Here is a 70,242-nt window from a genome sequence, read left to right on the forward strand (position 1 = left end):
GCCATGTTGAGGAGGAGATGAGAATGAAAGATTCCCCTCCCCCCCAATTCCCTGTCCTGGTGTGTTTATTATTATGTTGTCTTTGGGTCTAATGGTGGCTCTTGTGGATAACCTCAAATCTAGCCCCAACTCCCCATGGCCACCTCATTCGAGTGTGAATGCAGGTTTACAATGGAAACTGATGTTTTTCCCAGGTGGGTTGAGAAGCAGACATCAGACCACAAATTGGTGGGGACATGAGAACATTTATTTTATTTTTAAAATTTTGTGATGTGAAGTTTGTATACCTCATCTGAGCATTTTTCTTGTTGTGTACTCATGACATGAGTTAACTTTTAGATCAATCAACATCTAAAAAGTAAAACTATGGTGAATGCCAAGATGAGCCCTAAATAAAGCAACCAAGGTTTAGTATGCGCTTCCCCAGTGCGCTTCCCCAGTGCACTTTCACATTTATTTTTTTTTATTTTTTTTTGTTAATTTTAATTTTAGTTTTAAAAGATTGGTTTAAAGAGCTATGGAATTTTCCTTCTATTTGATTAAACTTTACTTTTTATATTGAGAATATCCTCAGTTTTCATTGTAATCCTGCATCTGACATATGCTGACATAGCCATAACATATATATATTTTTAAAGTTGATGCAAAAAGGACCTTTCCAAAGGTTTCACAGAGTAACACTTCCATGTGGCTCTTTGTTGAAATTCTCACCCTTTTTTTATTTGGTGTGCTCTTCACTACATTTGGGATACAAGCTTGAATCAATTGACAACTGTCATTCTTTTCATGAAAATGACTAACATGAAAACAAAGAAATGATACAAAACTATATTTGAGGGCTTTCCTTTGGGAATAATGCAGTAAATCAAGTTATTGATTAAATTTAGCCCAGTATTATGAAGGAGAGAAAAAAAATAAATCATATTTCAGTAATACCACAACAAAAAATAATAATAATAATAATTAAACACTCTTATGTGTACTATATTTGGTTTGGGTTTGAAAAAAACAAGTACACAAGTGAATGAAAAAAAAGAAAAAGAAAAAAAACACACACACATTCACCTACAAGCAACATGTACCTGAAAAATACAACAATATGAATCACATGGACTTGGTTCATAGTATATTCTTATTCTTGTTTGACTGAAAAATGGGAATATAAAATTTTCATTAAAACTTGAAACAAAATTTTAAAAAACAATCATAATAGTTTCTGCATCAGTTTTTCCATCACATTTATCATGGGATATTGCAACAAATTAAACTATTGTTTTGTTTCTCTCACTCAATGGATGTTTTAAACAAAGGATACAAATAAAAATACATGTTTATTATTCAAATATGCTATTAGCAATGTCGTTTTGAAGATGAGTTTTATGAACATAAACTTCATTTTGGAAACAGACATGGGTTAAACTATTCTTAATAATTTTAATTTTAATGATCAATATAATCTGTGTAAGCATTATAATTCATTCTAATTTTAATCTTTTACTTGTTATTTTTAACCTTTAAATAATGTGTCTTAATTTTTTTTATATATTTACTTTAAATTTTATAAATACATGAATAATATAATTATGCTTTACAATATAATTCAACTCCTTTTTAATGATATGATTGATGAATCTCTCTCTCTCTCTCTCTCTCTCTCTCTCTCTATATATATATATATATATATATAGTTTTTTTTAAAAAACTTCAATTATAATTTTAACACAAACATTGAAACTTCTTATTTTCTGACCCTGTCTTCATGAAGTAGAATTACAATTAACTAGGAACATACCAATTTACATGTAAACATAAATCTAAATATTTATTTGCATATGACAACAAGAAAAAAGTGAAAGGAAATGATAATTGTTCAATTTATCAACTCATCAAACATACATTAGCAATTATTACTTGGTCTTTTCATTTACTTGAAAAACATCGTTTGATCAAAATTCTTGTGCAATGTAAAGCAATGAACCATCTTCTTTGTTGAAAGGCTGAACAAATTTGTAAAATTAATTAAAAAAAAACACAAGAAAACCAAACACTTCATATTTGACTTTAGCAGTTGTAGGGTTTTAGGGTATTTTATTTTATTTATTTTTATCTATTTTAAGGATGAAAAATAAAATATTTTATTATGAAGAATGCATAATACACTATATATATGTTTTAAAAGTTACATGGCTATGATTCAAATTTTAGTGGAAGGATGTCAAACCCATTCTTCGGGAACGGGCAGGCACGGGCAGGCAGCTATGGTGCCCGGCATGGGAGCGCGTGGGAACGCACCACCTGTCGGGCCATGTGGGCGGTAGGTAAGTAGGAGATTAAGGTGGGAGGCAGGTGGGCTGTAGGAGAGGAAGGTCGGAAAAGAACAAAGCAAAGGTAGGGAAGGAAAGTAAGGGGCACGGTAGGCAAGAGGGCCGACGAGGGGGCCACCCAGGATTTCATAAACGATGCCCTTCAGCCGGCTATTCTAATATGCTCTCGAGGAGACGCCATAGCCATTTGCATATCCGTCGCTCGCTCGCTCGCACTCTCCACGTTTACCTCAGCTCGCGTTTCCCGAAAGCACTGCCGTGGAGGTTAGTGTAGCTCTTTCTCGCGTTCCATTTGGTGCCGAGACGAGTCACAGCCGATGTCCTAAGTGACCAGAACGGGACCGCTTAAGTTGGAGGGTTTGGCGTCGTCTTGTCTCAGATTTGAAGCTTCGAACGGAAGGAAGTAAGTGAGCGGAGGACCGCGTGGACTGTTTTAGTCACGTGGCGAACAGAAGATCAGAGTTGGCATGAAGTTGCTTTAATTGATGTGAAGCTGTTCATTTGCGCAGCTGCCACAGAAGCGGTGAAGTGTTACTTGTAAGGGTGTGCATGTTGCGTTTGGAGCTTGAGAAGAGTGGGGGAAAAACAGGTGTTGACGAATTTTGGATCATTGGATATAGGTTTGGAGATATCTTTATTTGATTGCTGGTATTTGTATGGTATTCTTGCACATGTTGGGCACCATGGCGATGTATTCGAGCTCACCTCCGGCAACTTGGAGTACCCAGTGTTCTGTGAGTAGTAGGCCTTCGTCTCCAGCAATTGACATTGAAGCGAATCTTCGGGGACCGCAGGCACACCATCATCATTCGTCGAAATCTATGCAAGGAGGGCTGTCGAGTTTGTTCTCTAGCAACGTGAGTAGGCTTTCGCAGCATTCTGGATGTGACGCGCTGGACGCTTCCCCCAGTAACTCGTGCCTGGTAGGCTCTTTCAAGAGCAGTACTCATGGCGAATTTGCACAGAGTTTAACTGCATGGGAAAGTCACGATTCTCGACCTGGAGCTGTGAACATTCCTGCGTCATCTCTGAAGCTGAAAGAGCGGAGTCCCATCTCAGTGTTGCAAGGACCGATTTCCCGCAGCAGTGGCGGCTATGGTTCACCTGGACATTCCGTGAGTGCCTGGGAAAGCCCAAGTTGCGGGGGACTTCCCCCCTTGGATCCTCATGTTGACAGATTATCGTCACGTCGAAGATCTTCTTTGTCGGGTGAAAGGGACAGGTGCATAGCGTCGAGAAGCGTAGGATTTGAGGTTGCGAGTACAGTAACCTGCGCTGGCGACCAGCACTCCCGTGTGATGAACAGGCAGCCGTTTGAGCCTCAGCAGACCACATCTAGCACTTCGGAACCAGTCCGCGTGGAAGGTTTTGGTGCAGGGGCTGTTGCGTATGACAGTTCGCCGTTGGATACTCTGACGCTTCCGCTGTACACCTCTGGGAAGACCTTTGGAACTCAATCTCATCGCGAATCACCAGAAATTCTGGAGGCTAGGGAGAAGATGTTGAGGCTAGCGGAAGAGGCTAATGGCATCTTACCTGTGACCACTGAGGAAGCCAAGGTGAAGACTTCAGCCGGAACCTCAGCGGACGACCTCCTGAAAAGCGCACAAGCTAGGTACAAGGTGTTTTGTGACCCTGTCGTTGTCAAGGCCTTCAGAATGGCTGAAGAAGCCCACAGGGGACAAGTACGTACCTATTTCCTCATGCATTTGTCATTAGGAGTGGTGACATCTTTATCTCGGTCTTGCCTGTCGTCATTTCCTTCGCTCCTCTTATTGATAAGCATAATTTTACGAAATTATTGGTATATGCTGCAAACATTCATCCTGCCCAGGTTTGAGCTCATGAATACAATGACGCTTGCACTACAGTTCCGGCGAAATGGAGACACGTTCCTTTCACATTGTGTGGAGACTGCCTTGATATTGGCGGCAACTGGAGTTGGAAACACTGTGGTCGCAGCAGGGTTGCTGCACGATGCTATTGATGACTCGAATCTGAGTTTGCAATTGCTGCGAGGTGCTTTAGGAGAGGATGTTGCAAGCTTGGTCAGCGGGGTATGTTTATCTTCTTCATTTTCTTTGTGACTTCTATCCTTTGGAGATATCCTACACGAAACAGCATTGTGAATTGTAATGTCTCCGCCTGCTGAGGAAGCTCATTTCTCAGGACACTTTAAATATTAGATGTACTTGTACTTTTATTGTGGTATATCAGACAGATTGAATTGAAAAATGTATTATGGTTACCTGACATGCCCTTAACTGTTGATGGCAGGTTTCAAAGTTGAGTGAGTTCAGTCAGCTTGCCAGGGATAGTAACACCGTTCGTGATCCAACGGAGGCTGACAGCTTGCGAACAATGATTCTAGCTATGGTTGATGTTCGAGTAGTGCTCATCAAGATCGCTGATCGATTGCACAATTTGAGAACTCTGGGAGCTTTGCCATATCTCAAGCAGATCGGCATTGCCAATGAGACGCTCGAAATTTTTGCGCCCTTGGCAAATCGCCTAGGCATTTGGAGCTGGAAGGCTGAGCTGGAAGATTTATGCTTCAAATGCTTGAAGCCTGTCGAACATCAAGACCTGTCAGCAAGGCTGTCAGAGCGATGTCGAGAAGGTCTTGTGATGTCATCTATTAGAGATTTGGACGACGCATTGAGGAATGAAGGGGTGCAATTCGTTGACTTATCTGGACGACCCAAGAATTTGTACAGCATTTATAAAAAAATGATGAAGTATGTTATGATTGCGTAACGCTATGCTTGAGATTCAGCTTCTTCATAACATCTATTAGAGCTTTGATGTTTTGATAATTGGTGTGATCCGTTAGGATGTATGTTCCTGACTTGTCTTCTTGATGATATCGTGCAGGAAAAAGCGTACTCCTGAAGAGATTCTCGATGTGCGAGGATTGCGATTGATCGTATCCGATGAAAATAATTGTTACGAAGCCCTGCAAATAGTTCACAAGCTTTGGAAACAGGTTCCTGGAAAGTCCAAGGACTACATTGCTCACTCGAAGCCCAATGGGTATAGCATTAAACCTAGCCTAATGGGTCCTTTTCAAGTTGCTTCTAATTACGAATTGTCTTCATCTTGGTTGGTTGTGAGATTTGTCTTGTTCGTTGTAGTTGATCGCTGAATCCTTTTTTCTTTATCTCTTTATAGGTACAAGTCACTGCACACTGTTGTAATTGGGAGCGATGGATATCCCTTAGAGGTGCAAATCCGGACAATGAAAATGCACCATCAGGCAGAATACGGGTTAGCAGCCCATTGGAGATATAAAGAGGACAACACTCAGCACTCTGCATTCAGTTCTGAACGTGTGGAATGGGCTCGGTGGGTTTTGACATGGCACAGTGAAATCATGGACACCAAATTACGGGTGTCACCACTGGGAGAAGATCTGAAACCGCCTTGCCCGTTCCCTGTGCATAATAAGGACTGTCCATATGCATCAACTTGCTGTGGACCATTGTTCAGAGAGGATGATCCAGTTTTTGTCATAAAAATGGAGAATGAACGAGTAAGTCTTAAACTCTCTTGAGACTTCCGAACTCACTTTGAATCTTGACAAGTTAGCTGCATTGACTTAAACTTGGTGCTGAGAATTTACGTACATTATATATCAGCAAAACAAATGCATCGTGACATTTGTGATCTCGAGGAGCCAAGGAGTGAGCGGTTGTAGTGTTGGTTTCGATTGTTCAGTACTGTATGTCCTCGGTAGTGTAGAAAATAGAGTTTGGATGGTTACTTGCGTGATTGAGAAGTAGTTTTAGTTTGCTGAGATGTTCACTGTGGCTGACCATTTGCATTTTGCTCTGCAGATTGTAGTGCTAGAAATGCCTCCGGGTTCTACAGTAGGAGATTTGGTGTCTATGAGGAAGTCCGATATGGATTCTTTTGCTGTGAACTCTAATTATGGCCATCAAAAAGAGCTGCGGGTACAAGTAAATCATCAATTTGTCGAAAATTTAGAACAGAAATTGAAGATGGGTGACTTTGTGGAGGTCCTTTCTACAGTACAGGCCGTTGTTCCCGGAGAAACACCTCTTGGGCGATCATCTTCTGTGGAAAAGCCTTGCGGCAAGATAGCCTTGGAGTTCCAGCGAGAGCAGTTAAGGCGTTTGTACTCAATTGACGATTCAAAGACCACCTCATTGGAGCGGACTCCAAGCGTCGCTGGTCTCATGTGAACGCTGATAGACGTGGAAATCCACAGGTCATTACACTATTATGGCAGCATCGAGCTGCTACATTCTAGTTGTAAATACTGTACATAATTCTCACCAACAATTGTTTCGATAGGTTTCATTCTTTGCCTTGGAAGAGGTTGTACAGTTGTTAATCACATGTCATGCCCGAAATGGTGGTAGACAATGTGAGATAGACTCTTCAACACTAGAACATGGCCCGTTCCTGAGCTGAACACTTGTAAATGAAAAACAAAAACACAAAGTCAATTTTTTCTTTTTGTATCCCCATGTCTAAGCAGCACCCATCTGAGTTGATTTTCGCAGTGCTCATTATTCTTTTTATTCTATTTATTTGTTTATTTTGGATTTAGAGTTTGGAGACAAAAACACAAGCAACAATGTTGCCGTATGATGTGAAAACTAATTTGGAAATGTAATAGGCATCTAGCTGTCAAAGATAAATTGCATTTTTAACAAAAAAAAGATAGCATCAATATTTATTTGTTTTTCAACCTCTTTCACTACTATCTATATTTCTAAGTTAATTTGCTATTATATTTTGAAATAAAATCTTCTACAATGTAATGTTTTCTTCTCTCTTTTATTTATTAGTTGTATTAGGGATATAGCATCATTAGGTTGGCTTACATAGATGGAGGTATCACAACTCAATATGAATGCATCAACTTGTTCATGGACTTAAATTGGGAATAATATATGATTACTTTTTATGGTTTATATTGCCAAAACAGTGAATCACATCTAATTAGATACACACCAAGTAAATATCTTTCTTTGGGATTTTCCAAAAGTTATGTAAGATTGCCCTTAGGCACAAAACTAAGAAAAGTTGTAGTAGACCATTTCCATCTAAAAAAAGAAGAAAATAAATTATGTTGGAATATAATAAATGTATATTTTGTGGGCAATAAAAAAAATAATATTTGACTCAAATCATGCAAAGAAGGCCTTAAACAACTAATATGAGACATTCTTTTTATAGGAAAAATATTGGTTAAAATTATCTTTATTTAAATCCTTCTACAAAGATTAATTGTCATATAGATCCAATATTGGCTTTTGCATGTTTCAACTTTGGAATAAAGATCTAATAACCATATAAAGATCTAATTATGCTAAAAGCAAGAAAATACATATTATTTACAAAGAGCAAGATATGGCATGGGTGCCACAAATAATTGCATCGACCAAAAGACTATATTATGCCATTAAGAATAGAGTGATTGTGATTGTCGTTTTACTTCTTCCGCAATTAACTACTTGAAATAAACTCATATAGATGGATTCAAACACGGGGAAAGACTAATTTGTATGAGATTCATACATTAGGCTCACTCAATTAACAAGAAATTGACAAGTTGAAATCCATTCTTTTATAATCACAAACACCCATAGAATGTTATATTGTAACCTTCATTTTATTGATTTCCTTCCAATACAATCAAATATTAAAACCGGTAATCCTATCTCTTCCAATTTCTTCTTTCATTCACTCTTTTTTTCTTTCATATTATAATAATAATATGTAAATTACTGCATACTCTAAACAATCAATATACATTGATTTAACAATCCAAACACTAAAAATTCTCACTGTCTTGGATTTTAAAACTAATTTTTTCTTTTGATATTCTAAAATTGATATGCCAATCTTCAATTCTTTCACAAATAAAAACAATATGGATAGTACTAAACATACTTTGGCTCATGACTCTCACAGTTTGGGCCACTATACTTCCACTCTAACTATTTTATATCCAAAAGAGAGATTTCAATCAACATTTCTTACTTAATCACTTTTCTTGACTAAATCATCCATCCTATTTTCTACATTGATTGTTCAATGGATGATTAATCTATTTTACCTATTTCTAACCAATGTCCTATAGAAACCAATTTCTATCCATTCTACATAGTTCCACTCCTCATTATGTAGCATCCTTGTTGTAAATACAATATTTACAACACGGCTTGCCAAAACTCACTCTATTATTTCAATCGACTTTTCACTTATTAGCTCATGTTGTATCTCCTACTAATCTTCATCCATCTCAGTTTCTGGAGACAATTCATTCTCTGTATCCTCCACTCTATCCAATTCTTTCCTCAATTGGGCCATTAAATCTTCATTATACGTTCTCAATTCCCAAATCTAGGATTCCAATTGTAAGATCATGGTCTCCCTACTCTCTAATTGCTTTTGTTATTGCTCCATCTGTTTCTTTAATACATCCACTGCTGATTCTGTTGGTGTCGAATTCTTGGCCTACTTCCTATAAGATAAATCATTTTTTAATTTATTCATATTGCCCTTCAAATTACTAATTTCTATCTATAATGTTTCCTTCTGCTAAGCCCATTGCTCAACCAATTTCTTGCATTCCAACTCTAATTCTGCCACTTTTTCATGCTTTAAGGTCAATTTCTCTCTCAATTCCTTCTACTCCTATTTATCAATTTCTAATGCTTCCATCATAATTTATTTTTCTCTAATCTATGCTCTTTCCACCGCCTTCTATTGCCTTTCCATTTGTAACTGGTTCTCCTCTTCTTGAGTTGCACATCGGATCAATTTAGCGATACGTTGATTGTTCTAGTCCATTTTTTTTTTTTTTTTTTTTTTTTTTTTTCCTTTCTCCACTTCCATGTGTAGATTGTTCTCTCCATCCAATTAGCTGATTATCATTTGCAATTCGAAAATCTGTGTCAATATCTCGTTTAAATCCATTCTTTGCTGCCCTATCTCAGTTTGACTTATCAATTGGTAAAGATCTATCAAAAATGGTGTGTCCTGCATTGAATTGGACTTGTGGCGAATAATCTCTCATCTTCACATCCCTAAAATTGGTGATTGTAATTCTAGCTTGGTACTGCATTCACCACCTTCTACTTGTCTTATACTTAGCTTCACTATAGATGACACCATACTTCTTTTATACAGTTCAAACGCACATCATTCAAGAAATGGTGGTGATATTGTCTTTTTTTTTTTTTTTTTTTTTTTTTCTTCCTAATGGAGGTTTATTCATTGTACACCTGATTGTTGCATACACATAATTGGAGCATAAGAGGAAAATATACTTTTCTTACTTCCGCTTCAACTCCAATTTTGTATGAATCCTTCTTGCCATGTATGCTGTCCAATTAAACAACATTTCTTCCATCGTTCCAATTGTTGCAAAATGAAGTTTCTTTGACATGTAAGTAGTATGCTGATTCAATCCCAACTGCTTTTGCACGCATTGCATCCATTTTTCAAGCTTTGGTATAATTGCTTCTGCCACCTTCTAATATTGATTCTTTTCAAATGCGCACTCTTTAATCTTGAAATAACTTCTTGGCTTGAAATCTGAGGACACTTCACCTTCTATCAAAATTTTGCAGATTAGAAGATACAACATCTTCTACAAGACAATGGCATATATCCCAACAATCTGTCCAAACGCCACACTAGAACTATATTTTGGGTCGTAATTCCACACATACTTTTCTAACATATTTGCATCAATTGGTAGCAAATTATTTGACCTCCATAAGAATTCATATACTTGCTCATTCCTAAATTCTTTTTGATGTATTGAAGAGCAATAAATATCCAATCGGATTGACTTTATATTGGTTAAAATCACAATTTCCAATGGCACTAATTTTTTTGAGCCTTCACATTCTTTTGTCTGTCCTTCCTATCAGTGCCTCTCTTTGTTTTTTCAATTGCCATGATACAAACTCTATAAAGCTCTAATCATCAATATTACTCTCTAGTACTCTTAAAAACACACAATATTACAAAACAAAAAAAACAACAGAATGCAAAACAACAAAATAGGCTTGAATTGGTGCCCCATTCTTATTCTTTTACCCAAATGTGATAATGACAACATGCTAATCATAACGTCTTTCCCCCCTCTTTTCCCTTCCTCTCTTCCCTCCTCACTTTCCTCTTGTCTTATCTGATAATGATTATAGCCCTAGCTACCTTGTCAACCACCTTTTCGTCATAAAATACCTAAACTAATAAGTAGTTCTATCACAATTTCATGTGGAATCACCTCCCTAATAACCAATTTAAATTCATCTTGGATTTTAAGTATAATACAGTCGTAATCAATTCTTGTTAATTCATGTAGTAAATTAATGACTCACAAAATCCTCCAATTGGACTAATCCATTGGAAAAACCTTCAACTATATGATAAGGTCCATGCTATTTGACTTGAAATTTTCTTAGGAAAATTGTGAAAATGATTATCATAAAGTAGTATTAAAACATTGGACATAAAATTTTTAGGTCTCAGTTTATTGTTATAATAATTTTTTTATCTTTTTTGGGTAACTTCCATTATTAAAAGAGGAATAGCTTTAATTTCATCTATTTTTTTTTAATTGCACTAACCCATATTACAGGGACTTTTTATCACCTAGTTGTTCATCTAATGCAATTTGTAAACTTTGGACTTCCATTTCAATTGATAATATTATTTCTTACCTGTAAATCAATTGAAATGGCACAGAATTGATAGTCACTTTATACATTGTATTATATGTCCATAAAGCCACAAATAACTCGGTATCCCAATCCGTCCTTGCCTTTGAAATAGTTTTAGTTAAAATCTTACATAAAATACCATTAGTCTTTTCAGTCTACCTATTGGCTTCGGCATAATAAGGAGTTATTTTTCAATGTTTGATTTCATACTTAACCATCAATGTATCAATTGTAGTATTAGTGAAATAGGTTCCCTAATCACTTATCAATTCTTTTGTACATCCAAATTGAGTAATAATATTTTCATATGAAAACGTTGCAATGATATTGATATTATCAGTTTTCATAGCTACCTTCTTTGTCCTTTTGGTGACATAATTTGTTGTGACTAAAGTATATCTTTTTTATCTAATTTGTGAAGTGGATACAATGGGTCCAACAAAATCAATGCTCCATTTTTTAAATGGTACTTTTATCAAAATTAGTACCAACGGTATGGCACACTGTCCAATAGGACAACCAATTTTCTGACATGGGTCACAACAACATACATATTGGTGTGCATCAGAAAACATTGTGGGCCACCAATATCTCGCCATTAAAGCTTTACGAGCAATACTATCACCAACAAAATATCCTCCGCAACTATCTAAATGATAGCTGTCCAATATAATATGCACTTCACTTTCAAATATACAACGTCATAAAATTCCATCATTTCCTTATTTATACAATGTGTTACCAATCATTGTATAGAACATACTTTTTAAGATTAAATTTTTTTAAAGTTTTTCACTGTATGTAGGAAAAAATATTTGAGAAGTCAAATATTGAATCAATTTGTCATATTCAGGTGTGATCACATTAATAGCAAACAATTTTGCATCAAGTAGTGCATCATTGATAGGCTCATTATCCATTATATTGGATAAACGAGACATGTGGTCTACATTGATATGTTTCTTTTTAATACATTTCAAATGATCGGCCTTGATACTAAATGTATAAAAATCATCTAAAAATATCTCCATTGAATGTCATAATTTATCTTGAAAAGCTTGCATCATCACCTTTTGAAATGTAGCTGGGATATTATATAACTCAAATGGCATAACTTTATAAGCAAAGGTCTCCCAATTTATAGGAAAAATAGTCTTTATATAATCCTCCTCAGCAATTTTAACTTGATTATAATCCAAAAATCCATCCAAAAAGAAATAACATTCATACTTGACTATCGCATCTAGGATACTATCCATAAAAGGTAAAGAAAAATAGTCTTTTTTAGTAGCCACATTTAATTTATAAAAATCTTGATATATTCAGATTTTTTTATTTTTTTTGGGTACTATTACAATTGGTGAAATTCATTTCTTATACAAAACTAGATAAATAAAACCTACTTCAAGAAGTTCTCCTAATTCCTCCTTAACCATTAAAGAATATTTTGGATTAAGTTGATATTGTAGTTGACAAATTAGTTGAGCACTCACTTCTAAAATAATTCGATGTTCACAAACTTCAACAAAAATGCCTTTCAAATCCACATATGTCCATGCAAAAGTAGATTTATGACTTAGGAAGAATTCCTTCTAATTTTTTAGCTCGATATCTATTATCCTATTATATACCTCGATAATTTGCAATATATCATTGGTTCCCAGATTAATAGTTTGACACACAAGTCTTTCAACAATCTCTCATTTTATTTTCTTCTCTTGCTCTGAATCCTTTATATAATCCAACAAATTGGAACTATCCAATTTTGGTTCTAATACACTAACTTCATTAATCATTGGATTATTCATCCAATCAGCAATAGCATGATCAAAGTTTGATGTATCCTCTTGATATACTAAATGTTCTCCGGGTCCTCCACATTGGTATATCATGCCCTGCTTTTGTATGTGAATTGGGTCATCACCAACTTGCATTGTATTGATAACTTCATCATACTCTACATCAGACTGAACCTCGTTGTCAAATGTCATCTTTGAATACAAAAATTGAGATTCTCCATGATATTGAATTTGGTACATTAGCAATACAATCTTGTCTCTACCCTTCCCAAAAGTCAATGTTCCACGATCTTAATTATTTCTAGCTTTGGCTTGATATAGCCACAATCGACTGAATAAGATTAGATAAAATAATATAGAACTTTGTAGTCAAAAGATAATATAATCAATTTTTTATATGATTCAAATAATAGTAATATGAATACTATGAAGAATATCCATAGGCTTTATCCGATTATAGTCAGCTATTCTCAATACCAATGTGGTGGATAAAAATTGAGCTAAATCCAAATTCTCTATTGTATCCACAATGATTAAATTCACACTAGAGCTTCCATCTATTTGAACTCTAGAAATAAGAATACTATCAATGGATACATCAATAGTCAATGTGCCTAGATCAAGATTCAAACTAATTTCATATATATATATATATATATATATATATATATATATATTATTATTATAAATCCTATGTCATATTAATAAGGAATTCAATGTAGAATAATATTTTGGTGCAATTGCTAAGAGTCGCTTCATTGAATTTGAAGGTTTAATTGCATCAAAATCTTTCAAAATATTATATGGTTCCATATTGGTAGTTATTTCCAAGGCCTTCTTCTTTTGTATGGATTTCAACTTAACTCCTTGAAGTAATATATCTTTCTTTATGGAATTTGGAATTGAAATAGATGAATGAATTTTTTTGGAATATCCATCTATAAAAAGATCTTTTAATGAATAAGATGGCTCTTGAAACTTTACAAATAATGGTACTGGTTTATGTTGAACCAATACCTTGATATTAAGAACATCATTGGGTTGCGTAAATGGACTAGGTCCCATCATTGGTAATATTTTTAATATTGGTATTGGATTTGGAGTTCCCATTACTAAGTTGAATTGGTCCTTTGTAACTAGTACATCCAATTGTTGAATTGAGTCATTTTTTTTTTTTTTTTTTGGCCCCTTGTAAGTACTGCATAAATATATTCTACTAAATTTATTGAAGAATCTTATGGGCCTCGATTATTATCCTCCATCTTATTATACAACTGGATCTACTAGTGTCAGTTATTAAAATTAAATGGAGCATTAGACTATTGATATGTATGTCTCAACTGCTTATAATTTCCACATACTAGAGCATATTCATCATTGGCTCTTGGATTGGGACATTCACTAGTATAATGTCCTATCTGCCTACAACAATAACATTAAAGTGGTCTTCTTCCAATTCCATTAGGAATATTGGGTGTTTCTACTAGTATATACTGGCTGGGCTTGTTCTAGGTTGGATGGATAAATAATCCCGACTCTCCAGTTGATACTATAAAATCTGAAATTAGTTTTTGAATGGATAGATATTGGGAATATCCTTGCTGATTTTGCACAATACCTTGAGAATTGGATCCATATTCTTGGTTATATGTAGAATTGTAAAAATTAAAAATTCATATTTTTTTTTATTTGAACAATTCTTGCTCCAACAAAATCTATTTCTGATTTAGACTTTATTAACATCCTACAAAGTCAGTTAAATCATGGTCTGATTACTAAACTATTATTGCTTTTGTAAATTCCAGTAATTGGTGGTGGCATGCTTATCCCCACAAAATGTACATTACACAATCATTTGGAGTGGTGAAGAATATTTCGTTATCAAATGACTTTGTTTCTTACAATTATTGCATCAAATATTGGAGTGCATATTGGTCAGTTTATGCCTCTTTTTCTTATCTTTTGCCAAATTAATAGCCAATTCGTTCATCTTCTTTGTCAACGTTAATAACAAAGCTTTATTTGGATTCTTTGATATTAGTTCATTAGATAATTCTTTCATAGGTACTAATTTTTGATATGGGGAGTATGAAAAATATGAAACTATTCTTGTTGGTGGTAACTTGCAATTGGACAATATTAACTATTCTCTGTGGATTGACACTAAGATTTGTACCCTAATCAATCATTCTTAAGAACTACCCACCGCTTCATTCTAAGCTGGCATTTGATAATCTCCTTGAGATGGAATCACTGTGGCTCCTAAATATTAGGAATAGATCATAATGACATTTTTTCTATACCTTAGCTCAATTAAGTGAAGAAGCAACAATGGCTGGTTGGGCCTCCTTCACAAACATCTTTAATTTTGGTGGATGTAGTCTATTAACCAATATAGATAAAACAAACAATTTTGGCTTTTGGTTATTTGGCCATTTACAAAGGATAATTGCTACTTGGCCGTAATATGATTGCACCGCTTTTTTTTGGTATCATTCTACTATTTATTAAACTTCCTTTGAGATGTTATTTAAATCCAATTGATTGAAAATGGATTAAAAATATATTTTTTAATGCCTCTCAATCAAGAAACTAGTCCACAGGTTATCAATTATATCATTTAAAGGCGTTATCTTTTAGTGTTGGTAGTAGCCATCTCAACCAAATATCTTCAGTTCTCTCATTATTAGTGACACACATAGTAAAAAATTGGAATAAATATTGATTTGGGTCGAAACCTAGCCATCCACTAAAAGTTAGTAATAAAGCTACACTAGTGATATGATCGCCCACTGCTCCCATTAGAACTGTAATTAGCACTGCTGAACCACCTGTTGCCATTGATGGTCTCAAAGTTCTCCTTAATCCATTATTATAATGAACATTGTTTCTTCCAATTGGCCTTTCTGGACTTCCAGTCATCCTCAATTTACTATTAAAATCTACAACAAATTTCTTAGGTTGAATTGGTGGTAAGAACGTTGGATTTTGAAACACGCTAATTTTTTTTTTTTTTGATAATTAATCCATATTGGTCTGAAGAACTTGTTTTACTTGATTTGATTGTAATTGTTATTGAAAAAGTATCCAATGGAATGCCCAATTTTTTAATTATTGGATTCAATGGAGAAACTAGACGATTGTAAGAATTAACTGCAAGTAATTAAGGCAACTTTTACAATGGTATATAATATTGAAATATTGACGGTCTTACTAGTGTGGAGTATTCTTAGATATGCAAACAGGCTTACAACAACGGCTTTATTCAATTCTCTTAACACTTCCTTTTATGATGCCATTCTTGCTTGTCCCACAACAAATTTTTTGCTTATACTCTTTCTTGTCTTCCTCTTAATGGCCTTATTTTTTTCAAAGCGATGTTCTTATTCTTTTTAATCATACTCTTGTATCATCCATAGTTACTGCTTGAAACATTCTCCATATATAACTGAAATTATTTATTTGGCTCTACTTCCAAATTATCTCCATTAAATTATCTGCTTTATATAATCTTAAGTCACATCCTACAACAATTTATTCCTGACGCTTGATACTATTGTCAATTTCTTGGCTACGGCAAAAAATGTGATTATTGTTTTACTTCTTCCGCAATTAACTACTTGAAATAAACTCATATAGATGGATTCAAACACGGAAAAAGACTAATTTGTATGAGATTCACACATTAGGCTCACTCAATTAACAAGAAACTGACAAGTTGAAATCCATTCTTTTATAATCACAAACACCCATAGAATGTTACATTGTAACCTTCATTTTATTGATTCTCTTCCAATACAATCAAATATTAAAACCGGTAATCCTATCTCTTCCAATTTCTTCTTTCATTCACTCTTTTTTTCTTTCATATTATAATAATAATATGTAAATTACTGCATACTCTAAACAATCAGTATATATTGATTTAACAATCCAAACACTAAAAATTCTCACTGTCTTGGATTTTAAAACTAATTTCTTCTTTTGATATTCTAAAATTGATATGCCAATCTTCAATTCTTTTACAAATAAAAACAATATGGATAGTACTAAACATACCTTGGCTCATGACTCTCACAGTTTGGGCCACTATACTTCCATTCTAACTATTTTATATCCAAAAGAGAGATTTCAATCAACATTTCTTACTTTATCACTTCTCTTGACTAAATCATCCATCCTATTTCCTAAATTGACTGCTCAATGGATGATTAATCTATTTTACCTATTTTTAATCAATCTCCTACAAAAATCAATTTCTATCCATTCTATAGTGATGCTAGAAACAATGTTAGAAATCTATAAGAGAATGAAATTTATAATATTATTAGATATCTTATCAAATTTTTGAAACTCAATGATTATGATAGCTTGTCCTTTCATAACAATATTTTTTTAGGTTTAGAAACCATGAGTAGTTGCTTTACAATCTTTGGATTTATAGATCTCTATTTATATCAAATATCTAAAAATCCATTAATAAATCACCAAGATACCAAGCTCTTTGATGGAGTCTAATAAGACTATTTTTAAATTCAAATTGGTAAAGACTCCATTCACGAGCAAGGAATCAATCATAATCAACTCTCTACCAAAACTATTGAACCTTATATTACTTAAGTTGCTTATGATCATCTTGAAGTAATAGATATCTAATAGTTTACAAAATAGGAAGAATTGACTAACTTTGATAATTTATTTTCTTTGTAATAAGATATCTATGATTAGAATATTTGATAAGCCCTATGTTGCTAAAAGCTTCTCAGTAAATATAGAGCCAATGAACTTTGAAGTTTATATAGATACCATTAAAGATTGGATATCTTCTTTGAAGAATATAAAAATTAAAGAGTGGGTTTCATAGGCATACAAACATGCTTAGAACCTCTAGAAGTGGTGATATCAAAGCACCTTCTAAGTGCCTCTTTTTAAACATTCCTTCATTCTAGCTTGACATTTGCATTGCTAAATGAGAGAGTATTGATACAAGCTCTTAAATTAAAAAGATGTCTAAAAATATTGCCATAATTATTAAAAGTAAAGAATATAGTTTCTATAGAGAAGAAAAAATATTTTTTCTTTTCCATTACAATAAGGCTAAGAAAAAATGACACTCTCTATACAAAAAATAAGCTTTTATATCAATCACTTCTTTTATTTAAACAAAATTGTATTTGAATTTTTTAAAAAATGGTAATATAGAGTATTTTAAAAAGTAATTGAAAAAAAAATCTTATTTCTAGATTAGAAATATATAAGATCTAAAAAATGTCTACTATTAAATAATAAGATATAGTATGATCTTATCCTTTTTATTGTTTTATGAAGCTAAAAGTTATTTATTATAATTTTTTTTGACTAAATATTCCTTTTAAGGTGCTAAAATTCTAAAATTATATCAAAATATTACTCTTAAGTATAATATTATTTTAATCTAAAAATATAAATTTTGTAATTTAAAAACATAAGAATTGGATAATATACTTTAATCAAATATAATTTATTTTTATTCTAAAAGCTACTCATGGTTATATAAATAACCAAAATAGTATTAGAGCTTGTGGAATGTATATTCTTATTTCTCCTATATTGAAACACTTAATCAACAATATAAGCTCTATAATAGATAATAGAATTCTAAAGATTATCTTGAGCAATATCCTATAAGATTTTATTAGTATTGTAAACATATATGCTTATAATCAATATTAAGAAAGAAATCAAATGTCGCTTGACTTTGTAGATAAGCTATTGTTTTATATTTCAAGAGGTGATTAGAACATGGTCAATAATAATACATGTGATAAATCTTCTTTTTAAAGAAGGCTAATATCTAGAAAAAAAGAAAGTACAAAATTTAATACATATCCTAAAAATGATGTAAGTTTTTTTTAATTAAATAAATAATAAATAGAAAAAGACTTAATTGATTCTAGAATATATAAGTTAATTAGTTAGAACCTCAAAGTATCACAATAAGACTTGATAATACTAAAAATTATAATTAAGCACAAAGAAATAGTAGTCCCATCACATATTACTCTTAATTCTACTTGCTTAGATAGTAATAGTTAAGATGACTTTTTGTACTTTGTTTTTACTTTATTAAGACATTGAGTATATCTTATTTTTATATAAACAAAAAATTTAAAAAATATATTAATATTTTGGTTAGAAGTTTATGTTGATATTTATTTATAAAAAGTATTATTATTATTATTATTATTATTATTATTTTAATATTTATAAGTGAAACTATTTAGTATTGAGGCGTTTTTAAATTTTTTTCATGTTAGGATGCAACTTGATGATTAGATAAAAATCCAGGAACATCTAGATGTGGTTGGTGCTATTTTGTTTAGAAGATCCTAACACATCGACATCCATTTGCTGCTTTTCTTCAGAAAATCAAGACACATCTAGACACATTTCGACACATCTAGATCGATTTGGTGCTATTTATTTGGAAGATCCAAACACATCATCATCAAGGTCGATTTGCTGCGATCTAGAGGAATCAAGCATGTTCGGCACCAAAACTAGCATTCTCAAATGGAAGATTGCGCCATCAACTGACTGACTCATCATGCTCCGATTTGCGTCGGCTTTAGATAGTGATAGTCCAACCAGCTTCAGAAACACCGTCACTCAGCTACGAAATCCAATATTTCAGCATCACCACGATGAGTTTGAGACCTGGTGGTAGAGACTACGGTGGAACAAATCGATCAGGATCAGGTCCATGTTGTGTAGTTACAGTTACAGTTACAGATCTCACCATGCTTCGACGAGGCAGTGATTGTTTCAGAGAATGTGATCGTTCGACTGCTCTCTCTCTCTCTCTGCAAATTCTAGACTGAAAAACGTCGATGGAGTTATAGATGTGGCTTCATTTCAACATGACGCTGCTTTGGAGCTCTTGGGCGTCATCGATCCCGCGCGTCGCGACTCTGATTTCTCTTACTGCTTCTGAGCTGTTCCTAGGCGTTGCCCAAGTACTCGGTGATGCCATCATCCACTCTATCTTGAATTTGCATCGTTTCCACAGAGTCTCAAACGAAGGTTTAGATTGAAAGCAGTGAAGCAATTCATATGGTCAATATTCAGTAGTTGAATATGCTGCACAAAAATGACGTCTTTAATGGCAGTGGTTGCGAGAGATGAATATCTCAAAATTTTCTTCAAACAGAAAGACAAGAAAAGTTACAAGACCAAAACGCATTATTAGAATCCGATTTCATAACTCGTTGTAAGGAACACAATTCAGTTGTTGAAATTAAATTTCATGATTATTCAATATTTGAATGTTGAATTAATGAATAGATTCTTATCCTACAAATCTACACTCTTTGTTACATGGAAGTCAAGTAATCATGCAGAAATTACAACCACGCATACAGTACGGTTTTAGTTTAAACGTGTGTTTCTAAGCTGAACACATATTTCGGAAAGATACACGACGGTGAGTCGTAGAATTTGAAAATGAACATCCTACAAGCGCGAAGAACACTTGAGCACCATCTTTGAGATGGAGATAAATTTTTGCGCAGGCACAGAGTTCTCAAGGATTGCATAGCACAAACTTCACAACCCTGACTGGTAACGACGCCGATGCCTAGGTAGCGTTTTCCATCAGTTTGCAACGCTCAGCATGAAGAGATTTTCAAATGCTGAGCGTATTCCAGGCCATAACTATCTCTCGACATTTACGGTACTTTTGAGTGTGGATTCATTGCAGGAAAGTTAACATTGTACACGTAACATGAATGTGATCTAAACATCACTGGAAAGTTTCCGAGTGAGCCTTGAACATCACCCTATTTGCTTGCGGCCTACAACTCACAAGCTCTAAAGTACTCGCACAGTAACTTGCTTTACTGCTCCGTGAACGTGGCCAATCAGTCAGGTGACCATCGTCTAGACATTGCGCTGCGAACTCTAGAATTCTGTGCTGATGCCAATGGGCGGGATACCATTTCCAGCTTATCTACAGTCTGTGACATGTTGAATGTCCACGCTAAACCCTAAATCCTGGCTCTTGTTTCGGTGAGCACTTCGGGTACATATCTAAGTTAATGAAACACGTGATCTACAAATTAGAATTACACTTGGCGCCACGAAGTGTTCATGATCGTGGTGCTTAGTGATGTAATCGTTGTGCACGATCTTAATCCAGTGCCATCAACGAAGTGGTGAATAATAGATGGCCAATGCTTCTACCGATCACCATTGACGATGAGGTTGTGCTGCGTGCACACCGGAATGATTATGTTGGCCCTTAAGTTCAGAGGTCCATCAATAGTTTGCTGGTCATGAGGCTATGACAGAATTATGAGTTACACCCAACAGCGAGAGATGATGCTATGATGTGATGAAGAGGTATGGCGGAGATTTTGCAGCCCGAAATGATACCGCTCGCTGTGGACGCGAGTAATCCTTAGATATGCAGTATGGTGTTGGGAGCAAACGTCTGAGACTGTCGAACACCAAAGCGACTCTGCTCCATTTCGAGATCACTGTGGATGTGTCGAGTGACGTCGAATTTCTCACCGTCGCCCCAGAGCGCATAGGCTTCTTCGCCGTGCTCGGCGTCGTCGCCTACAAGCAAGTGCTCCTCCGACATGCGCAGGGGCATGACGAAGCGGATGGCAAACATAATCAAGGTGGTCACCACGATATTCCAGCCTATGATGAATGCCGCGCCAACGACCTGCTTTAGCACTTGCATCCCGCCATCACCGCCATAGAACAGCCCGTTGGAATTGGTCACCGCGTGATTCATGTACTCGCACAGACGGGGCTCTGCAAATAGTCCCACGCATAGCCCGCCTAAGCATCCCGCCACAGCATGTGTGTGGAAAACCCCAAGCGTGTCGTCCACCCTCTGCAGCAGCGACCAGCGCTTGTGCAGACACATCATCGTCCACCATGGAATGCTTCCTGCCAGAATTCCCATCACAAGCGCCGCCCACCCAGGGACAAAACCTGCACCGACAATTTACACACACCTCTCAACACACGGGACAGATTCCCGCAGAATCCAAATTCAAGCAGCATCACATTATTAAGTTGTGCAGCAGAACTACCCCATTCGATCTGTTTGGTTCGGAAAATGCATAAATATTAAGGTCCCCACAATGAGATGGAAAATGTCTCCCTCTGGACCTTACCAGCAGCGGGGGTAATCATCACAAGCCCCGTCATCATGCCTTGCACAGCGCCGATGACTGATGGCTTCCCGAAGACGATGACGTCCAGGGTAGTCCACGTCAAGAGGCTGGTCGCGGCGCAGATGTGCGTGTTGAGCACGGCCAAGCCTGAGATTAGATTGGCGCTGAACGGCGCACCCCCGTTGAAACCTGACCATCCCATCCAGAGTAGCCCGGCGCCCGTAAGCATGAGAAGCACGTTATTCGGTGGAAATCGTTCACGATCCTTCGCCAGCCGCGGCCCTACCTGCAACGACACAGAATCACAACGACAAAATCAATTTATAGCCTTAGAAACCCCGGATTCCTTCGGCTCAAACATTACAAGAACATCTCTACAGACAAACTAGCAAGAAGCACAGACCTCCGTAAGTGACAACATACCCAATACGCTGCAACGAAGCCTGCAACGCCAGAGGAGACATGGATGACATAACCCCCTGCGTAGTCGATCACCCCCCACTGCCACAGAAAGCCCCCACCCCACACACTGAACGCCCCCACAGTGTAAGAAAACGTCAGCCACAAGGGGCAAAACAGCATCCAAGCGCGGAAGCTCATCCGCCCAAGCACTGAGCCCGCAAGCAGAACGAGCGTGATCGCAGCGAAGAAGAACTGGTACAGCACCATGTCAGCCATGCCATAAAACCCCTCCGAAGCAGGCATCTCAATTGTATTATTCTTGTAGTAGTGGATCGTGGACGGCAGACGTGCTTGGTCGAGCATGAAGGTGTAGCCCAGTGTTGTGCCCGCCTTTCCCCAGATGGGCAGCAGCTGCTCGCCGAAAGACATCTTGTAAGCCCATGTCACCCAACACAGAAGCGTCGCAGCGAACGCGTATAGCGCCATGAAGGCCGAGTTCACTGCCCACTTCTTTTTCACGATGCTCCCGTAGAGGATCACCAAGCCGGGCATGGATTGCAGCCCCACCAGTGTCGACGCCGTCAGTTGCCATGCGTTGTCGCCCTTGTTCAACCAATCAGGCGAAACTCCGCCCGTCTGGTTGTACGCCGACTGTACCACGGGAGTCGCCATGTTTCCAAATTCTCTGCAACTGGGAACGATCTTACGCAATCACAGATTCACATCCCTATCAAACCTCCCCGCATTTTACATCTCCTCAATACTCCAAGCAAGCTGCCCAAACAAGCTCAGACCCTCACATTGTAATGTCTAGATTCGTGACTAGTTGGGCATGCCCCCCTAGTTCAGACAAAAGCTGCATCTCGGTCGCTCTCATGTGTCGATTACGACGCTGAGTATGTACCGAACTCCCTTCCACACGAGCAGGCGACCGACACACAAAAAATGTTTACCTAGACACCTATTCCTGTGGAGAGCGCCGATGGGAACGGAGTAGCTTCGAGGCCAGCCTGACAGTGAACACTCTGCAACTGTCCTCCACTCTGGCGCAGTACATTTGTTCCACAGCAGGGAACGGTCTTGATATGAGGCGCTCCTTATAATAAGTCGAAGCGGGCACACACGCTAGGGCTTTCACGTTGAAACCAGCTAAACCTCTTTCGCATACGGGAGTGTGTGCACAGTACTAATTACATCTACTAATCTGACACGTTTAACGGCTCCATTTGCCCGCGCCAACTATCCCCGGCATCCTGAAAGATAGCGTTGTGCAGTGCCCTTGGACCCATTGAACAGTTCCTGTAGTCCGGTTGCTGTGAATTTGCCAAATCTTCCCGCACATCTAGAGTTACCTCCAATAACTTAGTGCTTTCCTGCCCAGGGGGAGCGCAGATTGACTAGAATTTTGCAGGAATGATTGCTCATGTGGAATCTTTAAACTAGCAGGGAAACCTATTCAGATATTCTTCCACGTAATTTGCTTGCAGAGTGAGATCCACCTGATGAGACGGGATTCCAAATCATGATATTATCATCTTTGTTTCTACAATTTACTAGTAGAAGAAGACAGCCTCGAATTCCTGTAGAAGAAGAGGAGCCCCCGGTGGATGTGGCGGGTGGGCATCGTGTCTGCACACACACTTAATTGCGGTACCATCTAAAACAGCCCACTTGGTAACTCGATATTCATTTTTTCCGACGCTGGATGAATCACACCTCCACAAGACTGACTTGCCACCGCGGTGCCGAAGCTGGCTGGCTGGCCACATAGCAAGATGCCAAGACAGCAGCACAGTCGAGCTCCTTTCCTAATTTCCTGTTAGGGAAATGAGAGCAAGACCCACCCTCCTCCTGAACCACGCACATAATCCGCATTGTAAAAATAGAGCCTCATCATTTTCTTTGGTGGAAACGAAAAATAACCGATCCATCCATCGTAGGGGAATGTCCTCGACGCGGCAATTTATAAAACCGGCAAAACTAGGATGCCTCCACGATCTTTGGATTCATGAAATCTTGTGCTCCTCGACGAGACCTGCCACCTCTATCTGGGTCCGACGGTAGAGTCCTCGAGCAATCTGGTCGAACTGGGTTGCACGATGCAGTCCCATGACCTTTAACCAAAGCTTCGCGAGTAATTTCAGAATTAGAAAGTTTTCAATGCAATGCTAGGGCCTGGAAAAAGTATGGCCAGCAAAACTTGCTGGAGGAGCAAAAATCTTCCTCCGCTTCTAATGGGCCAGCCCCTTATCTGTAACTTCAAATGAAAAATTATTTGGTAAGTAAACCGGTCGCCACATGCACTTCCGTCGACGGGAAAATGTGCTGGAATCTCCCGATCGACGGTCACCAAGTGAGCATCGAGAGCATATTGTTCTTGTAGCGGGGCGACTTCCGGAGTGTTCGAGGAGGCTTGGCGTCTTCACCTGACGGTTACGATGGGTTCAAGGGTATGCATCGACGGCGCAAAGCAGCGCCTGTCGGCCAGAGACAACTCGAGCCGCCGCGTGACGACGTTCTTCGACGCTTGACGGGTCCTGAGATACAGTGCTTTGGTGCTGCTTTTGGCTGTTATTTAAATCCGTGGGTCTCGATGGAAGAAGATGCCTGGTAACTGAAACGGAGAGTAAGCGGGGGGATTTTGCGCTCCTAGCTTCCTTCCTTCGCAAATTGCTCCCACGAATTTGCCTGGATGGATTTACTCATATTGGTAAGTTCGCAACCTGGTCCTTGACTGGGGGCTTGACTGGTTCAACAGCTCATTACTTCAGCTCAATTTGGTTTTTTCCTTCACTTGTGAAGAACATCGCAATGAGGCTCTGAGATGGCCGACATGGAGACTGCAAATAAACCCTTTCAGTGCTGATGATTGATGATGATACCACATGGTTCAATGCTTGGTTTTACTCTTGGAACCACCCTTGCTTTTACTAGATCCACAGGGAAACCGAAACAATTAGCTTTGGTAACCTATAAGTTTTGTTTGTCGCATTTGAGACTGAACTTAAGTGATGATGTGATGATATCCGTTCCATTGATTTGTTCTTACAGTGAGTGTTTGGACCGGACCTCTAAAACATATCGTCGTAGGTTCCAGACATTAAAAATTTGGATCTACATCGCGGCCCATATAAAGTCACTTCCGTATCTCTCTTTATATAACAAAATAGATACAGATGGTAACAATTCCGCAGCTTCAAACATTCGGATCGTAAAAGACCGGATGGGCCTGAAATCGATGAAAAAGCAGTTAACACTGTGGATCCCTGTGGAGACCGGATGACCAGCCCACCATTGAACGGTGTCAGATTTTCGACATCAATCCACGAGGCACATCCTCCGGGGCTGTTCAAAGAGATGACGACGTTTGCAATTGGCGCTAGAAACATGCTGGGAATCAGTATTCAAGCCCCCAGAAGTGAAAAAAAAACAAACAAACAAACAAACAGTTGATACTGTACAATGTTCCAACTCCACAAACGTCGTTTTTGTTTTGTTATTTTGTTTTTCTTACTTAAACCACGCAGTATCCCCAAACCTGCTCTTAAAGTTTGTAGGCGGATCCATGTGGGGCTGCCAGAATATGCAACTTCACAGGGCAATACTGGACAGATCAAGCTTCCGGATCGCAGATTTTCAGCGACCCAGGATCTGCTGCTCCATGAATCGATCGCTCTGCATGCGTAAGCGTTGCGTCACATGATTGAAAGCGACGCAGCAAATCGGCACCGGTCGATAGACACAAATGTGATGCAACAACGCACTGCCAGTGCACTGCACTGCTGGAGTAGTATTACCACATTGCCTGCTGCTGCTGCAGCATATTCTATTTCTTTTGGTTGATTGATTTATCAGTTTGTCGATCGGTTATGATTCTGCAAGCACACAGTGAGTGACCCCACATTTGCATAACATTAACAGAGCAAAGATGTGTTGTCACCTGGTGGTCCCCTGTCCAGAAAAACAAACTAGCATATTTGCTTGCTTGACGAAGCCACACTTTGATGTGATGTTTATGTTTTGATTATGCTACAATTATGGAAAAAAGAAGAAGCTGATCTCTGCCCTCCAGCCTTAATGAACCTTAAACCCATTTGATTACCACACGGCGATGATGGTTATTGGAGTATAAGTTGGCTTGGGGAACAACTTTAGTATCTAGGTGTTTTATCTTTCACTGTATAGGAAGATGTTACCCTTAACACATTGATGAAAAGCCACATTACCACAAATTGTAACAACCTTTGTATTGGATGATTATATGTGAGATTTATTTGTTTATTTGTATTTTAATATTTTTTGTTGGTTTATGAAAATTCTGCTTGTAATTTTGTATTGTGTATTCACCAAGGATGAAATGTAGCCCTTTTTTTGTTTTTGTTTTTTATTTTTAATTTTTTTTTCAGACCACTATTAATTAAATACACTATCAATTAAAAATAATATCTATGATCTATGTATTTTTTATATTTTATTTAAAAAAATATCATATTTTGAAAAAATTGTGCATGAATATCAAAATATTAACAATAAAAATAGGTTTTTTTTGAATTCATAAAAAAAATTATAATTATTTTGTATGTATAGTTTGATAAGTTATTACTAATTTGAATAGAATATTGGTACATTAATAATAAGGGAATGTTAAATAGACCCAAGTTTTTACTAAATTGATTCACCCATCCTAACCATTATGAAAAAAAATAATGAACTTTAGATTATTTTCCCACTATTAGACCTGCAACCAATAAAAATCAAACATATTCATCATGATTACCATATTCTTCATCAAGAATGGATCTATTTACTAAAAGTATGGGTTTATTTAACATTCCCCTAAAAATAGTATATTTTAATGTAACCAAAAATTAATTTTTCATATTCTCAATTTTTTAATAATTATTAATGTATTATTATTAATATAAATATCATATATGTAGTCTTTTTTTTAAACATCTATAATAGTTTCAAAAACTTTATGCAAATTAAAGATCTTTGATCTTTTTTTTTTTTGTTTTTTTTTTTTTTTATTATTTTATTTTTTAATCTCTCTCCATATTAGATGGACCTTTTAATTTTAACTATTTGATATTTTTTTTTTAAAAGTAATAATCTATTATAAAAAAATTCCTGATTTTATTTTATAATAATTAAATTTTATGACTCAAAAGTTTGTAAATCAATCTGTTTTTCTAATTTCTACACTCCTATCAAAATTATTGTTTACATATTAGTCTATTTTATATAGTCAAATCAAGTTTGTATCAAAATCAAATTATTAAATCTATCCATTTACATAATATGTTTAAATTATTTATCTTTATATTTTTATTACATGTGTATATGTTTATATATACATATACTAGCAAAAATCCATGTCGTTGGGCAATGCAATCTCTGGCACTGTCATCCACTCATGTTTCATGGTTTTCATGTTCCTTCATTCCCATGTTTGGCCAATGAGAAGGTTTTTTGTCTCTTTGGCTTATACCCAAGCTTTATATATATATATATATATATATAACTTGATATCTATCTTTATTACGAGGTGAATATTCTGAAATTGATTTGATTTTTTTTTTTTTTTAAATAAACATTATTTATACAACTATCAGTTAAATGAATTACAACAATAATACCAGCCTTGTATTAAATTTTAGTCCAGGTAGAAATATTACATTAACATGATTTTGGTTCATTACGTACATCATTTGTGTTGTATCAAAATCAAACCAATATGAAAAAAATTGTTTTTACTTTCATTGATTGATTTTATGACTTTTGAAAACCCAACAGTTTGAGATTTAAAGAAAAATTTAATAAAGACAATAAAACAAATGAACTGAAAACAAAAAACAAACAAACATAAATGTGTTCAACCGTACACAATACAAATATGTAAGAATTTTTATAAACCCATAAACATATTTTTATGTGTAATATTTTGACCACAAATTTTGAAACAAAAAACATAAAAGCGTACTTGAATTTATTATTGTTAATATACTGTTGCATAGTTTTTGAAACACGTCATAAGCTACAACAAATTTAGAGCCACATTTCACCACCAACTTGATATCAATAAAAATATAGAATTCACTATTGTCATCAATAAAGCAATTGGGACTCCTTAAAGCCAGGCCCTGAACGTACCCCATCAAGCCTCTCATTACTTGCCACATAGAACATGAGTCATGGATCACGGGGAATGCATCATGGTTTGTAGATCAAAAGCAAATTTGTTTTCTCAACTTTAAGAAGCCATTAAATATTGTTAGGAAAATATATATTAAAAAAATGATGGTGGAAGTGGAGAAATGGATAGAAGCTATTGCGCCATACAAAATTCGAGGTTGAGGGAGGTGCAAGGATTCCTCCATTGGGTACAGAAAGGAGGGTCCCAGGAGAAGTTTGTGACAACATGGAAGTGGTTCTCTCCATGTTGTGTTGCTTCCATAGCCTTGTGGGTTGAGTTTATAGAGTGAAAACTAATGACTTCATTCTCCATGTTCTGGCCAGATTGCAGAAGACGAAGAGCCCATCACACCACAGTTCTGCATTGACTATTCATGGAACCCGCATCGCTTTTGCAGGGACGGTAAGGAAGTACACTCATTGCCTTGGAAGCAAGTGTATCTGGATGGGTGTCTCCAGTCTCAGTTAACCACTTTAATCAGCTCGATGTCGAATAGCAAAGTTTTGTCAATCAGTCCCTGATTGCGCAATACGAAGTCCAAGGCTCTCTGACCCTGCATAGGTACAAGCAGCAAACAGTTCTCAAAGTCGGGTGCAAGCAATATAGAAAAGCTTACATAAATATAATCTGGAAATACTGGTTTATAAAAGATATAAATAAATTAATTAAAAAAAAATAATGGCGGAAGTAACAGAAGCTCACCGAGAATGTGGTTGGGCGAGGACCTTTCTGGTTGTAATCATTGTTGGGATAACCAAGCTCAGGAGGCACAATTAACCTGCGGTCCGGGTCGGTTTGGAAAATCAGGCAAAAGAAGAAAATCACATTTGAGAAATAAAGTAATGACAGGATAAACACTATGTTGATATGCATCTATAAGAATCTGCATGTCTTCTTCCAGAAAGAACATAGGAAGCTTAGAAGAACCAGATGAGTATTAAACTGTAAGATCTATCTGTACCTGCGTATGCCACCAACTTTCATTGTTGCGACGGCCTCGTCAAAAGCAGGTATGACCTACACAAGAAACTTGCAACTTCAGATTTATTGCACGCAAATGTGTTCTTACATGTGAGAAATGTGCTAGAGATCAACTGTAACACAAAAATACTCCCCCAATATTTTTATCACGCTCAAAAACTGAGTCCCATTCACAATGTTTAAAGACTCTATATAAAAGTGATAATCACAAATCTACATCCATTGTACTAAACTATTACTACCGTCTTTTTCTGAGAAATTGGCTTTAAATGACAAGGATCAGTTGAGAACCTCACCTCCGAATTTCCCAATTTGAATCTAAAAAAATTCTTCTCATCCCCCTACACATCCCAGCAGAAACCAACTGTGCTTTAAAAGATGACTAGAGGTTGGTAGCTAAACTACAAAAATATTCATTTGACTTGCACATGCTTCAGATCAAACCGGAGTGTATAGAGCAGTGAATGGTGTGGGTGTCTGAATGTATCTGATGAGAAGAGATGTCACGCTAGAAAATTTTACGGTTTATATTCACCACGCACTATTCCTCTACATATTTACTGCAAAAAATGCTCTACTGAAAGCCAAATGCATTATTGTTTCTTTCACTAAAATTTCTTAAATTTAAAAGTTTGATACCTCAAAGGAACCACCTTTTGCTTTGTTTCGAGCCTCAAAGATTCGACCGTAGTACCCGATGGTGTAACCATCCCAGTCCACCTGCGCACCAGTCCACAAAATAATTCTCATTGCAGTAATTCTTTTCAAATATTTCAAGAGACTTGAGAATATATTCAAGACACAAACATGAGCTACAAAATCAAAACAACTCCTCTCTAAGTAAAGAAAGCTCTAAAGAACCCGAAATCAAAAGCAACAAAAGAAAATTACAAAAATAATAATACTAAGATATCCTTCTGACTTACCACCACCAGATTCCCAACGTTCGGAGCTGAACCAGTTCCTATTCGTAGGTCCTGAAAATCAACGCAAACAATTAGAGAAGGTGGTATTGATTTCATCTCGCTGCCATCAGGGTATTGGTTTAAAAGCAACGAAGGACTTCCTCAAAAAGGATTTCCAACAGTCAGAAGCACAAAGGTAATTTGAACACCTATGAGCCACTGTCCTGAAGTGAAATACTGAAAAAAAAAAGTAATGTACCTTGTACTGCAGACCGGATTCAGTTTCTATGTAGTCAGGATACTTCATTTTCGTTTTTCCGTAATCCTTTCCCCGTAAAGCTGGCACTGCAAATTATGAAAAAAATTCTTGATACGACATCCTAATGCACTATTGATATGTTTTCCTTCCATAACCTTGACCATAACGCTCTTGAATATTCAAATGTGTTGAACCGGACTCACAAGAAAAATTGAACATTGTAATACTTTTACTCTATCATCTCAAATTGAGAATAACAAAACCATGATTACGTAGATTTCAGACTAGCAATTAATCTTTATCTTACAGCACCAATTATATAGGAAACATGATATATATATATATATATATATATATATTGAAACAAGCACAAACGTAAATCTCAAAATGGAGCAAGGCATGAAGCTTAAGGAGCAGATATCCAAAGCGATGAGAAAGTATCCGTGTAATTACATACTGTCGGCGTAATCTGATCCCACAGCCTTCCTTTCGTATGCCAACGTTGAGAAGAGGTAGGCGCAGATGCTGGCTGCTGGAAACGATACTATCTGTCGACGTGATGTTTTAGACCAACTCGCAGGCTCCAGGGTCTCGTCTGCACCATAACTACACAATTCAGGATCTGATATGAAAATTACTACACAGCTATATGAGACCTAAATAGTTTACGTTTCTACACACACTGGTAAATATTACATTAATTAAAGCAGCGATACGCAGACATGGAAAACTGCTAGCATCCAAGTGAGAATGAAAAAGTAAACGGGCTTCCATGCTCAACAGTATTCCAAAGTCAGCGTCAAATGAACTAGTTCGTTAAATAAACTGACTTCACTGATTCGAGGACACCGAGGTTACCTGATGTTCTAGAAGAGTCCTCATTTATTGCACTGGCTCTAATGAACATTTCTCCTTTTCTTTGCTTTTTTATGAATGGTTGTCCAGGAGACAGATGCCATGTCTGCCAAAAACTCAACCACGAAAATATCATGTATTATTCTTATTAAAAAATTGCTGAAGACATGCAATTCAAAAAACAACCTTGAATTTTGCAAAGACCGATTCAACTTCCATTGAATACTCAAAGTCGTGAACTAACTGCACTTTGATTTCGCCAAAGTTGTAAATGTCGTGATGCTGCTGTTCGATTTTTGACCATTCTAGAAATGCTATTCAAAATTGATTAGAGATTGACATGTCCGATGCGAGAGTTATAATCCATCATCATTTTAGTAAATCAACATAAACTGCCTGCTTGACAGCAATCAAAAAATTACAAGTTTCACTCATAAATTGTATCCTGCTCATCTAAATCGAGCCGGAAAGCTCATAATTAGAATCCAGTGTGAACTCGAGTTAGATTGATTGGAACTCGAGGATTGAGAATCGAAGCACTCCCTGGCATGAAGCTACTGGACAAAAACAAGCAACGAAATCCATTTACAATACACGAATTTTCATTCGCATAAGCAAGCGAATGGTAGAGAATCCAAATTGTCATAATTCGGCTCTACGGGAGATGGAGACATGCGCCAAAAGGCCTTATTAGAAGAAGAAAAAACAAAGAAAAGAAAAGAAAAGAAAACAAGCAGCAGGATCATGAACACAGAAAATCAAACTGGCCATTACTGAATTGAGCAAGCAAGCACACACACACACACACACCTGACGTGACGATGAGTAGGCGGCGAGCGATGGAGTACGCGCGCATGGGAGAGAGTGAAGCGACGATATCGCGGCCATGGCCACCACTGCCCTTCCTTCGCTTCAGTAGTCCCTCTCGTCTTTGGGCTTACTTGCTTAGTTAGTTGCTTCCTCGCTGACTGACTGACTCAATGACTGATCCGTGACGATGAAGGAAGGTGGTGGCTATGGCGGAATCTGGTGCTCTGAGGCCTGCGACGATGGCGAAGAAGTCTGCGAGCGACGCTGTGAGGGCCACAGACTGGATAACGAAGACGACGAAGTTCCCACCCCGTTCTCGTTCCGTTCCCTCCGTGCCAAGTCTCACGCTCCCAAGCTCACCCACCTCGCTCTGAAACCTCTTGGAAGATAGAATACCACCCAGCCTTCTCGTAAAGTAATATATGGGAAACTTGAGTTTTTATTTTTATTTATTTTTATTTAAATGGTTATGTCAAAACAAGTTGCAGCATTAAGTTCTTACTTTCATACTCCTACAATGGACTGAATACAATAGATGGTTCAATTGGAATTCTGCTAAAGCTTTTGAATATTATTGGGGAATCAAAAAATTGTATTGAACCGAATTGTTTATAGGTGCACAACTTTCTAACATGTGCAGCTTCCATGTGTGAGGACCACATTATTTATGTGTCATTTGTAATTTCCTTTAAACTATGTGTGGTCGCACAGCAACATGTATTAGCATCACTATGGGAAACAAAGCATACTAAGCTTCATGGTCATTTACAAGTACTTTCATAACTCACTTATTATGAAAGATTGGTTTCAAACAATGTCATTGCTTTGTGAACGAAAGTGTCAGATTCCACTAATATCCTTCATCTTTACCCTCGTAGACATGAATGTAAATGAAGTATAAAATGATCCCAAGCACTAAACCTACACCAGAAACGAGCAAAAACAAATTTTCAGAAAAATCAACCTTTGATCAAATCACATAGATTTTGTAGAAACTGGGACATGCCAATTAGTGAACCTAAATAGTTGGTTGATGAGCAAGAAAAGTTGTATGTCCACGTGTAATTCATAATCACATCTCCAATTCAACTTAAAATTCCCATTCATCTTTTTGATTTCGTGCTCAGAACCTCCCCCTAATATTCCCTTTGCAGGTACTGCAGAAGAACATTAACTTTGAAAGTTGCTATATGTGCATATTGTTCAGCAGATTGTTCAACTACACTTCAGACACTCACAGGACAGTCGTCTTTAATCCAAGAAATACGTATAAAGAAGCTTTGGAGTTACTTTCACTGCTAATGCCACCCTGAAAAATCAATTCATAACTTGCAACCATACCCTATCTATTTTGCAAGTGATATTTAGGTCATCTTCCTTGAGTTGATTTGAGGGTGAAGTAATATGGCCTTTCAGGATACTTTTCATCTCTAAGGTGACTGTTTTTCACGACATGCTTTTTTCGCCCCCTGTCTGGACCACCAATTGCTCCCCAATGTAAGAATTGTTGATGTCGATTTCTAGCCTTACTTTTGTCAGCTTCAGACTTGTGATGATAACAGTAGGGGCACGTAACGCCTTCTTCCCAAAGTGGAGACTCCATGTCTACTGAGTTAACAGGCTTCTTGCAGGAATAGCATAATCTATAAGATCCTTGCTTCAGTCCATGTCCCACAGCCACTCGTTTGTCAAATACAAAGCACTCACCCTTCCAGAGGCTCTCAGATGCAGGTATCTCTTCGAGATATTTGAGGATACCGCCTTCCAATTGATACACCTACAGAGACGATGAATGAAACCCACATATTGATGCTCAATCCCTAGAGAAATCATGTTGTTTCTGTTAGCTTGCAGAAGAATATAATCAGTCCCATGTAACCCATCCAAGGAGCAACAATAGTTTGTAGAAGTATTCTTTCAGAGGTCTTCGGCAATGTTTTGAAAGGTTCGTATATTCCGCTGATGGGCGTGGTAATTTGTGTAGTGTGCGTACCTCATCAAATCCCTGGTTCAGCAGATATGAAGTTGCCTTCTCACACCGAATGCCGCCTGTGCAGTACATAGCAATTCGCCGCGGACTTTCAAGATTTGGTAGCATTTCGCAAGAAGTCAGGGCATTTTCTTCATCTCGCGTGCGTGTGTTCTCATCTCTGTCAGGTCCCCTTGAAATGTAAGGTTGAGCACCATTTGCGAGATTTTTCTCGACCCACGCAGGGAAATCCCTGAAAGAATCTAGTTGTGGATCAAGTGCTCGCTTGAACCTCCCGACACGGTACTCGTAGTCGTTTCTGACATCAACAACTACCTGGAAGTGGAGTTCAGATGTATTATGAGACTTTTGTACTGTGTTCTAGATTCAAGTTAAACATGATATGGTTAATGCGAAGAAACCGAGGGAAATAAACACTACGTGTCGACCTCCTTGCTCACATTTCTACAATTGGTCTCACAGGTGGTAGTGACTGCAGAGATAACTCATGCGCGTTCAGCAGAGATTTTTATATACTTTATGATAATTCATACGTCCCTTCTCTTCTACAATACTGAATTTCACAACACATTGCATACTGTGTCAGGGTCGCTTATGAGTTTGTTCCAGTCCTTGGGGTTCACGTATTCTCCCGCTTTGTCCGCGGGATCCAGTCCCGACACACCCATCGACACCAACTGCAATTCGACAAATAGGATCTAAGAAATCAATGAGTGCGAGATTCCAACATCAAAAGACAACAAATGTAAAACAACTACACAAGATTCCATCCACAAAAGTCGCAGTTGAGGAACTAATTTGGTGCACTGTAAATATCAGGGCAGCCTTTCATGTCTGCAAGATAATCACATTCAAGTTTGCCGAGATACGAAGATTAACTTATTTTCGTGTGAAGTGAAGTCAAATGCTCGGCATTCAACAACAAGATGTGTGATGTTTGGGCGAACCTCTTTTTTCAGCTTTACACGCACGTGATCCCATCTGGCTGGAGAATTTTCGCCTGCTCCAAGAGGAGACTTGGGGCTGTGACCATTGTGAATTTTATCATCATCCACTCCTGCAGGAGCCTCAGTTCGTAGAAGATTAGTCAAGCGCTCGTCACTCTGGATAGCAGACATCACTATCTCCACTGCCTCCCGTGTTCCAGAAATACTCCCATTTATTCCCTCAGCAGCCAACATTATACCTCCTGACACAAACTGCAAACCATTAGGCCATCAGCCGCGCCTCACCGCTGGCATGAAAAACCAGCTACCCTGCTGCCACTACTGACGCGTTCAGAGGGCTCAAAACCATAGGGATCGTTGGAGAGGGTCACAATAGTTCCATGACTAAACACGTTGAATCCAGAGACAAGGAATCCGCCAAAATGTCGAAACAACTTACATGAGTCTCGCACAGCTCCTTCAATGGAGCTAGCTTCTCCTCGTAATCCGGCAGATGAGCAAACTTGTAAAATGACACCACGACGAGAGGAGCCCTCTCCCCTGCACGCAGCTCATTCCTGTACACCTGCTCCTTCTCCACAACCTCCTCCACTTCCTCCCTCATCGTATTACCACTACAACAACCATCACTACTCGCAGCCACTCTCCGTGAAACATAAACACATGATGCTCCTAGGCCCTTCTGCAGCACCCTAAACGCATCCTGACGCGCAACCACGGGCCCGAGAGTAATCGAATTGCGACTCCAAAAGACTGGCGACTTTGAGACGGAGAGAGGCTGTAACCTTGAACTGTGAAACGCAGCCATCTGCGAAATCTCCAGTGCGCTGCAAGCATTCAGGGGGTCCTTCACGCCACTCACAAAATTGGTTACAATCCCTGTCGAGCATCAAACCCTAATTCCAATTCCAAGCTTCAAATTGGTGAAAATGGAATACACGCTCCAGAGTCTGGCCAACGTCGTCTAACAGTTGTGCACGGAGAAGGGGGAGATATGGATGAAAGATATGTACGAAAATGGAGTATTGCTGGATGAATGAAAGATGTGCCAACAACATTTCCCATATTCTTGATCCTTTTCTCATCTTGAAGTTGCCTTTTGCTTTTTGAATCCATTGCTTCTTCCTTGATGCCTCCAAAATTTTACAGCTGACCAGTAAAGGAGTTTCATGTTGCCAATGCTTGCTTTAATTCAAACTATCAAAAATATTGGACTAAGAGACATTAGAGTGGCTCTAATTTCCTAAATAAGGATTAAATTATGAGTACTTTTTGGAGATAAATTCTCTTTTAAACTTTCTTATTCATACAATGTCATCCTAATAAGTTTAGGATAGAAGGTCTTTTCATGTGACATATATTCTTATATAAAGAAAATTGAGAAGATTTTTTTTTTTTTTTTTTTTTTTTTTATCATGTTGATTCTTTTACAAGAACTCTGATTTTTACTTCAAATAAATTATTGTATTAAACTAATATAAACATGAACCTTGATATTATCACAAATGAAAGCACTATTATAGACAAATTTACTCAAATAGTTATCTAGGTAATATGAATAGATAGAAGTAGATAAAAATAGATTAATTTGATAATATCTTATAAAAATAACTTTCTAAAAGCTTCATAGATGCATTTTCACCTTTAAACATGTTTATAGGTGTCAAGGACAAGAACTTGATAAAAACAAATAAACAAGTGAGACTTTTCTCAAAGAAAGATGACAAAATAGAAATAACTAAATATGTATATTAAGAAAAAAAATGGAGTGGCTATTGCCAAAAGATAAGAAAACTAAAGACCCTTGAAACTAGACTAGAAGCAAGAAAGGAGTTGACAAGAGTGAAGAAGGCTATAGTCTTGCCTCTATATATATTACCTACCTAGGAGCTATGTGACAACATTCTATAGGACCTCCAAAAACGCATTGACTTTGCACAACACGTATCTTAACTTGCAAGGCAAGTTTTCTATATAGGCGCTACATAGTTAGCTTGTTCCACAAGCTACCAACATGTATGACTTGTGATTAACTTGTCGACCAAGTTTCTAACCTATTAATCAAATATAAACACATGTAAAGTCAAAACAACATCTATAAAGTTTCTAAGAAGCTTTTTTAGAAGATATTATGAAATTAATCTATTTTTATCTACTTCTATCTATTCATATTATCTAGGTAATAATTAGAGTAAATATATGTTTGCCACATTACTCCCCCTTCTAGGGACGAGTTGCACAAGGAGCAGTGATCACATGTCAAAGAAGTCTAAGATGCGACAAATTATCTTTGCCACATACTCTGATCTTTGTTCTCTTTAAAGATGATTGATAGGGCCTCTCAAACATCGATAGTGTTCCATACTAGGGCAAGAAGACCACCTAGTTATTTGATCGTTGTTGAGGCCTTCATAACTTCCTTCAAATAAAATATTTGGAACACCGTCAAGAGTTATTCCTACTTCTAGTAAAATCACCAACATCGGGAGTCTCTTCCAAGGTCATGATACCAAATGCGTTGTATCTTGCCATCTATTTCAGGAAGAACATGTCGTTCTTGAGGAACTTCATCTCAATTGCATTCTCTTGAAGGTTATGACAATTATAATGTCTCATCCGACAGGTCAATAAATGAAGGCTCTTGAGTCAAATCCGCCAGCTGTTGGTTTTCTATCTCCTCAGCGTTATAACTACAAAGAAGCTACAAACAAGGATTGAAAGTAGAATGTTATCTTGCTTAGATCTTGTTTCTTTTATAAAGAAGGTTTTTGTCTTGATTTTGATGGATGTCTTCAATAAAAAGCCTCTACTGCCTTTGCTGCATTTGCAAGATTCTTTATTGGCTCTCATATGCGTTTAGTAATATCATATCTGTGCCAATGGACAAGTTATTCCAATTTATTTTGGTGTCGCCTTGAATCTAGGACTTCTTCTACTTGGAACTCTTTATTATTGTCCTACTTCTATAGGAGGAGGTGGAGCTTGTCTTCTTCTTAGTATTTCCAATGTCTTGTATGGTTCAAGAAGAGACACATGAAATATTAGATGGATTTTCATTGGTTCTAATAAATATAAATAATATGCAACTGAATTGATTTGTGTAGAAATAGAAAATGGTCCAAGCCTTCGATAGTCTAATTTATCAGAAGGACAAGCAGTCTTAATATTGTGACAAAGTAACCATACCCTGTCACCCATGTGGAATGGTGGTTGTTCCTTTTGATAGACATTTGCATCGATCTTTTGTTGTTATTGAGCTTCTTTTAATTGCACCTATATTGTTGCATGTAGCTTTAATAAATAATTTGCCAAATCTTTTACTGCAAGATTATCAACTTTTGAAAAGTCAAAAGTATCAAGTTGTGGATGATAACCATAATTAGCAAAGAAAAGTGTTTCTTTTGTAGAAGAATGTATCATATTATTATAAGCAAACTCTGCCAATGACAAAAAGTTATCTAATCATCTTATTGGTAGTTGATAGTACATCTTAAATACTGCTCCAAAACTTGATTAACACGCTCCATTTGTCCATCAGTTTGAGGATAGAATATCAAAGATAGTTTTATATCCACTTTTAGAATCTTGAAAAGAGTCTACCAAAATCTTGATAAAAATTGAGTTTCCATATTTTATATAATATCCTTGGATAATCCATAATAGTGATAGATATTGTTAAGAAAGACCATAGTTTTTTCTTCACTTATGATAGATTTTGTACATGGTACAAAATGTACCATCTTGGTAAAACAATCTACTATCACAAATATGGAGTTATAAAAACCTGAGATTGAAAGATCCATGATAAAATCCATAGAAACAGAAGACCATGGTTGTTCTAAAATTGATAATGGCTGAAGAAGTCCTTAAGGTCTATAATAAGGAGTTTTTGATCTTCAACAAACATTACAAGATTGTACAAAATCTTTGACTGCCTTCTACATTTGGGGCCACTAAAAATCCTTAGATATTAGTTCCAAAGTTTTATTGTAACTAAAATGTCCTGGTGCTGGAAAGTTATGACATGCTTAAAGAACATGTAATCGAGCTTCATCTTCTGAAATATATAAGCATTCCTTGAAATATAATAGATTGTTTTTGAATTCAAACTTGGAAGTATCATGAGACTTTGAAGGGTTTCCCTTAATATCATGAATAAGAAGATCACAAGACATACTTGACTAAACTTGTTTAATGAAAGTTGAATCAATAATTAGTATTGATTTCATTGCTTAAAGATGAAGATGCTCTAGCTTTAAGAGAATTATTCATTGTTGATCAAAAGCAACATCTACTTCTTTTGGTGCTAGGTAAGATCATCTAGAGAATGCATTTGATAAACTTTGTTGTTTTTTTGGTTGATAAGTGATCTTGAATTTGAATCTTAACAAAGACATATTTCAACGGGCTTGGTGACGATTCAAAACACATGCTAATATAAAATATTCAAGGTTCTTATGATCCGTATATACGGTGACTGGACTAAGAGCACCTTCTAGATAATAGTGCCATTCTTGAAACAAATCCATGATTGCAAGAAGTTCTTTGTTGTGGATCTTGTAGTTGATCTCAGGAATTGAAAATTTTTGGAATGAAAAGCTATTGGATGAAGTTTATCATTTGTTCCTATTTTTGACAATATGGAACTCAAAGCAAAATTTGATGCGTCTGTTTCCATAAAAAATGGCTTAGAAAAATCGACGCAATACATGATTAGTGCAGAAACAAAAGCTTTCTTTAAAGCTTCAAATACTACTTCCGCTTCTTGATTCTATTGAAGTTTGTCTTTACAAGTCAAATGTGTAAGTAGAGTTGTAACTTGAGAGAAGTCTTTAATGAAGATCTAATAGTAGTTGGCAAATCCCAAAAAATATTGGACATCTCTTACCGTTTTTTGAAATCTTCCAATCAATAATAGTTTGAACTTTCTTAAGATCCATCATAAGTCCATCATTTGAAATGATGTATCATAAGAAGTCGACTTGAGTAGTGTAAAATACACACTTTTCTATCTTAGCATAGACTCCCGCATCTCTTAGTTTTTGTAACACACGACAAACATGAAGTTCATGTTCTTCTGTGTTCTTAGAATAGATTAAGATGTCATTTATGTAACAAACAATAAAATCATCTAAAAACTCCTAAAAGATATCATTTATTAGATGTTGGAATGCTACTGGTACATTTGTAAGTCTAAAAGGTATGACGTTGTATTTGAAATATCTATACATTGTTCAAAATATAGTCTTCTATTTATCTCTTTTTTTCATGTATACTAGATTGTATGTTCCTTATAGATCTATTTTTGTATAGAACTGAGCTTAATTCAACTAATCTAGGAGTCCATATATCAAAGGTAGCAAGTACCTGTTCTTAATGGTGATTTTGTTGAATCCTTGATAATTGACACATATCCGCAATGATCTATTTTTTTTCTTCACAAATAAAATAGAGCTCTTGTTGGAGATTTGGAATGGCATATGAAGTTCTTGGCCAGATTTTTTTCAATATACTCCTTGAATTTAGCTAACTCATTTTGTGATAAACTATAGATTGGTCTAAATGGCGGTTGTGCTCCTTCTTAAAGGTTAATTGAGCAGTCATAGGAACAATGATTTGAAAGAGTATCCGCATTCTTCTTCTCAAATATATCTTCAAAATCTTGATATTGGCTAAGAATGCTACTTGAAGTCTTTCCACTAGAAGAAACAGGTGCAGCATAAATGTCACAAGGTAATCCTTCTTTTGCAACATGCAAGAAAGGTCTTGCACCTATAAATACAAGTTTAATTGTAATAGACTTATGAATTTGTACTTGATTAACTATGCTCTTAATTATACTTTTAAAAAAGTCAAGACTACGAGAAGTCCAATTTATTTTAGGATTATATTTTTTTAGCCATGATAAATCTAAAATGATTGGATTAGAGGGAGATCTAATGATATTAAATATTATAAAGCTACTATGACCACTAGTTGCTACTTCTATAAGAAGGGTTTCATGAGTAACATCTCCTGAAGATAATAGACGACCATCTATGACTTCCGCATGAACAAGTTTAATTTTCTTCACTAAAAGTATGCTATGTCTTTTAGCAAATTCTTCATCTAAAAAACATGTTGAGGCTCCTGAATTTAACAAAATAGAGGCTTTATGATGTTTAGGTCCTAAAATAATATTTATTGTAAAAAAAAGAGAAGGTTCTAAGGAGAGAATAAGACCTTCACTAGGTATTGTACAAGGTTCCAACCGCAAGGTCCCTATTGTTGCTAGACAAACTCATTTTTTGACATAGTATCTTCTTTCATAGCCATACTCCACATTTTATGGTTGCATCACTTCTTTAGGCAATATTGAGCAATGTGCTTAGGTTCTCCACAATATAAGTAAAATCCTTTTTAACAACAATGAGTCTTTTCATAATCAGTAAGAGGCTTGAAATGTACAGAATCAATTTACATAGCTTCTACTTTCGAATGTATGTATTGAAGAGATGTTGGTGTTGCCATTGAATTATAATAACATTGAGGTCCACTTGTATGGTTCTCAGATCAAAATTCAAAAAGGTGATTGTCACACGTCACAACAAAGTCAATTGCTTGACTTAATATTTGAAGATCAGGTAAGTTGAGCATTAATTTTTTTACCTCATATTTTAATCCGTACAAAAATTGGCTAACAAGTGTAGTATCATTCTATTTGATATCAGTTACAAGTTGTTGAAATTGTGAAGCATACAACATTACTGATCGATTGTCTTATCACAAAATATGGATTTTGATGGATGCAATACAAATTACATAATGTTCTCCATACATGGATCAAAACTCTACCAAAAAAGCCTCTAGATTATCTAATATTAGATCTTGTCATTCAAGAAGAGATGAAAACTATGATAATGCTAAATTAAAAAGAAATGTACCAATGAATCTAACTTGTGATCTTGGAGTTGGATAGCTTTGAGGTTGAAGTTTAATCACAAGTTGTAGTTAATTAATAAATCCTCTAAATTTTGATCTGGTACCATCAAACTTCTTGGGTAGGATAATTCTTGGTTCTCTAGCACTGGAAGGGTGTTCTATTATAGGGGAAGGGACATGATTTGGTGCAAATGTTGAAGCAGCTCCAATCATTTCTATATCTTCATTTTCTGCCAATCCTGTTGCTCTTTATAGTAATAAATTGAGTTGATGCATTACAAGCATTAATTTTTTCAATTGCTCTTGCATTTGTACCATTGCACTCTTCATTTCAGCAAGTTTTGTCATGATAACACTTAAAAAAGAAAAAATATCTAATATTGCTCAAGACAAATAGAAGAGAGGACTTGAGAACAAAAAAAATACTAAGAACAATATTAGTTTAGAAGAGGGTAATCCACAACTTCTAATACATTTATGTCTTATCAAGAGAAAAGAATAATCTATTTTTAATCAAGATTAGATAAAACTTTGATATTATAAGTACACTCTTATCAATCTGTCAAAGACAAATTTGATAAAAATAAATAAATAAGTCAGATTTTTATCAAAGAAAGATGAAAAAATAAAAATAATTAAATATGTATATTTAGAAAGAAAATGGAGTGGCTATTACTAAAAGACAAGAAAATTAGAGATCCTTGAAACTAGTCTAGAAAGAAGAAAGGAGTTGAGAAGAGTGAAGAAGGCTTCACTCTTGCCTCTATATATACTATCTACCTAGGAGCTATGTAGCAACATTCTATAGGACCTCTAAAAATATGTTGATTTTGCATAATACGTATTTTAACTTGCAAGGTAAGTCTTCTATGTGGGCTCCACATAGTTAGCTTGTTCCACAAGCTACCAACATGTATGGCACGTGGTTAACTTGTTGATCAAGTTTCTAACCTACCTATTAAGTATAAACACATATAAAGTCAAAGCAGCATCTATAGAGCTTCTAAGAAGCTTCTCTAGAAGATATTATAAAATTCATCTACTTTTACTTACTTCTACATATTCATATTACCTAGGTAATAATTATAAAAAATATATGTTCATGACAATAGGTGATTTGTAGGTTAGAAACTTGGCCAACAAGTTAGCCATGTATTCTACATGTTAGTAGCTTGTAGAACAAGCTAACTACATGGTACACATATAGGAAACTTGTCTTGTAAATTAGACACATGTTTTAGAAATTAGACATGTGTTAGAGGTCTAAAGAATGTCTCTACATAGCTTTTAGGTAGATAATATATATAGAGACAAGAGTGAAGTCTTCTTCATTCTTATCAATTCTTTTTTTGCTTCTAGTCTAGTTTCAAGAATTTCTAACTTCTTAATCTTTGATAATAGCCATTCTAGTTTCTTATTAAACATATTAATTTTCTTATTTCTATTTTTTCATCTCTCTTTGATTCATTTTTTACTTGTTTATGTATCTTCTTTGAGTTCTTATTTTAGATAGATTAACAAAAATACTAACTCATTATTTTTGTCTTATTTTTAGAAATAAGTGGATTATTTCACTTCTATTGTTGTATTTTGAAGGTTGTAGACTATCCACCTTTGAACTAATATTCTTTGTTTTCTAAACCTTGAAGTTTTTTTTAAAGAGAGCAGATCACCCTTCTTTGTGGAAATTTTTATTTGACATCACAAGTTGTGGATAATCTTCTTCTATTTGCTTTATAGATTTATTAAGTAGATTGAAACAGAAGAAAAAATCATGGATACTATACTTAGTAGAAGTAAGAGTAGATTTGCAACTATTGCAATTCTTTACGAGCTTGTCAACACTCTTAGAATAGAAATTTCATGCATCACCAATGCCAACGACAAAAAACTATTATTATCTCTATCAAAAAAGTCCAAAATCTATGCCATAAAGTTGTGCAATTGAGAGAAGTAAGTAGATCAATTTCACAACCAAATCTATAAAGTCTTCCTTTATAAGCACAAAGGAAGCAAAGATTAGCATATTCAAGAAGTTTGATGGAACAAGATTAAAATTTTGAGGATTTTTATAATAAGTCAAGTACTATCTAAGGTTGCATCTTTTCTAATATCTTGATGAATTTATTCAAGTTGAATTTATAGGAGCACTTTTATCTAGAAGTATTCTCTCTTGATTTGTATCTTGAATTAAAAAAAGTTTTAAAATTCTATTATGATTTAAATTCATTCTTAGAAATATTTATAGCCACATTTGGAAAAAGTGATTAAGAAAGAATAGTATAAACTAAGTTCTTATCTTTACAATAAAGATTACAATCAACCACTATATATTTTCGTAGATTTCAAAACCTCGCTTACAACATGGAGTGGAATGACAAAGTCCTTATTAATTTCAAAAAAAACTTAAGTAGAGTAAAGAAGTGAAAACATCATTTGATGCTTTAAAGAAGAAATTTATTTTTGTACCAATCTTGTATTGCATTGATTTTTCTATGGTATTTTTTTTTTTATAGAAAAAAATGCATCAAATTTTCTCTTAAGAGCAGTATTATTACAAATGGGAATAGATGAAAAATTCCACCTAATAGCTTTTCATTCTAAAATATTTTCAACAATGGAGATGAAGTACAAAATCTACAATAAATGACTTCTTATAATTGTGGATTCTTGTAGGAATGGCATCACTATCTAGAAGGTATTTCTAATCTAATCATCATTTATATATATTATAAGAATCTTAAATACTTTATATCAAGACATATGTTTAATCATTGCTATAAAAAAAACTCAAGCATTGTTGAAGCCAAAAGGCAAAATAAACCATTCAAAATGTCTTAAGTGCATACAAAATGTCATCTTTCTATATCTTCTTTTGCAATAGGTGTTTGCCAATAGTCACTTTGAAGGACCAATTTGCTAAAGATGGTTGCACCTTGAAGTTGGTCAAGAAGATCATTCATGTATGGAAGTAGATATATATTTTTGACAATCTTCTAATTGATGCCTTGATAATCAATGCAAAGTCAAAGTCTACCATCCTTTTTAGATGCAAAGAATACGTATGATCTCTATGGTGATGTACTTTTTCAAATGAGGCTCTTCTCTACGAGTTTGTCTAATGTCTTTTGTAATTCTTCAAGTTCATTTGGTACTAGGTGATAAACTGGGTAACTTGTTAGTTTGGCTCCAAATAGTAGTTCTATTTGAAAGGAGGCATCTCAGTGAGGTAGCACATTACTAGGTAAGTGGATTGGAAAAAACATCCTGATATTCACGTTTAAATTGTTTTGATTATTCTACTTCTTTGGCTATCTTTTCCACCACTAAGATAAGATTTGGAACCACTATATATACTGATTGCTTATGATGTGTTTGCTTCTTTATAAAGGTCATTCCTCCAAGTAAGTCTTTAATTATACATCATTTTTCTTCCTCACTTGATGTGGAGGTATGAAGAATTACCTTGCATCCACTATCTTTGAAAGAGATTGTCGTTGTTAGTGAATCAACTTACTTACTTTCTACCTCTAGCCATGGCATACTAAGGATAATATTATATTTAAGCTTTGTCAACTTGAACTTCTCTCTTAAGACATAAGTGTCATTCAACCTTAAGATTTCTTCTTTATATGTCTCTTTCAATATGTTCTCTTGGTTATCTACTAGGTATACACTCTCTCTTTTGATCACTTTGGTTTTAATCCCAAATCAATCAATAATTCTAATCAAGATGCAATTTTTTATAGAGCTGCAATCTACTAGCACTCGACATGGCTATCATCTTAGTCAGCCTATTAGAGATACTAGCTAATCCTTTTTATAGTTTTTTGAGGCCATGCCATTTGTCTTTGAAAGACAAAAGCTATTCCTAATATTGGCCGTCAATGCCTTTATTGAAAACTCCATTTTTCTGCTCCATTTCATTATCAATTCGATGAATCTCAAGATTGTAAACTCACTTTGATTTGTTAGTGCCTAAATTTTAATATTTTAGACAATCTGTGATCTAATGGCTTGGCTTTTGATAGTAGAAACATAATTTGTTCTGCATCAATATTTATTATCTTTGTAGTATCATTGATTGTCACAAGGCATCAATCTCCATTGACATTGGTTGTTATGCCATAGTGTAGGATAGCAGCATAGAACTTTGCACTATAGGTTGTGTTCTATGGTTTTTGAAATCTATAGTATTGACCTTCTTTGCAATCCTAATTGCTTCTTCAAATGTTTGTGGATTCCTTAATTCTACCTCTTGCTAGATCATAAGTTTCAAACCTTGTACAAATTAATCTATCATCTCTATCTTTGAAATATTGTCAATTTGGAGGCATAAGAACTTGAATTGGGAGACATAATCTTACAATAACTTGGATTAGGTAAGATTATCTAATTGATCTTAAGCTATCTTTTCTACATTGATGGGCTAAAATTAACTCCTAAACTTAGTTCCAAACTCTTCTTAGTCACAAAATCCACCTTAAACTCTATAGCTTTGAGCTCAATGTTACCACCAAATAGTTGCTGAACCTCTCAAATAGTTGCCTGCATATATAATTCCTTTGATGGTATTTGTTTCAGATAGTTGGAGGTATTGTCACATGCTAAAGAGCCATTGGCATACATCTTCTTGCCTTGAAGTCTTAAAGTATGTATTAGATTTACTCAATACTAACCTAACAGATGTCAATTCTTTTATCTTAGAGGCTTCTATTTATCCTCGGAGAGTAGCTATTTGGCCTAGAAGGTGTTGTATTTTAGTGTCCATCTAGAACTACTTTGTCATATCTCCTATACTACAATTATCTTACTGAACTCTGCTACTATAATGCCTTTTTTTGTTCCAGATGACTTCTTTAAAATTAGTTCATAGTAATTTCAAAATAATATATAAAGTAACCATAGTATCTGACCTCCAAGTAAACAATGGCTATCAACACAATATCAAGAACAGACTAACACTTGTTTTAATACCAACAAATGAGACTAGATTAACTCTAAGATCTAAGACCATTCTCATCTATAGCAATATAAATTCCATCATAATACAAGGCAGCATAGACTAGAACAAAATTGAATAGAATTAAACAGAATGGAATTTAAAAGGCATGATAGAGCAAAAGAAAATAGAACAGAATTGAACAGAAGAATGCAAAACCAAACTTTATTAAGAAAAAGGCTCCAAAGCCATACCTAATAAGATACCCAAATGGCCCTAGTTAATCCTATTTATACTTCTTTCAACTATCTTAGAACTTTTTAGAATGTTTCTAAGGATGGATTCTATATACATAATCATACTAAGCCTTTTCTAAAATGTTTTATAGTAGATCCGACATAGACCACCACTATAGCCTTAATTTTAGAAACTTCTAGAAAGTTCTCAAATATGGCTCCAACTACCTATTTTTATGCATCAACAATACAAATATCTTATCCATATCCTATTACAACAACTTTTTACTCTCTTTTTAAGAGATTAAATTTATTTTTGTTGTAAGAAGTCTTCTAACCATGCTTAATTTATGGATAAGGATTAAAGATTTCCTCTATTGTGTTTGTTACACTTTGATGGTCTAGTTGCTACAACATTGATTTGGATGAGTACAGTTTAGCAATAATATCATTATAGTGTTCATCTTCAACAATATGTATTTTATAGTCCTAACTGACTAGAGAGCTTTTTAATCAATTAGGAGGAACACTTGAGAGTGTATTAGTTGTGTATTTATATTTGATTTAAATTACATGCTTTATAATTAATTTGTAGTACTTAATGTGTTTTGTGAATTAATTTTTGTTTATATGACAATTGTCACCTAATATGGCATCAGATACCAAATCTCATCAAATATATGTAGTTTAGTTTGGTAAGTAGTTTTTTTTATCTATTGATAGTTTTTCATTAGTTAAATTTATTAATATCAACTAGAATTTAGATACTTAGGTAAATAAAATCCTTAATTTAACATTCTTTTCAAGTCAAGTATTGTCCGTGATTTTTGAAAGAGAGAAAATTTGTTGTAAGGTTTTGCTTGGCTATGGTGATTTGCCCATTTTAATAAAGCTTAGGATTTTTTCTATTTCTACACTTGCACTCTTATATTGCTCCTTTGTGGTATAAACAATAGCTTGACTTAGTTACATATAAATAAGTTACTAAAGAAAATAATCTCAAAATAAACCAATGACTTTGACAATTATGCAGAGAAGATGTAGGAGTAAGTCATCCATCAGTACTCACTCATTCATTCATGAATAGCATCCACTGAAGTACACTACATCATTAAAGCACTGACTAAATATGCATTCAATCTTTGAGCTCTGCCCGAGCAAGTATCCTAAGAAGCATGGTTATGTTTTTTTCATCGCGCATGTCACATCGTGTAATTTCACAGGATAGTGGAGGTTGGGGGTGAGCAGTTGAGCCATAGCGTTTGCGGGGAGAGCTCGGAACCGGAGCATAGGGCTGCTGGGGGCTGATCATGGACGAGGGCGGTGACATGATCGGGCACGACTTCCGGGCGCAACCTGCTCCTGATTTGACCACCAGAATGGTGGACGCAGTGCCGCATGAGCCCTCTGTTTTAACTCTATCCTGCTCCCTCGCAGGATGAATGCTGGAGCAGCAACGCCAGAAGCCGCCGGGCTGTTACCTCAAACAGAACATTAGGGAGTGCAGCGAGATGCGTGACCAAAAGTATAGTCTAAGCACGTCCACAGTGAGGGGCCACAGTCGCAAGCCAATATTGTGCGCAGCAGGGGAACTGAACTCCGGTCAATACCGTGGGAGCGTACTATGATACCACTACACCAGCCAACACCTGGCAGATGTCTTCGTCTAATAGTCAGTAAATAGATAATGCCGCAATACCTCCGTGTTACCATGCGCAAATTTCTCACAGACCCTCATTGTACATGTCGCTGCATGTGTCCACATCAAAAACAATTCAACCGCAGTGTCTCATTCTCGCTCCCCGCGACGACATCCACTCCACCGAATGCACAACCTCAGCAATGTTGATGTTAGGCTTCTCCTTGGCTGTATTAAGTGTTTTTCCAAATATTATGTCACTGAAGCTCAGCCGAGTATAGTTCACGAAGACTAGAATTGCCAAGCTAATTACATCTTTTCCATCAATCACAGCACTGTTCACCATCGGCTTTGCACCTGACGACAACGTAAACAACTATCCGATATTGTAATCCCGACCAAGCAGTGCGGCGTGCACGAGCGTGGAACAGCTCGACAAGCTCATCCGAGCTCATGTCAGGGAGCGCATCGAGATCGACTCCTCGGAAGGTGAACTTCTTAAATGTTCTCTTCTTGGGCTGGGCAACCTCAACTTCCGCGACGTCCGCCTGCACACGCAAAAAATAAAATTGATCACGTCTACATCGTGAAAATAGGGTTTGAGACAGACGATGAGCAATATACAATGGGTCCTGTGTTTGCAAAGGGGAGACAAAAATGGGAAAGAACAGTTGGGGAGAACTGGGTGATACCGTGGTGGAGAATTGAGTGCGACGAGGGTGCTGGAAGCAAAACCCGGCCAAAGAGAAGCAAAAAGGAGCAACATTTTCCACCCCTCCCTAACCTCACCAGTAGGCTCCAACCAAAGTTCACGATGTAGACGTGATCAATTTTATCTTCTAGGGCTGTGTTTCTTGCCATTGAAAGCAACTCATAAGCCTCTCATGAAAGAAAATAACTAAACAAGTCAAGTAATCAAACTTGATGCTTAGAGCAACCGCAAAAACAAACCACAATGTAACAAAAGTCTCCATAAGCTAAGAGACAATACAACATCAGAAAATAAAAATTGCTCTTTACTCAAACATCCCATATAAAGGTTTCTTTTTTGGACGGAGAGTCTCTCAACTAAATAAAAAGTGAAGATCTTTCATACTTTGAATGGAAGTTGATGTTCACAAATGCAATGCAATCCAACTCATTGTGACCATAAAAGCATAAGGTGGTAAAGTTCTTCTATCAATGCAACAAATATGTTTATATAACAAATAAGGATACAACTGAATTAAATTGCTCTAAATCGATCAAGCAAAATGTGTCAGTTGGAACAGATTGAAAGATATGGCTGATACACACTCGGAGAGTTGAGAACAGAACGGTGAAATAGTCTAATGCCAGTCCAGTCTCTGGTGAAGAAAAAGGGACCGAAGCTGAGCATTGTGGTGCAAGTGTAAGTATGCATCCCATTGCCGAAGATCTAAATGATACTTCTTTCGGTGGGTGGGTTGCTGCTTAGGATCTAGATTGTCAATGTGGAGACCATGCTTACACGCATGACTGTTCGCTCAGTTATTTGTTGGTAGTGTTGAAATTGAGAGCATGCTCTTGTCGAATATCTGTGTGCACGACGACTAAGTTTGGATCGTTATCTTCACAACCCAATGGATCGCAGGAAACAAGCACCATCCTGTAAGAGTTCTGATAGTACCCCCTTTTTCCCACGGCAGGATCCTGTGTGGGTTATGAAAATGGGGAGAGAGAACGGACGCGGGAATCACAACTCCATCTCATAATCATATTCTTAAGTATCTTCGTTTTGAATTTTTTTGAGAAATATGACCCCGGTAACTACTCCACTCTGCACATCGGGAGACTCTTGTGCAACGGATATTTCTGATTCAAATCGAGACTGTGAATTAGTAGTCTCTGGAATCCACTCTATGCTGTAGTTTCTGACCTTGTACTGCGTACCGAGTTCCCAGCCTCCAGGCTTGGGCATTCTTGAGAATACGCTTCCGGTTTCTATTCACTGAGGATTGCGTACAATGGTTCCTCACACCCACTTTGCGCACTAGTGTGACTCCAAGTGGACCTAACGCTGTGTAAGTGACGGGGATCACGTCGCTGCTTGCACACCGCGACACAACATTTTCCATGTGAGAAAAACGCAGTGATGACCCTCTGATCATGTGATTCTTGTGGTGTAGGGGTCACATATCTTGTGCCATCTGGTCGTTCATTTCCTACGAACATTCACATTTCCAGTCGATTACTTCTTCAAGAGCCCGCTGTGGCAATTTTGAGTAGTTTCTGATATAGTTTCTATTCTTTTCTTTCTTTGAACTTTAAAAGGTGCTAGTATTGTGGCTTGTGGTCATTATCTACCCCAGCACCGTTAGTTTTGCAGTGAGGCACGATGAGCGTAGGGCTAGACCCTGCCCCAGCCCCGTCAACAACAAACGTACTCGGCAGTTCATTGTGGAGCCTCCCTGACAACAACTGCGACCGAGGGCACTAGCAAGCTCCAAAACGATCTACCTGGCTGCGATCAATACGCGCTCTCTTTGCCTTTCAAGGCAGACAGCAACAAATGGTGCATAAGTTTTAATGGTACTCTGAGTTAGAGTTTTTCATGTGCTTGTGTCTGACTCAATCGCTCTCTTACGGGAACTGTAAGCAATCGTTGTTGCTCTCTCCCAAGCAGAATCTTTACGAGAACTTCCAGAAGATGATGATTCTCGACGCTTTCGCTAAACAGTGTAAGCCTGTCCATGGTGGAAAGTGGATCCTTGCAGTAATTGAAAGATGGTTGTGCTTCTTGTGGTAGGTGCTATTACTGGCCGATGGTCAGTGGCCGTAACGCCCCTGCTACAGACCAGTGATGTGAGAAATGCAACCACCAATTTTAGCTGAAGAAATTATAACCGAACTTCAATCAGATTTACTCTCAGAGACGCAGTAAGTATCCTAACTACAACAGTACATGCTGCTCCGATACAGAAATTATACAAACAGCGCGAGGTTAGAAGCAACATTTTCTTTAGAAAACGGCATTTCTTTTATCCTGTCCAGGAGATCACGAAACTTGAGGTTTTGAGTGGGAACGACATTCAAGAGCAGTTGGATGATTGCAATGTTTGTATTGATCTAGCAGCATGGAGTAGGTATTATACGCTGGAGATGAGCTACCCAAGTTATCCTTACTACTAAAGCTGAGTGGCTTGGTACCTGGTAGGGAAATAGTGAGCAAAAAGAGATTGTCTGTGATCTATGGAGAAGTTAGGTCTGCCCGATTGCTTGATGTTGCCACTGGTGTCGTGGATCCTTTCAAGCTCAGCTGCAGGACAAACACTTGAAGAGCAAGAAAATTTTCTGAACGAGAAGGAGAAGAAAGTGCGACTACTGGCTCACCATGCTCTGTGTCTGCAACTTGCAGCGGAGACAACTGATTGCGGTGAATGCTTACATTCCTGGCCTTTTTCCCGAGCATAAAACGCCTTGCATTCAACGTCTAGGAAATTCATTTTCCAGAATGAATGTTTTTCGTCTGTTCTTGAAACAGTGAAGCTGGGGCTAAAGCTAACGGGATCAGCGTATGGCAAAATTTTATTGGAGTAAAACTCTTATCAGTCGTGATTGTAATTTTTTTGCCACTCAGGTGTGTGTTGAAGAAGCAAGCGCCTGTCCTGGAAGCTTAGGTATCTGATTTACGGTGATTGGGATTGCAGGTTTGTCGAATTGCGTCGACCTATGCTCCCGTCATTCGTTTTCGCCAATGCAAAAAGACCATTTCACATGTATCAAAGCACCTTAAAAAGTCACAGATTGTAAGAACGCTGGAACGGGCAGTGACGCATGTATGAACTTGAAGGTAGACTTCATTGGAAATGGCTTAGTGCGGTAAGCTGGTTGCTCTGCCTCGGAACTTGTGAAGTATAAAGCAACTTCTGGAATTGTAAGGTCCCGGAGCTAATTAACAACACACTCTCGTTGTGTAGTTTAACTCAAATGAGTCCTTTGGTACAGTTTTGTAGGTTTTGGAGTAAATAGCCCAGTTGCCGGTCGCAGCTGCTGGGCACTTAAATTTTAGAAATAAACGGAAGAGCTCATTCTTCAAGCTAACCCAATTGATAGGATCTCTAATTAGTGTGTAAGCTTCTGGGCCAAGAAGTAAAGACCTTTGTGATCGTTGAGATCACGTCAGAGCAAGTACTGAGTCTGCAGGTACAGCGTACAAGCTCAAGTCAGAGCTTGTGATCAGGAAAAGCATGATCTCAGCTACCAAGTCAGAAATGCATGTTATTGTGACAGTTTTAGTGTTGTTATAAGAAATGCTTCGTCGTTTTTATGGACTTCTGAAACATGTTACTGGAGTACCTGAGATTGTACTATGTTCTCTTGCTATGCTTTTATGTTGTCTACTACTGCTCGCTGGTTGTAATTTTGTAACTGGTTTTTATTTTGTTTTTTGATTCTAGAGTTTCTCCGCAGTTCAAGAATTCCTCAAATCTGAGTCCAGATCTAACAAGAGAAATCTGATCACAATCGATTCTCCAATTTCCTGCCAGTAGTGAACCAGTTTCCAACGAGCTCACGTTTTGGAATTACTTCGGATCTGCGAAGGCGCTTGGCGTATCTATCCTGGCCGAGTATGTTGTTTTGGATCATTGCAATTTTTGTTTTTCCTTGGGAATTTCTGTCCATAAGAGTTTGTCCTGTGTTGAGAAAACTACTGCCTGCAAATAAATGATTAGTCAATTTTAAAACAGAGAAAAATAAAAAATAAAAATAGAAAAGGAAAATAGGGGGGGGGGATAATGCAGCTTCTACACGATCGACCACTAAAGTCTTTTTTTTTTCTTCTTCTTCTTTTTTATTCTATCTTGTTCAATGCTTGAAAACAGGAAGCGGATCCCAGCAAGGATTGCATCCAGTACGATCCTCGCAAGCGGCCCTGGTAATGTAATGTGGCTACCTTCAAATTCCTGCAGTTTTTCATCATATATTCATTATAACTAAGAGACTGTGTACACTTCTGAAATTGAGCTTGCTCCTCAAAGATAGATTGTTCACATTTCTGAAAACATGGTAGTTGCATGATTTTCCTTGCCCGGAATCTTTGGCCTCCTCCTTCAGATAAACAGGAATCTTGAGAGTAATTAGACATTAGGAGGGATTTTTACCAGGGGCTTTGTGTGTCTCATTTGACTAGTTCTTTTTTTATTCACACCACATGAAAGGACTATCTTTTGTAGGTACATAACAGCGGTATCTGTTATCAAGGATCTAGTTGTGCTTCTAGATGAAGGCCAAGTAGATAGTTCTACTTTCGTCAACACCAAGATTGTCATCCAAGCACTATTTGGCACTTTCAGGCCTGATGACTGCATCAACTTAGTTACATTCAACTCTACTCGAGCAATTTTACTGCAACCAACTTCTGTAATTCCAACACCTTTGGCTTCCTCGTTATCTTGCTTATGCCGTGCATCAGTTGTGGCACTTACCGCTGTTGTGAGCTAAATATTAGTCGTATAGATGTAATCGACACTGCCCTTCGTATTCCATGAAATAAGCAGGTTATTGTACAAAAAGATCAACCTTCCTACCTGTTATACAGTACCTTTCAAGTGCTATCACTGTCGAACTCTCCACAAAAGTTTTCAAACATCACGAAAGCATTCGAGACAGCGAGAGGAGCCCTCAACTCAACTAGTTTACTGAAGGTATAGGTGTTTTTGAAATCAAGGCAGCATTACTGGTGGGTGCATTTTCCTGAATTCAGCACTAGCCAGTGACACAGATATGGTTCCATGTACTGCTCATTTGTGCAGTGTGTCTTCGATCTGGCTTGGACAGATGTTCGTGGTGCTGACAGATGGAAACTTTGCGAAAAATCCTGGATTCAACAACGATTCGACACTTCTACACATGGCCGCATCCCTAAACTCGGAAAACGTAACGGTGTTCTTCTTCAGCTTAGGGGTAAACATGACTCCAGATCCACTTCTCGAGCTCCGGAGTTTATCTTGTATGATGAACAGCACGGTCACGTATGTCACCCTTGTAGATGCACAACGGAATCCGCATTGGGCCATACGCCCTTACTTCGATTATCAAGCCACGTTGAGAACTGCAGCCAACAGTAGTTTCTGGACAGAAACATACGACGACTTCGATGGACTGGGCCTTGTTGCCACCGTCACGTACCCAGGTAAGTTTCCAAAATCCCTGTTTACGAATCCTCTGCTTGGTTTCATCGAGACCTTGGGTCTTCTAAAGCAACAGACACTGGACCTGCCTATCTGTGTGTCTGTGTGTCTGTCTGTCCTGTGCAGTTATCAGTGAAGGAATTCTGTATGGAGTAGCTGGCATAGATGTGATTGTGAAATCGGATGACATCTTCAATTCCATCAAGCGGAGATTATTTGACGCCAACGTCGGGCCGAATCGACTGGCCTGTCAAGAGTCCCAGGTTGGGATCTGTATTGCAACCATCTCAATTGATCCCGAGTGTCGATCTTAAAATGGCGATTTTATCTCGTGTTGTTACAGTGATCGTCTATTTCTCTTTCTCTCTTACGCTGAAGGTGTTTTGGTGGTAGACCAACTGGAGCGTTCCTACTAAAGCAGTCACTTGTGGGCAATCACAGGTCAATCTTACCAGATGCACTAAGGCTGTGGAACCTCATGACCAACCTCTCTGCCCGCAATCCGTGTACCTGAACGAACCACCAATCAAGGCTTACTTGAAGAATTTGTGCTGTAATAATTGTGCTTTTGAAGGCTCTCCCAAAAGGGAAATGAGGGGAAAGTTTTTAGCTGTTTAGCTGCAATCCTTCCTGGACCCCTTCTCATGTTCGTCATTTTCGCTTGCTATCTTTTGGGGAGAAAAGCGTTGAAGTCATCTGTAAGCGAAACCACAGCAGGTGGGCAGACGATAACATGGGTTTCTCTCTTAGTGGATTTCACGGTTCGACAACTGCATTGATGGTGTCATTTCGTAAATGGCTGACTCGGCAACGAGAGGGTAATCCGATGTGCATCAAGTTATGGAAGGGGGAGCTAGCTAGCTCACAGAATTGGGCAGTTTTTGACAGATTTTGCCAGGCAACCCATTGCAACATACAAATATAGCTATAAGGATCTGAAAGCTTGTACACAAAAGTTTCACAAGGACAAGAAGCTGGGTGAATGTGGTTTCGGAGAAGTGTACCAGATACTGCATCTAATGTGCAATTCAAAGAAGCTGCTTCAATTACTAAGTAATCGAATAACCTTGGATGATTCCCTTCTCATTCTGTTGTTTGGAATCGGTGAACCAAAAGTTTACCAGAAATCAACTATATACAAAAAAAAAGTTTTCACTGAGATTTTTTTGTGCGTATTATCCTCGAGTTTAAAAAGGAACTGCACATGATCAGGGGAGGTTGAAAGACGGTACACTGGTAGCTGTGAAGAAGCTGTAGGAAAACTCGAAGCAAGGAGCTCGTGAATTCTTAAATGAGGTGGTAGTCATCAGCGGAGTTAAGCGTCGAAACCTTGTCAAGCTGCGGGGATGTTGTGTGGAGGGGCGTCACAGACTGCAGGTCTATGAGTATATGGAGAACAGGAGTCTTCGACAGGCATTGCTTGGTAAATCATTATCCAGCTCGCAGTTCGATAATCGATTTTTCTCCTGGTGATGGGAGACTCCAGCCTTCACCCCTCACCGCATCTGTGAAATAACCCAATTCCTGTGTTGCTGAGACATGTGATCCGAAAGAAGCTATTTTAGTAAACTGGTTCGCCCGTTTCAGCATAGCCCTGGGAACTGCCCGAGGGCTGGTCTACTTGCACTACGAAATCACGCCCCGGATCATACACAGGGGCATGAAAACCAACATCCTTCTAGATCGCAATCTGGAAGCTAAGATTGCTGACTTTGGCTTGGCCAAGCTGTTTTCAGAGGAACAATCTCATTACACCACCAAAGTTGCTGGCACATTGACAGTGGATTTCTATCAGCGTTGTTAACTCCGACTTCGTTCAACTGCTGAAGAAATTGTATGGATCCAAGTGAAGAGCACAAGACTATCTGTATCTTATACGGTTTTTGAAAACGCAAATGAAATTGGGCGGTTGTACTGCAGAGGGTATGTTGCACCCGAACATGTACACCAGGTCTGCTAACGGAGAAGGTGGACGTGTATGGCTACGGCATAGTTTTGATGGAAATTGTGACAGGTGAGGTGAACATGAAACGCACCCCTTCAGGATCACTGCTTTTCCTCATAAAGGTGAGCCGCTTCCACTTGAATCTCAAACATGAGGCATTTTTCACTAATCAGTTGGATCATTCACGATTTAGAAAAACAGCATTCAACTGGACGGCCCTTCTGTGCACATTGGACAAGCCGGAGCTGCGACTCATAACTCCGAGAATTGTCCCAATGCTACTCAGGAGTGAACCCATCGCTGAGGATGATCTGCAACCTCTCGTAAAAATAGAGTATTCTAGGTCTTTGTATGCTGCAGACTGTGGAGTAAATGAGGAATGGTCAAGTGACGAGACACCTAATGATCCACCTCTAATTAATGGAGTCTCACCAAGACATTGACATAGGGTAAAATATCGTTTCTACTAGCTAAATATCAAACCTTTGGTCACGTCTAGTAAGAGCAACAAGTAACGTTGAAGGGGCCTTGATCAACACAGCCTCGAAAATGAAGTGGCAGACATTTTTCAGGGGTCTCATACTTGAATTTAGCATCTTATTCATCCTCCAGAAAGGTTGTCAAGTATACATATTAAATATTGAAACGGTTGGCATTAGACAGTTCCATCCTCTCTTCGCTCTTTTTCAAAAGTAATGATGGAGAAGCTTCGAGACGATGATAGCTAAACTCAAGATAAATTACATACCAGAAAGATACATGATAAGGTGCAAAGATCTGAAGACTGCAAGATTATTTCTTAGAGGCCTTAAATCAGCGAATACAAAAAGGTGTCGATACGCTTGATAAGAGGTTATGTGAGTATATTGGCAAGTGCAAATAATAATGGAATAAGGATCAAGGAAACTTCTAAGTAGAGAAAATTGAGCAAAAAGCTAACAGAAGCTCAATTCATGGAGATTTGAGTGAGAACTGGTCTACAGCTTCCTTCGGTAGACCAGCCTCCGATCTTAGTTTTTGAGCTAGCGAATCCATCTAATCTACAACTACATCAATTCTGTCCAATAATCTGCATGACTTTTTACCAACAACAGTGTCTACAACTGACCAACTGATTACACCACAAACAGGACATTATGCCATAGTGCACGCAACACGTCCGTCCAACCATACAGCGATGAGTCACTGTTTACTTGCCATAGATTAAGAGCCTTTTCCCACGGTTAGATGCAGAATTCACTATAATAAGGTTTCATGCCTCAACGCCATATCATCGAGAACTCAACATTACCCTCAAGATTTGCCGTCTCTACAGGAAAATTGCGGAGTTCAAGAGAAAGAAGACACAGAGATTATAGTAGCAAGGCTCAATTAACTCACAAGTGCAACTGTCTGTAATTACAATCGCAACAGGACTTACCAAAAACATATAAAAATACAAGTGTGAGACACTCTCGTACAACTTTTATAACTCCAAATCACAAGAATATAGTACTAGACTTCCGCTTAATTCTTAGCTGATTTTTAAAAAACCGTCAGTAATCTAAAAGTGCGAACAAGACAAATCAATCTGAAACAATAAAACCCCATCACAATCTATGTGACATCCTTTAGGGTGTAACATGCCAAACTCATGATACTCGCGTGTGTGTGAAATCAGGTAACCTCGTTTATTTGTCCAAAGACATATGCATTCGATACACCAAAAATGATTTACAGGCAATTGTCCAATGCTTGCCATAAAAGGAACTACACATGTACAAGGGATAAAATCAATACCAAATTTAGCGAACTCCAACGTTTTGTGACAATAATCTATCAACAACCGCACGCACCGCCAGCGTCGGGTGCTGGCAAATCCGCTGTTTCCCCAGGTCTGAGCACATTCTTCTTCAATTGCGCCGTATCCGCTGTCAAGCTTGGAGTATCCAAAATCTTCTGCACGAGTTCATCAAAGCATCGTTGCACATTGACGCTCGTCTTGGCACTGGCCTCCAGAAATAAGCACCCGTGCTGCCTAGCAAACGCAATTCCCTCCTTCTTCGTCACCACCCGCTCGTGTTCCTCCAAATCCACCTTGTTCCCTATGAGCATCTTGATACAATCCGGGTTCGTGGAGTAACGATCCACCTCCTTCAGCCAGATGTCGGACAAATTCGTGAAAGTTGCCCGTCGGGAGACATCATACACAAGAATGATCCCCTGCGCGCCCCTGTAATACGAACTCGTCAGGGTCCTGAACCTCTCTTGCCCCGCCGTGTCCCAGATCGTCAGCTTCAACTTCTTACCCCCGAGCGTCATCATCTTCACCTTAAAATCCACTCCAATAGTCGGCGACAAGTCATCAAACGTGTCAGCCGTGAACCGCACCAACAAACTACTCTTCCCCACCCCTGAATCCCCGATCAACAAAATCTTGAACAGGTGATCAAACTCTCCACCCGACGCCGCCATAGCCTTCAAACACTTAGAAAATTATCACAGTTTCTCAGTGTCTCTCAGCAGCGCCTTCAACCTCACTAGCCACACTCCACACCTCGCCGTTGCCTATTCCAAAAACTCGAAACCCTGTAACCCTTCTTCGGCAACAAAACCTTGTCTTACACCTCACTAAATGTGTGCGGAAGAAAATTTTCAAACCCTACAATGGAATTTCGACATCCACACAACTAGAGCGCTGATGATTTCTACGTATGCTCGAGAATTCGGATTGGGTGCAGACTCCGGCGAAATTGGTGTCCATCAACTTCGTGACCTCATCGAGGCTCGCACCGGAAGGAAACTTCAAACTGTGCTACGGAACGCCAAACTAAATTTGAAAGGCTGGCCCCGTCGTAGTTCATCGAGAGTTCTCCACCGTTGGATCGCATCTTAATCGATGACAGCTCACACCGTCCGATTCGAACTCCGTGACTGCAGCAACGGTTGCCAGCTTGTTAGTGGGGCAGTAATGGGAACGAGGTGTGTAACCGTGGGGGTTCGAACCCGAGGCTGAATCGAACGATTTTCAATGGCTGCCCGATCGGAGACCGGGGTCTATAACTGGGGGTTGCGTGCTTTAGCGAGGGCCTGTGTACGAGGGTTGAATGAAAGCGATCTACTGCCACGTAGGCTGATATCACTTCACACGTGGCGAGAGAAATCTGACAGGTGGTGCTCGAGTCGTGGCAGTCTGTGATTGGCAACAGCCGTACCAAGTGTCGAGCGGTCAGGCTCTAGAAGGGTCCTGGCACTGTTCACCGGGAATCAATCCTCGAGGGCGACTCTTCTTCCTTTTGGCTTTTTCAATGATACTTTTATATTTTCTGCTTAACAAAGTCAGATAGATGGACCCTAAAACAAGTTTTTTTTTTTTTTTTTTTTTTTCACAATAAAAATATGGGAATTTAAAGTATCTAGTATACTTCCCACTTGATTTTTTTTTCAGGGTTAGTTCTGAACTACGATTTTTACAGAATAGAAAATTCATTGGCTATTTATAATACATATTCAAGTAAAGGTGCCCAACAGTTTGTTAGTGTGATTTTGGAATTCTATAAAGAATTGTTGTATAGCTGTGTGTCATATCCATTTTGTTGGTGATCTTTTTTCGTGTTTGAAAAGTTCAACTCTAAATCATTACTTAAAAATCATTAAATAGATGTTTAGTTTTTTTTGTAAAACATGGACCAAAATTAATGTGCATTATAAACAATAAGTATTGATGGAGTTGCACGTTGTGTTTTCTTTAACTAAATCATTGTAAACAATTAATGGTTTTGTGAAGGCAACAGAACTTGCAACTGCCTACTTCTGTAATAACATGATTTTTACCCAACTATATCAACTTGTTTTTTAATGAAAAAAATAAAAGAAATAAAAAAATACAATTGAATTTATTCAAATTAGTTTTTTCTAAGTATTAGTAATGCAGCTCGATCCAGACAAAGCAATTCCAAAAAAAATAATTCAAAAACCTTCTCAAGTCAATTACCTTTAGATTCACTCTATGAGCCTCCAGTAAATGACAGTAGGGTACTACATGAAGTACAATTCTGAGAAAAATTTGTTGTTTCCATCTTATTGTGGGAGGCATCTTACAATCAAGTTTGAACTATGATTTAACCAAGACAATTGTAGGGAAGTGTGGGTGACCTCATCTAAATCAAAAACTAACCACAATCTCCAAAAACAGCCCCACAAGATCCACCAACAAGATCATGTGCTCAGCAGTGCAAGCAATTTAGCAGTGAAAACATGTTGGGCAGCTTCACTGACTAATGTGTTGTAGTTGAGCGAGGTTATAATACTAAGTTGGGCTAAAAAAAAAAGGAAATGTGATTCGTAAAACATTCACAACATTATCCACAAGCATGGAAGTAAAGAAATGAGTTGGATAACTAGAAACGTTCTGTAATATTTACATGTTAAACGCTACTTGAATCCCACCTCTGATTCTTGCAGCAACTGATTACAAGAGGTGGATGAGCATTCAATGCTACCTTCATAAAAGAGTCCTTTTGTCTCACTTCTATGTGCCTAAAATACTACCACGAAACTGGGATTACTACCCATTCTAACTCCCTACTTTATCTAGCTGCTGTTTTTTAACGTCACCTACAGAACGGCCCTGTCCATTGAAACTAAGAGTTCATTGATTTTGTTTCCACAGAAACAAAGGTGCAAAGATCACCGACTGAAAAAATTAGAGCCGAACTGAAAAGACTTGCACCATTGGCGTAAGGAGAGACTAATGCATGAAACTAAAGGCCTGAATGTAATGTACACTTGGGTTATCTAGCTCGCACCATCTCAGGGGTGACTAACAATGGCGGTGACATGGGCCAGGCTCTTCTCAAGTCGGACATTGCTGCGGGTTTGGGGTTGGGATCCTTCTTTGCAAGAAAACTGGCAATGTCTGGGGTGAGCGTGGGAATTCCTTCATATCCAGATTCTTTTTCCCATGCTGGGTCAACTGGAGGTAGATGGTAGGGCTCAGCTATTAATGCCAGCGGGAACTCTGGCAACTTGGGTACAACGATAGGTAATCTGCAGCCAGTTATGAACAAAAAATGAAGTCAGAAGAGCCCATTGCGCTTAGGCATATATCCGTGTTAAACATCAAAGGAAAGAAAGATCTTAAAATTCAAAAAATGATAGATTTCATTGTCTCAAATGTGCAGGAAAGAATTAATTAAATTTGTTTTACGCACTTTTCTTCTCGGTAATTTTCTCTGAAGACTCGGGATTTGTTCACTGCTTCTCTAGGTATTCTCTCCAAAAAATACTTTATGGGTCCCCAAACCTCAGGTACTCTGCATTCAACAAATGCCTGATTAGGTTGGCTGTATGTTAATTCTGATGATAATTCCTTCCTAGAGACAATTTCGCACAAATTGATCAAGTTTTCCAACCTCAATGAAAGAATGTTGAACTTCAAAAGAAAACTACATACTTGGTTGTGGGCTCTGCAGTGCTGAATTCGAGTCTTATTCTCTGACTGTCTTTCAAGTATTTGTGTGCTGCTTTTAGCCACATTAAAGCTTGTGCATGTGTATTTTCCTCATAACCTTCGTTCAAAATAAGTCCATGGAAATAATAAGCACCAGCCTGGAATACACAACCACAGTCGCGGATGGATTGAACCAATCCAAGGCTATGAGAAGATTTGAACAGAATAACTCATAAATGCTACTAACTTAATTCCACTGTCATTAGAATAAAAAAGTTTTTGTTGAGAAACTCAATCTACCTTGGCTTCAGTCAGCTTCCACTTCAAGAACAAGAAAAGTTTTTTCCTCCACCCATCCATCAATGGTACGTGTTCGATCCTCTCATTTGCCTGGAGACAATATCATAAAGCAATCCATTATGTTCTATTCATAGAAAAGTCATTCTCGAGTGTTCACTTCCATGAAGCAGAGTGAGTAAGAGGATAAGTGTCCATGGAAACCCACTATTGCACACAAAAACGACAGTCTATGCACGTCCCAGAAAACACATGCATTAAATGAATTCAACCCTATGTAAAGAAAAATAAAGTCTGGTTTTAGGATACGAACCTCCTTCCAAACCTGCACGTGCTCACAAGCTAATCTTCGTTTCACTGCCAGAGATGCTTTTATATTATCAACTGCAAAACTCAGCTGCAACTCCACACCCTGCACATTGATATTTCGTGATCGTCACACCTACTGGTATAGTTTAAGTACAAGCTTTAAGTCATACTTGACATCGTGTTTAAACTTCAAAATAGATGACATGACACTACACTCGGCCTCAACTTATCCAAGAACTGCTTACATGGCCCAGAGCTTGGTGTTCCAGCGCTATAAGCATTGGTTCTGACAAATCAGCTGGTAACTTGGCCCTGCGTCAGAAGAAATATTCAAGCAACGTCAAAAAGCAATCGTTTTTTTACTAGCAAATCCTAAACTCGTGACAGGCTAAATAGAAATAGGTCAGCCTAGTTTAAATTTGTAAAAGCTAATGTATGACTTAAGGCAATGCTCTACTACGAAGATCCACGTTATCAAACATTTTGATACTTCCTCAAATATCGAGAAGTGCCTCTTTCCAGCTACAACACCCTAGTATATAGCATAACTGAGCAACGTGACTACATCCAGAGCACGATGCAATGCAAAATGATAGTGTAGAACAATTTGTTACTTGATATCTTCTGGTGTGTTAGGCAACACAGCACGCAATGCACAGTCAAAATATGAGGCAGCTTTTAGCAGGATCTCAATAGCGTTCCTCTTGCTCTCTGATGGCACAACTGTTAATGTTAGATATTGAACCACTTGGCACAGCCCTGGATAGCTACACAAGCCTCAGATCTTGATAACTCAACTTTGAGTTTTGTTGAAACAATCTTCCATTGACGAAGCGCAGATTATCCCTTCTACGTGTGAAGGCAAATGATACAACATACACACTTCTGTATAAGTACGAACTTAGACCTAATTATAGTCTAGTGAAATGTCATTTACTCATCAATTATCCATTGGCATACATTGCCATGGTATATATCAAGTTAGTGTTGTCAACAGATCTGCCCTTCCTATCAAAGAGTGATGCAAGTCATTCAGGCAGCGAAGCCTCTAAAGAAATGGTATTGCTGCAATTAGTGCGCAACCTCTAGCAAAGCTAACACAAGTTGCCATCGGATACAACGCACAAAAGAAAACCCGCAGATAATTATCGGCCAGAATCAAAGATAGGGTGCAAAGCAGAGCACATGCCTTCAGTGACTTTGGGGGCATAGCCCTCCGCAGGCGGTCTCGATGTTAGGCGAACATTCGCTTCTTGAAGAGCCAGCATCCCCAGCAGATGAAGTACTGACAGCAACTCATAATAAACACTTCCAAGAGCCGTTTCCTGTAATTACAAAATCTCCAATCCGTCAGGTTTCAATTATATCTGTCGTGTCAAGTTCTCCACGTGATCAAAACATACATCAAAAGAGAAGTAGAAGATTCATGAAAGACTTCATGTCCTGTAAAAACCAGGACTAATGTGATAAATACCAACCTTTTTTTCATCTTCCACGTTGGTCCATTCGAAAACAAGCCCTGAAGTCCACTTTTCACCTGCGGCATCAAGCAAAAGATAAGGTAGAAGTTAAGCCTTATTGTTTTTTGGTGTGTGTGTTTCGATCACAATACATTAAAGTTAGGCCATGATCGAAACACATATTTCACCAAAATCGGTCATGTAAACTACTAGTATTCATTCCAAAAGGACAACTCCCTCAGGAAGATCAGTTGAATTGAATCTGTATACCTAAAAACAAGCCTCAATAAAGAAAAGAATAGTGCAACAACCTCCTGCAACGAAGCCAAGTAAAGCTGGAAGATAATTTACTAATGCCTTCTCTAAATCAGCTGCAGTAGGAGAATCTGCATACCAACCACAATGAGACATTTACTCGAGCAGCACAAGCAAAAGGGGGGAAATTACGAAAGCTAACACTTGAAAAGACCTCTAGGACATATGAATGTGATTATGTGGGCCAATACAAGTATGTTGGTGCAGCTGGTACACGAGGTTCGAGCACTAAGATATCGAACTCGTCAGTTACATTAATCAATAACACCTAGACTGTCTGGTAGCTTTATAGAGGGGTTCTAAGTTTCATCGCCATACTAAACTACGACGACATAGAGGACATGCACTGCTGACGGCGATTATTTCACAGACCAACCTTTGAAATTGAAAAGAGGTACTGTGTGTGTGTGTATGTCTGTGTGTGTTTGTTTGACTCAAGTTATAACTTGAGATATACCTTGACTAGTTTTTCTCCTCCTTGATTTGGAGGCCGGCGTGTTCTTCCCAGACGTAATTAAAACATTGGATCGCAAATACTGCAATCGAGATGCCAGGTCCGCAGAAATGGCATCCTGTAAGTGCTCTTTCAGATCCACATACTTTGGTGTTCGGAGGCCTGGAACATATACGTAAATCTCACCATCCGCATTGAGCCCTGGAGGCGACCCTCCGTCCTCTGGCGCAGATTCGGAAGACAGTATGCAACCCATGATGCTACACACCTGACCACATCTACTTCGTTACGACAGTTCACAAAGATCTTACAAATACTGCGGTATCAGATCACGTATGACATCTTTACAAGCTTTTGCTGGTAGCAATAAAAGTACCTTGTGGTGCTGAGAAAAAAAAAAATTATTCCCCATACATTTGAGTAGCTAAGCATCGACAAATAATTTGTAATACTTCGCAATATAGATCGTATTTTCCCAGTTCACCAGAATACCCCCAAGAGAGAACTCAAAGCTTCAGATTGACGAGTGCCTATCAAAGCCTAGTTCCATATCTGTACCACCGTCACTACTCTCTAACAGCCGAAGAGTAGAGTTCAAGGAACTTAAAAACTATCCGATCGGATCAGCTCTACAACAGAGCGCGCAAAACGAATCGAGTCAATTTCGTGGCTATGAAACTATATCCTCAAAATATCGATTGCACTCTGGTCACCATCTTGTGAATGCATATTCGACGATGCAACTTTCCGCAACAGCATGGACCGACCTCAAATAAAGACAAAATCTTCAAAACCTTTATGAGATCCCACTCCACTGAAACTAACCGCACAATTCCGCAAATGGGCACGGCAGAAACCTCCCACCTCTACCACTGATTCTATAGTGACTTCATATTCGCCAAGAGCAAAGACACGATTGACGAATAGAGTTCCTCCAAAACAACACCGACATAGACACAAACGAGAAACCCAACGAGCAGCCCACATACCAGATGAACTCTTAGCTGCAGCCGAACTCTCAGAATTTCGATGAAGAACAACACCACCCAAGTGCTACAACAGAAGAAGAAGAGCGTAAAGGAGCAAGCCGAAGGAATGCTTTCTTCTGATTGTGGTCTGACAGTGGAGCCTACCGGCTTCGCCAGTTAACGCCGTCTGCACAGTAGCTCGCAATATTTACTTCACCATTCACTTTCACCACCTTAGTGCAAAATTTCTCACTAACCCTGTCCAAAAGCGGCATTTGCTGGGCAATCCTTGATTAGAGGGGGAATAATCCTGCATCCATGTATTAAAATACAGCAAAACTTGAGTGTACCCAGAGCGAATTCTACGACGCAATGGGCTTGAAAGTTACGATTGGAACTACTAATATCTTCCGGTCATTGTTGGCCGAGAATAGATTTGCGCCTTTGATATCTCAGCCTCGATTACGATGCGATTCCTTGAGCTCTTGCTAAATTTGCAAGACTGACCAAGAGGTGGCAAAGTGCGGTGAAGCCATCTGGTGCAATTGCAATGGAGAACTGAAATGGCGACGCGAGTAGCGGAGCTAGAGGGGGGATGTATTTTGGGGTGAGGAGAGAAGCCACCGCTTGCTTCCAAGTGGAATTCCTCCCCGTAGCTCAGGGTCCTACGACCTCCCTCTCTGATCCGATTTTGTCTCCTCCAGCTAAGCTTCTTCCTCCGAATCTCACCCTTTCACAAAATAAAAATAAAAAATATTCTGAAGTTCGAAGACATTGCCACCTGCGCAGCGCCAGATGTACACCACTCCCGCACCACAATTACAACCCGTGTCGCTGTTCCCGCCGATCTTTACAACTCACGCGTCGACGATCTTCTGAACTCACGCATTCATTCCGTCCCGTCCTAGTGCACGAGCCACGAATGCGAACACAACGTCCCCGATTGTTGCTCAATTTCCTCAAAAACCCTTCAATATCCTTCAGAATAAGGGGAAAAACTGTAAATCAATAATTAAAATTTTACAAGAATTAACAAAAAAATTAGATCCACAGGCTCCATGGATGTTAAGGGGCGCTCAATTGAGACCGCATCGAATCAGTCAACAAAGCAAAAATTTGCCGGTGGTTCTCGGAGTTGGTCAGAAAGGGTAACGAACTGTGGAATGATGCGGTGCAGGGTATTGACTTGGTAAAGCTGGCTTGGAGCTGGCTTTCTGACTGGCTTGCTTGCTTTCTTTCCCACCCTGACTCGATGCACAATTTCATGGCTTCATGAGCTGTTTGATTGGCTCTATGCTCTTGTCTTCTGAGCGTCGTGATTGTGCATCGGAACTTCGGCGCCTTCAAATTTTCTTGCTTCCAAGTGTGAGAAAATTTAGGGTTGGATTTTACCATGGTTTTAGGGCCCACGGTTGAGTTTGGGTGAAGATTATGGTGTTTTGGTGAGATCTTTGAGATTCTTTTTTGAGGGAGGAGGGACTTAATCCAGCATAGTCTAATGTATTCAGTAAGAGTAGATTAGTTTGTTTTGATGGCATTTTTTGTGAGCATTTAAAGCATCTAGGTATAAAGTATTTATAGTGAAAGGTCAAATCTTTTCCATTGAATTTGAATTTAAAGCTAGAAAAGATTCTTAATAAGAATTGTTGTTTGTTTGTTTGTTTTTTCTTTTCTTTTTGGTATAGTATATATAATTTTTGTATATAGTTTTATCAAGTATAATTGTGATTTTATAAATGGCATTTGAACTATTAACCTCTTATATATATATATATATATATATATATATGGAAATAATAAAGCAACTCAAATTTTTACTAAATTGACCTACTTTGGATGAAGAATCATTGCATCTTCATCTCTATTTTCCTTGTACTCAACCTCTGTCCATGTTTTCAACCCCTTATCTTCCAACTATGATCCAATATTCTTGCAAGATCCTCAACTTACAATGGCTCTCTAGCATTAGTAAGGAAAAACTCCTGCAACTATGCTTGTCTTATTTTCCTCATTTTAACACCATAATTCAATGTTTGTTCCAATGTTATTAGCTTTTGCATGCACTATGACACCCTCTCCATCGCCAATCCTTCTACATCATCTTTTCCATCATTTCTTTCATACATTCTCTCTCCCACATCCCTCGCCTCATGCCCTGCTCTATCCTACCACCTCCCCATATGTTGTGTATCCTCCTCACCTTTAACTCGGTCATTGAATATGGCTGATCTAGATTGCTCTAGATGCTTATGAAACACAAAGAATAACAAAAATTTAGCAAATGCTTCTATAAAGATTGAATTAAATCTCTCTTTTAAGGATGTCACACAAATTACAAAAAATTCCAACAAGCAAAATTACATTGATATTGGTAGCATGAACATAGTATATAGAGAACAATTTTTGGATGGCACCATAGTGGTGGTGAACAGATTAACAATTTGGAAAAGTGATATGATTGAGAATGCTTAAACAATCTTAGTGGATAGATTCAAAATTCTAGGCAATATTCAACATTGGACTCTCATCAAAGTGATGGATTACTGCAACAATCTTAACATGAAGGCACTAGTAATGGAATATATGCCTAATGTAATGTTGAGCAACTTAATGTATCTATCAAGAAGTGCCAAAATAGTAAAAGAATTTAGCTAGAGTCATCAAATCAATACAACTATAAGCATTGCTGAAGGGTTGAAATACCTTCACCATGATTATCAAACTTCCATTGTTCATGGAGTTTTGAAGCCAAGTAACATCATATTCAATACCTTTATGGAAGCAAGGATAATCAATTTTGGCATTACAAAAGTTTTGAGTAATAATGACATTGGGCGTGACACTTCAATATTCACAACTACCAATGGCTACTTGGCTTCAAGTACATAATCCAAATCCATGATGGTTTTTTTAATAATATAGATCTTGACATTGTAAAGGGTTGTGGAGAGGAGCAACTAGACGACTTGAGTTGAAGAAGGCAAATTGTTGCGTAAAGTGTCACAGTAAGTAATCATATTACAAAAGTAACTCTTAAGGTGTTTGATCCTATACTTTTATAACCGATCAAAACAAAGGCCTTATTGTTGAGAATGAGAACAAAGGCCAAGAACGTAAAAATGAGGATTAAAGTACAACAATTCTTCATCGAAGATAGATTATTTTAATAGAAATTTAGGTCACTTTATTATTTTCTAAAATACATACATATATATATATATATATATATATACAAAAATATTAAAATAATCTACCTATTTAATAAATAGATGCACCCAATTATAACAATCATTAGAAAAATGGATCATCTCCAAAACCTATCATTACAATCATTGCCTTCATTCCAACTTCCTTCATTCTCAACTCCCACTCTCTTTATTTTTAGAGTTCTTCCTTCCAACCTCCATCGCTCTCCTCCCCTTGTTCCTAGCTCTTATTGTAACTGTTCTTGTTCTTCTTCATTCCTCACAATAAGATAGATTTATTTAATAAATAGGTGACTTATTTTAATCTATATATATATATATATATATATATATCCTCCATATTCTTTATGTTTCCAACCCTCATCTAGTTGCAACACAAAGCTTAAAGATTTGGTAGCAATTTGTTAGGCTAGATCAATGAATTGAATGCAGTCTCTATCACCATCTGCAGATATTGCTGATTCTAGCCAATTGGTCACTTCCTTCTTCTTTAAAAGCACTTTTCCTATAACTTATTGAAAATCAGTTGTGCTATAAGAATTTAGTTAATTGTTCCAAAAGAAATTTTCCAAGTAGTTTGTTAGCTTGTAGTTACAACCTACTAAGTGGTCTAAATCA

General features: G+C 37.5%; 8 protein-coding genes and 1 long non-coding RNA gene across 11 annotated transcripts; 4 read left to right on the forward strand and 5 right to left on the reverse strand.

The window, feature by feature from the left end:
* The first annotated feature begins 2,495 nt into the window (after positions 1-2,495).
* On the forward strand, positions 2,496-6,811 carry LOC112293469 (putative GTP diphosphokinase RSH2, chloroplastic). The gene is made up of 6 exons (XM_024542915.3): positions 2,496-4,009; positions 4,196-4,381; positions 4,602-5,062; positions 5,199-5,357; positions 5,496-5,856; positions 6,161-6,811. Exons 1-6 carry the CDS (start codon positions 2,981-2,983, stop codon positions 6,527-6,529), a joined length of 2,565 nt encoding a protein of 854 aa, XP_024398683.1. The 5' UTR covers positions 2,496-2,980; the 3' UTR covers positions 6,530-6,811.
* A 13,735-nt stretch (positions 6,812-20,546) lies between these two features.
* LOC112293833 (ammonium transporter 3 member 2) lies at positions 20,547-24,130 on the reverse strand. The gene is made up of 3 exons (XM_024543739.3): positions 22,428-24,130; positions 22,005-22,290; positions 20,547-21,819 (listed from the first exon to the last, which is right to left on the reverse strand). Exons 1-3 carry the CDS (start codon positions 23,076-23,078, stop codon positions 21,272-21,274), a joined length of 1,485 nt encoding a protein of 494 aa, XP_024399507.1. The 5' UTR covers positions 23,079-24,130; the 3' UTR covers positions 20,547-21,271.
* Positions 24,131-28,675: 4,545 nt separating this feature from the next.
* Positions 28,676-32,656, reverse strand: LOC112292995 (peptidyl-prolyl cis-trans isomerase FKBP19, chloroplastic). Its single transcript, XM_024542023.3, has 10 exons — positions 32,413-32,656; positions 31,606-31,708; positions 31,205-31,342; positions 30,748-30,833; positions 30,510-30,560; positions 30,223-30,303; positions 29,880-29,924; positions 29,564-29,619; positions 29,305-29,380; positions 28,676-29,155 (listed from the first exon to the last, which is right to left on the reverse strand). The coding sequence occupies exons 1-10, from the start codon at positions 32,488-32,490 to the stop codon at positions 29,063-29,065; spliced, it is 807 nt and encodes a 268-aa protein (XP_024397791.1). The 5' UTR covers positions 32,491-32,656; the 3' UTR covers positions 28,676-29,062.
* An 835-nt stretch (positions 32,657-33,491) lies between these two features.
* Positions 33,492-36,275, reverse strand: LOC112293948 (uncharacterized). Of its 2 annotated transcripts, none has more exons than XM_024543968.3 (5): positions 35,789-36,275; positions 35,350-35,601; positions 34,981-35,079; positions 34,406-34,717; positions 33,492-34,189 (listed from the first exon to the last, which is right to left on the reverse strand). In XM_024543968.3, the coding sequence occupies exons 1-5, from the start codon at positions 36,155-36,157 to the stop codon at positions 33,782-33,784; spliced, it is 1,440 nt and encodes a 479-aa protein (XP_024399736.1). In that variant the 5' UTR covers positions 36,158-36,275; the 3' UTR covers positions 33,492-33,781. The 2 variants fall into 2 exon arrangements, with proteins under 2 accessions (XP_024399736.1, XP_024399738.1); XM_024543970.3 differs by having other exon boundaries at positions 33,492-34,232.
* A 14,854-nt stretch (positions 36,276-51,129) lies between these two features.
* LOC149987661 (uncharacterized) lies at positions 51,130-53,236 on the forward strand. Its single transcript, XR_016506833.1, has 2 exons — positions 51,130-52,481; positions 52,756-53,236. It is a non-coding gene; the product is annotated as an uncharacterized LOC149987661 (long non-coding RNA).
* LOC141046359 (uncharacterized) lies at positions 52,887-56,006 on the forward strand. The gene is made up of 8 exons (XM_090243564.1): positions 52,887-52,927; positions 53,252-53,312; positions 53,932-53,984; positions 54,283-54,469; positions 54,607-54,753; positions 54,887-55,241; positions 55,366-55,502; positions 55,681-56,006. Exons 1-8 carry the CDS (start codon positions 52,887-52,889, stop codon positions 55,855-55,857), a joined length of 1,158 nt encoding a protein of 385 aa, XP_090099690.1. The 3' UTR covers positions 55,858-56,006.
* Positions 55,973-57,627, forward strand: LOC141046358 (putative serine/threonine-protein kinase). Its single transcript, XM_073539767.1, has 4 exons — positions 55,973-56,137; positions 56,497-56,708; positions 56,827-57,019; positions 57,160-57,627. Exons 1-4 carry the CDS (start codon positions 55,973-55,975, stop codon positions 57,625-57,627), a joined length of 1,038 nt encoding a protein of 345 aa, XP_073395868.1.
* Positions 57,628-58,831: 1,204 nt separating this feature from the next.
* LOC112293968 (ras-related protein RABC1) lies at positions 58,832-60,190 on the reverse strand. The gene has a single exon (XM_024544006.2). It carries the CDS (start codon positions 59,636-59,638, stop codon positions 59,003-59,005), a length of 636 nt encoding a protein of 211 aa, XP_024399774.1. The 5' UTR covers positions 59,639-60,190; the 3' UTR covers positions 58,832-59,002.
* Positions 60,191-61,539: 1,349 nt separating this feature from the next.
* Positions 61,540-66,779, reverse strand: LOC112293079 (uncharacterized). 2 transcript variants are annotated; one of them, XM_090257066.1, is made up of 12 exons: positions 66,440-66,779; positions 65,454-65,718; positions 64,993-65,067; positions 64,700-64,758; positions 64,411-64,546; positions 63,836-63,932; positions 63,467-63,533; positions 63,226-63,324; positions 62,916-63,005; positions 62,619-62,773; positions 62,377-62,478; positions 61,540-62,212 (listed from the first exon to the last, which is right to left on the reverse strand). In XM_090257066.1, exons 2-12 carry the CDS (start codon positions 65,704-65,706, stop codon positions 61,957-61,959), a joined length of 1,389 nt encoding a protein of 462 aa, XP_090113192.1. In that variant the 5' UTR covers positions 65,707-65,718; positions 66,440-66,779; the 3' UTR covers positions 61,540-61,956. The 2 variants fall into 2 exon arrangements, with proteins under 2 accessions (XP_090113192.1, XP_024397909.3); XM_024542141.3 differs by lacking the exon at positions 64,993-65,067 and having other exon boundaries at positions 66,440-66,694.
* Positions 66,780-70,242: the final 3,463 nt, after the last annotated feature.

The sequence above is a fragment of the Physcomitrium patens genome, chromosome 16, assembly GCF_059467195.1.
Source record: "Physcomitrium patens ecotype Gransden chromosome 16, ASM5946719v1, whole genome shotgun sequence".
In the NCBI taxonomy this organism is placed as follows: Eukaryota; Viridiplantae; Streptophyta; class Bryopsida; order Funariales; family Funariaceae; genus Physcomitrium; species Physcomitrium patens.

Excerpts from the sequence above, each read along its gene's own strand:
- LOC112293948 (XM_024543968.3), bottom strand. The coding sequence starts at position 36,157 with ATGGCTGCGTTTCACAGTTCAAGGTTACAGCCTCTCTCCGTCTCAAAG. Across the intron at positions 35,602-35,788 it reads AGGAGCTGTGCGAGACTCAT|TTTGTGTCAGGAGGTATAAT; the intron begins GTAAGTTGTTTC and ends AATGGTTTGCAG. Across the intron at positions 35,080-35,349 it reads GTGTAAAGCTGAAAAAAGAG|TTGGTGTCGATGGGTGTGTC; the intron begins GTTCGCCCAAAC and ends GTCGAATTGCAG.
- LOC141046359 (XM_090243564.1), top strand. The coding sequence starts at position 52,887 with ATGAACTTGAAGGTAGACTTCATTGGAAATGGCTTAGTGCG. Across the intron at positions 54,470-54,606 it reads TTTTACTGCAACCAACTTCT|GTTATTGTACAAAAAGATCA; the intron begins GTAATTCCAACA and ends TGAAATAAGCAG. Across the intron at positions 55,242-55,365 it reads TGCCACCGTCACGTACCCAG|TTATCAGTGAAGGAATTCTG; the intron begins GTAAGTTTCCAA and ends TGTCCTGTGCAG.
- LOC112293968 (XM_024544006.2), bottom strand. The coding sequence starts at position 59,638 with ATGGCGGCGTCGGGTGGAGAGTTTGATCACCTGTTCAAGATTTTGTTG.
- LOC141046358 (XM_073539767.1), top strand. The coding sequence starts at position 55,973 with ATGGGTTTCTCTCTTAGTGGATTTCACGGTTCGACAACTGCATTGATG. Across the intron at positions 56,138-56,496 it reads TTTTTGACAGATTTTGCCAG|GAAAACTCGAAGCAAGGAGC; the intron begins GCAACCCATTGC and ends AAGAAGCTGTAG. Across the intron at positions 57,020-57,159 it reads AAGTTGCTGGCACATTGACA|AGGGTATGTTGCACCCGAAC; the intron begins GTGGATTTCTAT and ends GTTGTACTGCAG.
- LOC112293469 (XM_024542915.3), top strand. The coding sequence starts at position 2,981 with ATGGTATTCTTGCACATGTTGGGCACCATGGCGATGTATTCGAGCTCA. Across the intron at positions 4,010-4,195 it reads AAGAAGCCCACAGGGGACAA|TTCCGGCGAAATGGAGACAC; the intron begins GTACGTACCTAT and ends CTTGCACTACAG. Across the intron at positions 5,358-5,495 it reads GCTCACTCGAAGCCCAATGG|GTACAAGTCACTGCACACTG; the intron begins GTATAGCATTAA and ends ATCTCTTTATAG.
- LOC112292995 (XM_024542023.3), bottom strand. The coding sequence starts at position 32,490 with ATGGCCGCGATATCGTCGCTTCACTCTCTCCCATGCGCGCGTACTCCA. Across the intron at positions 31,343-31,605 it reads GGACTCTTCTAGAACATCAG|ACGAGACCCTGGAGCCTGCG; the intron begins GTAACCTCGGTG and ends GTTATGGTGCAG. Across the intron at positions 30,834-31,204 it reads GGGATCAGATTACGCCGACA|TGCCAGCTTTACGGGGAAAG; the intron begins GTATGTAATTAC and ends CATAATTTGCAG.
- LOC112293833 (XM_024543739.3), bottom strand. The coding sequence starts at position 23,078 with ATGGCGACTCCCGTGGTACAGTCGGCGTACAACCAGACGGGCGGAGTT. Across the intron at positions 22,291-22,427 it reads GCTTCGTTGCAGCGTATTGG|GTAGGGCCGCGGCTGGCGAA; the intron begins GTATGTTGTCAC and ends GTGTCGTTGCAG. Across the intron at positions 21,820-22,004 it reads GATGATTACCCCCGCTGCTG|GTTTTGTCCCTGGGTGGGCG; the intron begins GTAAGGTCCAGA and ends TTGTCGGTGCAG.
- LOC112293079 (XM_090257066.1), bottom strand. The coding sequence starts at position 65,706 with ATGGGTTGCATACTGTCTTCCGAATCTGCGCCAGAGGACGGAGGGTCG. Across the intron at positions 64,547-64,699 it reads ACGTGGAAGATGAAAAAAAG|GAAACGGCTCTTGGAAGTGT; the intron begins GTTGGTATTTAT and ends TTGTAATTACAG. Across the intron at positions 63,534-63,835 it reads AACACACCAGAAGATATCAA|GGCCAAGTTACCAGCTGATT; the intron begins GTAACAAATTGT and ends CTTCTGACGCAG.